A 67,639-nucleotide genomic window follows, 5' to 3' on the forward strand; every position below is an offset into this window, starting at 1 on the left:
CCAAGTCATAATGTTACAAAACTCCTCATAAAGAAATATGACTCTGACCTCAATCACTATGGTGCTGAAAGACTTCACGGTGAAATCAGAAGGAAATTCTGGTTTCTCCGAGGCTGTGAAGCTGTTAAAGAATACCAGAGATAATGCCATGATTGTCAGAAATGGAGAGCAAATCCAGAGATCCCATTGATGGCCGACCAACCAGAGGCTCGGCTAAGACTGTTCAAACCACCCTTCTATTCGACAGGAATAGACTGTCAATAAACAAAAGTATTCTCAGTGGTACAAACAGCACAGTGGCCCAGAGGAAACAAATAACATAGTAGTCTCGGTAATATAAACAGCATAGTAGTCTGGCGCATTTAAACAAAAGTAGCCTCAGTGATACAAACATCATAGTGGCCTAGAGGAAACAAACAGCATAGTACCTCAGTGATATAAACAACATAGTAGTCTGGGGGATATAAACAAAAAGTAGTCTCAGTGGTACAAACAGGACAGTAGCTTGGGGGATATAAACACAAGTAGCCTCGGTGATATAAATAGCATAGTAGACTAGAGGATATAAACAAAAGTAGTCAAGGGGATATAATAAACAGCTGAGGTTGCAACTCAGAAGTCTCAGAAATGTCGGTGTACCGTGACATCCAGTTGAACACCAAATGAACCATGTAAGCATATGAGAAACTTGCATGAAAAGTATTTGTTAGGCAATATTTTCAAATGGCACACACAATTCTAATACGATTGGTTTGGTTGGCACTGTATAGATAAAAACATTTTCTTTCCTTTTTTCTATTAATTATGGTGATATACATCGTCCTGAATGTTCTGACACTTCAGATTGACAGGTGACATGCCCTACAGAAGTTTGTTTCAGTCACGGTGAGGTGAAGAAGTAGAAATTAGGATGAGTATTACCTCTCTATTTACAAGATCTATCACAGACTCATAGATGGACACCGGTAACTGAAACACAACATACCTCATGATACACATAAACCAACAAGCCATTAACCATCATTTACCCGAGCCTTCAAGAAGAAATTCATCCAGGCACTTCCAGTTGAACCAATGGAGGTTTTGCTTAGAATTGATGCATCATGTGCTGAGCCTGGCCATTTTGCAACATAAGTAAATCTGAAAATAGAAACAGCAAAGCCCAGATGACAAGTTTTCAACAAACTGACGTTATAAAAGGTTTATACTATGAACACTTATCCACGCCCACCGAAGCGGACTACTTTTATTACTATGGAATGTCGGGAAATACCAAAATTACAGTCGAGGGAATTCCCTTTCTGCTTGTATCGTCATGCACATGACATTTAGCGAAATGCATTCATATTCATTGTCCAAACAATCTTTTGAGCCCGAATGCCGAGAAGGAATGAAATCGTGCGGGCTAGCTCGCCTGTTTTTTTCCCGCTCGCCTCGGTTCCACAATTTTCATGTCTTCGGGTTTCATTTCTAACTAGCATTTTTCCAACTGTGTCAGGTAACTTATCTTTGAATATGTCGGCAACTGACCATGTCATTTGAAACAGATGCCTTCACACGGACATATTTGTTCCGATTCGTAAAAGCCTGACCTTGGCAGTTCTTCTCGCCTCTTCACTTGATTGACAGGTCCTATGAACATTGTTTTGATCTTACTCTCTGTTGATAAGCTGCTGACTTTGTAGGCGTGTCAAGTTAAGTGCATAAATTAAACAATCACCTGAATCATGTCACGCCACAGTATGTATTCCTACACCTTGAATGTTTATCAATCTCTGCATTTTTGTCTGCTTTGATATATACAACTTCTTTAGGTTAAATTATTGTAGATAAAACATGTTAATTATAAGTATTGCCTGTGTATCTTTTTCGATCCATACCTCAATGAACCTAATAGCCCCATCACACCAAACTAGTTCTCAATACGTTCGTGAAAATGTTGTGGAACGGGCTCCAACTGCGTATGAACGTAGTGGACGTAGTAGCAAATATTGACAGTCTTTTTACGAACTTCATGGACGGGCTCGGACGGGGTGGGTGCCCTAGAACTTTGAGTCTGCTCAAAATTGTATCCGGTCCATCCCGTTCTGCAATTAGTCGGATTGACAACGTACTTAAAACGAGAAAGACATAACGAACGGAATTGCCGTACGTCGAACCTACTAGGGACGTGGTTCGACGTGGTACAGTCACTGCATGATTTACGTGGCAAATGGCTTGCACATTAATGACATGGAAGCCCTTTCGGCACACGCATGCTGCTTCCTCATCGGCAGGTGGTCTCCTGATCTGTCAAAGTGTTCCGTCTATGGCTCCGATGCTTTACATGACGTAAAATGTCAAAACTGATGTTGAAGAGCGGCAAATGGTCGGGTGAACCACCCGTGACATCCTGGACTACATAGTCCCGTGAAGGTCTCCCAACTCAACGAACAAAGACCTTGCTTGAACACCTTTAAAAACACCTTGCTCAAATATCTCAAACTCAGGAGTAACTTCGTTTCTGGAGATAGGGAATGTGTTACTTGTGTAATATAGATGAGAGATTGCTTCTAGAGGGCGTTGCGTGGCATACGATATCGCGCACATAGTTCATCGTCAGATGACGTATCCACTTGCCGGGCGCGGTCTCTAAACACCCGTAAGACACGATCCATTTCCTTGCACATCTTAATAAAAGTCGCCATGGACCCATGAAGATCCGGGGTAGAATAGGTCTTCAGCAACCCATGCTTGCCATAAAAGGCGACTATACTTGTGGTGAGAGGCGACTAACGGGATCGGGCGGTCAGGCTCACTGACTTAGTTGATGTATGTCGTGGTATCCCAATTGCATGGACCGATGCTCATGATGTCAATCACTGGATTGTCTGGTACAGACTCGATTATTTACAGACCGCCGTCATATGGCTGGAATATTGCTGAGTGTGGCGTTAAACAACAAACAAACAAACAAAAACAAACAAAAGTCTTTTTTTTGGTTATGGAACAATTTAACATCGATTTTAGCGATCCTAAGTTGGAATGGAGCAACTTAGCATTTTGATCTTAACTTACAACACTCTTAGTTAAGATTGCTTTGTGGATCGTAACAAAAACGTAAGATCAATTTAGATCTAAGATCGATTTGTGGAACCTGACCCCGATTTCAATGAGATTGTTTTATATTCTAACGTTTTCTACTTGTATTGACAGTATATATAAATATTAATGGCTTATTTCCCAACACTACTACTGTTTGTAGGGACCAAAATGTATCTTTTATAAACTACCGTTTTAAATGCTTATTTTACTTAATCCTTTACAGTTTTTAAGCGGCGTTGGTACCAGTTCCTCTGAGTTTTGCGCGTTGTGGTGTAACCGTCCTATATAGGCGATAGTGGCATTAATCAATACCCATGAGACAATTCTTTAGAGAGGCAGTTTCCAGGAAAACTGTATAAACAGTTTCAAAGAAAAGACATCTTCCCGAGGCAAGGTTGTTAACTGACATTTAAAGTCCAGTTTCCACCATTGCCGAACTTGGCTGGAATTCCTGGGCTCGATCGTATCGCCAACAGTGGCTGTTACAAATTAAGTCCCTTCTATGTCTCTCCTATGGACCAATCAGATTCCACCTCTCGTATCACTTGCATTTGCTTCAAACAAAATGGAGGCGCCCAGTCAAGGCGATCTGCTCGATAATCAAGATCTATATTGTGAGACAACGGGTCTTACATCGCGAAGTACATCAAATCACGTGAGCACCTTGATTAAAAACTTGAAAAGATTCCGAAAATATCTGTTGACAACGAGTTGGCAGTGCACATGCTGTGCAAATTCTGCAATCGACCGAAATCTGCGCGACAGTTTATGAACCGGATTTCGATTTCGGTGCGCGATTTTGATTGGACTATGCATAGACTCGTTAGTCCGGCCAAAATCTAACTCCATAATACCAGCCTAGTTCGGCAAGGGTGGAAACTGGATTTGTATAGTCAGTTAACTCTCTTGTCTAGGGAAGATGAGAAAAGACAGCTTAACCGAGAATACGTCGCGCATCGATTGTTGTATGGAGTGTTGAAATCGATCACGCAAGCAACACGATCCCGAAGTCTGCTCAGCTGTCTGTCAGACGCCGAGTACGAACAGTCTTCATGAAATATAATACATGTACGCATGTACATAATTATGCAAATACATTTTTGAAGAACTGCAGTGGATGTCGATGTCCCTTTGTAAATACTGACAGTAAACCAATGCATGTACCCGTGTGTAAGTAGTTTATGTTATGCGAGGGGCATTGAGAATGTGGTGGCAACATGCAAACTTTTATCAACAACGTGAATGGGTAACGGCTGAACAAAGAGGACTTGTAATATGCTTAAACCAATACACGTTCGACGATTATTCATATTATATAGGTGACAACAGAGACATTACGATCAACCGCATATCGTATGGTAGGCCAATAACATAACATGGCGTGTTAGGGTAGACGCATGACGCATGACGCATGCAACGTGACTGGTTGACTTGTTTCTTGGTTCGTTGTTTGACGCCACACTCGGCAATATTCCAGTCAATGACGGCGGTCGGTAAATCATCGAGTCTGGATCAGAAAATCCAGTGATTGATATCATAAGCATCGATTTACGTCATTGTAATACGATGATATGCATCAACTTAGTCAGTGAGCCTGACCACCTGATCCAATCAGTCGCCTCTCACGACGATTCTTCCTTCTCGGGTCATCATGGGTCCAGGCGCTGGATGGTACTCGGGTTGGGTGGGTACTGAGTAGGACTGGACCCGTGGTGTGTGTGTGTGTGTGTGTGTGTGTGTGTGTGGCTGCTTGTACTAATCCGGACTGATGCCTATTTTATAGTGCTAACCCACTGAGATACAATACCGGAGTTGAACATGAATACCCCTCTCAGACACAATATACTGATTCTCTGAGCAGACCAGTCCTTGGTTTAGCCCTTAATGCTGAGCTCCAGACAGGGTGACAACATGTACTTTTAACGTCTTTTAGTTTAACGTGACCGATCCACCCGGACCATCCGCTCTGCCACAGGGCCCAATGTAAACCTAACCAATTACAAAACAAACTCAGGCAAACCATCCTGAGACATTCATAGAATGTTGGTTACTATTTATTGTTCCATATACATAGCTAGCCAATTTGTCCCTCACTTGTCCGCCAGTTGAGGTAAAGGTTATTGTCACTTAGTAAAATAAATTATCAAGCTACGATAACTTTGTAGCTGTTCATTCCCTCTGTTCGTGTCACTCTTATTTTACAGAATCGCATATTGACTATATATCTGTCAAAGTGCAGCTATTGATTTGTGCACATTACCTCGATAGGCACCAACAATACATTTCTAGAAAGAGAACGGCATGTGTCAACTTGTTACATAAAAACGGGATAACAGACCCGGTATCTAGGGGAAGAGCGTTGTGCAGACAGTCACATACCAGCGATTAAGGTAACGGGGATTGCATTGCTGAAATAAACTACTGACACGACACATATGCACCCATGGTGCACACTGTTTGTCTGTGACATGTACTTGACGTTGGCAATCGGACCACGAGCGTCTCGTTAAAACCTCTCAACCTGTCTCTCTGTGATATGTACTTGACGTTGGCCATCAGACCACGAGCGCCTTGTTGACACTTATCAACCTGCTACAGCTGCAGGTGACTTCCACGGCACAATGGAAAAACTTACTCTTCATAACGTAAGTTGATTGTACAGCTATGTTTGTTTGTTTGTTTGTTGTTTCAAGCCGCACTCAGCAATAGTCCAGGTATATCACAGCTGTCTGTAAATAATCGAATCTGGACCAGGCAATCCAGTGATTGACATCATGAGCAACGATCTATGCTATGACATGCATCAACGTAATCAATCACCTGACCACTCGATCCCGTTAATCGCTTCTTACGTACCAGGCTGAAGACCAATTCTAGCCCGGATCTTTACGGGGATGTACCTATATAACACGCCTACAATGAAATGATTCTTATGCTCGAAGATCTACTGTGAGTCAATATAACTAGTTCCTGTATTTCAAAGGGCCGTTGGTAAAAAATAAATTACTCATAAGGGAACGGAAATAGCTGAAGTTATTTTCAGAATTTCTCACAGAACATTATGACAATTATTCCATTGTTTGCGAATAGATCCATATCAACCTGACGTCATATGAACGCATTGTTGCAAATACTTTTTGTCGCCTTCTATTGTTCATGACGTCATAACGATTTAATGTGACTTCCGTGCATCTATGGGTAATATAGAGAATAGGCTTTTCGCAACTCTTAATAACGGATTATCTGTCCGTGAATTAACGTTACTCAGCTGCTCATCGTAGCTCGCATGTTCTCTGTTACCCATAGAGGCGCGGATATAGGCGGCCCTACGTCAGTATTTCTCGGTGAACATCATACTGTTGTTTTATGCTGATTGTGTGCAGCATTGTTTTTTGAATACTTGAAAAGATAGTAAATAGTGGATAACGTCATCCTAGTTCATGATATCATATTCTTTCTGAGCTAGTGTGTCTACTCAAAATAATATTTTTCTACGTCTTTCCGCCATGGGTAGGTAACCTTTCCTTAAATCCTATCATTTCATGCATTATTATCTAAATGTGTGTACATTTCATATGAAATCCTGCCAATATTTGACTGCCACGAACTAATCATGCTTTGAATTATAAGAATCCACATATACTGAGTCAAATTAAAAACTTCACATTTTTAAAAGTAATCCCATATATGATATACAACGGACAAATGTATCAGAGAAGGTAATTTTTCATCATTAATGTCCAAAGAAGGATTTTTATTAACGGTGGTAACCATAATTTATTCCAAGCACCTACGGTATTCGGTAATAACATCAACAGTTTAAATCATACGTCCCAAGCACGAGAATCTGATGGCACACAAGTTCAGTAGTGTGTATGGCCACCATTTCACTTGACAACTGCCACACAACGCCGTAAATACTTTTATTTTCTTGTGTTTTTCTTTTTTTTGTTAATGACGGCTAACAAGTATGGCTGAAAACACGTGCGGTATTATGGCCACGTGACCAGTTGTACTTGAAAAAACACTTTTGCCACGAAAGTGCCCATTACTGTTTAAATACACGATAAGGGCCCACAATGATAACTGGTCAAAATGTTAAAATTTTAGGATTTTGAAGTTTTTAATTTGGTTCAGTATACTTCAAAACATCATATGTGGGTGTTGCTATGAATTGATTTATTTGTGTCAGTCAAGATATTTCTTGAACGGAATAGCAACCACATTTTATGAACTTTACGACAGTGAGATAAAACACAGTGACACTGACACCAGAAATGCCGCCTTGACCTGCTACAGTTGTTTGTTGTCGACTGGTATCAAATCAAACAGGTTATATGAAGACGTTACGCTCCGATAGACGAATATTTAGTGTTTTCACCGCCCAGCAATGATAAGCTTTGTGCTGCTAAAAAAAGATACGTTCATACAAAGACAGTCACATTAGTTTATTATGGTCTCACTCACCATACAGTGAACACTGACTGCTCAATACCATAGAGGATATTCCATGTGTCTCGTAAAATATCATGTTTCTCTCATTAATTTTCCCTATCTGACACACGGGGACGGTTAACCACCCCTTGTATTTGCGACTTAAAAAGTAGTTTCGTGTTTGCAAAATCTTATAAAAACTAAGCTGGGCGGCAAAAGAAAGTATAGGTCGAGTTCCATGATCGATAAAAAAACAACAAGAAGAGCGTTTTGTTGTGAACTATAATATAATCTAGGGAGGGTAACAAATGATTGATCAACCACAGTTTGAATGAAATTGTGCAATCACTGGTAATGTAAGCTCAAGATAAACAATGATGGGGTAAGAAATTTCATTTTCAAAAGTTGTCTGAAATGTCACCAAATAATTGTCAGACACACTGCAAGTTCATTATCGACACAGTTGCCTTCAATAGAGTGTATGACCTCAATGCTGTGATACGCCGCCTCATCGATGACGTCAGTCTTCTGATGACGTGGACTGGAATCCGTTGCCACTCGTCTCTCAGGGCCTGCTGCAATTCTTGTCTGTTGACGGGAGGCTGATGACGTGCTCTAATCTGTCTGTCAAGATGGTCCCACAGATGTTCAATAGGTTTCATATCGGGTGAGTGGGCAGGCCAGGGCAAAACGTCAACGTTCTGCTGGTTTAGAAAGTTACGAGTCAGTCTAGCAGTATGGGGCCTGGCATTGTCGTGTTGAAACAATGTCCCCTGCTGTTGGTTTTGTAAGAACGGAAGCACAACTGGCTTCAACACTTGGTCTCTGTACTGCACAACGTTCAGGTTTTTCTGTATAATCACCAAATCAGTCTTCTGATCTCCACAAATACCGCCCCACACCATGACACCTCCCCCGCCGAAAGGACAGACCCCTCGAATACACGCCGGAGCCAAACGTTCCCCTTTACGTCGATAAACTCGTTTTCTGCCGTCATTTCGAAACAGGTTAAACCGACTTTCATCAGTATACAGCACTCGACGCCAATTTCTCACTTGCCAGCGTCGAACCTGCCTCGTCCATCGCAGTCGTCGATGTTGAGCAGTCAGTACCATTCTTCGGAAAGGACGATACGCTCGGATTCCAGCAGCACGAAGTCGTCGTAGTACTGTACATTGGCTAATGGGATGTCCCAACGCTGTTGCTGTCGTCACCGTCGCCTTTATGAATCTGTTTCGCAGGTGAATGAGCCGTATCTAACCGTCTTCCAGTGGTGTTGTAACTCGGGGTGGTCCGGTTCTAGGCCTGTCCTGTGTCCTCCCTGTCTGTCTGTACCGTTGAATCAGCCTGGCTACTGTCAATGGTGTACAGCCAAACCTTCTGGCAATTTGGACCTGTGTTGCCCCCATTTCGGCCATACCGATGGCTCTCTCTCTGCTCCTGTGACAGTCGTGGCATTTCTTTTTTGTGCTTTCATCACGTGTGGTTATACCCTGCAGACGAACGCATTTATACAGCTAACATCCACGTGCAGTTTATGCCATAGGCGGGAAACCCGTTTCACCATTTTTTTGGCACCGCACGAGCACAGTCAAAGGTGGCGCGTTCGGGTGAGGTGTTTTTGGTACCTGTACCTGGGCAGTCATATTCCTAATATTCACTTTCCACTAGTTTTCGCTGTTTTGAGGAAAATTACAAATTGCCAACCTATCCTTTCTTTTGCCGCTTAGTTTATAAACGAAAATATCAAAAAATATTTAGGGTCACGATAATTCTTTGTCATACATTTAACAAAAATGGCACTTTACGAAACGAAAAGTCTCGATATGACGAAGTAAATGAGAGATTTACAGTTTATAATGAAACACTTTCGAGCGAAGAATCTACGGCTAAAAGTGATATTAACTCACTAAATGACCATCCGTCATTATTTTGCCTTGTCAATGTGGAACTAACGTAAAAAGAACGTCAACAATAATTATTGTGTACGGGCTAGTCACTTACGACAAAGGGAGACAATTAAAAGGGAAGTTACTCAAGTAAAAATCAAGTGTTGTGTTCACTGCAGTGAAATATCAAGTGTTATGTTCACTGCAATGAAAATATCACTTTTTACAACTTCAGAAAACTCAGTCTTTCACGCAGATGTATAAAATAAAAAGGTAGGTTGCCTCAAGTACCATGTCCCGAAGTAAACCTTATGTCACACTTTACCGGTACCATTTCCCGAAGTAAAACTTGTGACTCTACTACTGTTAAACATTTTCAGTTGTTCCCTTACAGTCCAGTACCTTTCATATGAATTAAGAGATCTCCCCCTTTGCTTTAGCATAATACATAACCAACCGCCGATCCGCATCTGTGGTGAGAATGAATGGTTGCTTCATGTCACAATAGGCCACAGCTGGAGCCTGAACAAGACTGTTTCAATTGATCAAATGCAGTTTGGCAATCCTCAGAGCAATTGAAGGGGATATCTTTGGTAAAAGGACATTATCATGTCACAATAGGCCACAACAGGAGCCTGAACAAGACTGTTTCAATTGATCAAATGCAGTTTGGCAATCCTCAGAGCAATTGAAGGGGATATCTTTGGTAAAAGGACATTATCATGTCACAATAGGCCACAACAGGAGCCTGAACAAGACTGTTTCAATTGATCAAATGCAGTTTGGCAATCCTCAGAGCAATTGAAGGGGATATCTTTGGTAAAAGGGCATTACGTGGTGTTGCAAATTCGGAATAACATTCGATTAATTTTCTGTATTAACTGCACAGTCCAAGAAAGCTGAATGATGGATGTTCTTTGGAGGGGGGAATGTACGAACGGTTTTTTGTTTTGGAGGGGTCAGTCTCTGCTAGCTTTTTTGAGACAGCCTGCAAAAACGACGTCTGTCATCCGCATGGCGAGGCATATTACGTAACTCGTCAGTAGACCAGACTTTTCTCCATCGCAGATTTGGCAATACTCTGTTACCTTGACACCACTGACGTCGCAGCCGACGATACATATCCGTCAACAAAACACCTCGAGCTGGTCACATAGCGCGAATAACTTCCGCGCGTAAACGGTTGTTCAGTCTTGACTGATATCACACGCAATCCTCGTATTGCCGTAGTTGTAGAAGTGGCCATGGTGGTTCTTTCAGAAAAGTGATGTAACAGTATCAAGCTGTCCTGTCCTCTAGTAGTGACACTTGGTCGACCGGATCTAGGAAGGTCCCGTGTTGTCCCGAGTGTCTGATAACATTTCCACAGTCTTTAATGGTGCTTAGTGCTACGTGGAAACACCTGGCTACATCTGAAGATGATTCTCCTGTTTGCAGCCGGCAGATGGCGTTGTTGCGTTGGCTTCTGTCAGTTTTAGGGGCATGCAAATTGAAACCCAACGCGTTCATAGCCAAACAAATGATGTATCACGTGCATGTCATGGTCTGTTTCGGTGTCAGGCTCTAACATGGTTATGTTTTGGCGATGTTTCCATCTTTTCACCGAATTTCTGCAGGACCTTATTTTTTCTACAGAAATCAATCTTAACCCATGCAGAAAAGAACTTTTGCGTTTCTTTTTTGGCAGACTATATGAAGCTGTATGACTGTGTGTACACAGACTAGCCTTACATTTTGAGAATGTATTTATGTTTCTCTGATCAGAGAGTATGGCATTCCAAAGGTAAATGACAGAGGTTAGTTTTCATGTTGTAGCTCGCCAGAGAAGGTGACGACATGACGCTGAAGGCCATGCTTGACAATCCTGAGAACAACAGTTACGTGGACTTCGACACTCGAGATTCAAACAAACTGACAGCTTTGCAGTGTGCAGTCATCTGGGACAACCAACATGTCCTCAGTGTACTACTTCACGATGAAAGAACAGGTAAATGTGTTACATATATCTCCGACTGTAGCCATGACAACCCACATGTCCTCAATGTACTACTTCACGATGAAAGAACAGGTAAATGTGTTACATATATCGCCGACTGTAGCCATGACAACCCACACGTCCTTAGTGTACTACTTCACGATGAAAGAACAGGTAAATGTGTTACATATATCTCCGACTGTAGCCATGACAACCCACATGTCCTCAATGTACTACTTCACGATGAAAGAACAGGTAAATATGTTACATATATCTCCGACTGTAGCCACCACAACCCACATGTCCATTACGCTCGAAATAGAAACGCGATTGCGTTGACATCGAATCAAGACCAGATATATCAGTGATAGGCGGCATGTGTGTCGGTGCACGCTGTAGGGTTATATTATGCTGAAGGAACATGCACATCCCGAAATCGCAACAGGAAACACAATAACAGTTACCTTTGTTCTGCATACCTTGCATAGTCATGATCATCTAGTTGATCATGCATTGATGCACAGATAAGGTATATGTGTATTATTCAGCCTTTGACTCGAATTATTACACATCAACAAGGCGAGACATCGAGTGAGTTATATGCCTTTGACATCCTCGTTTATCCAGTAGTATGTCTCCGTTATATTATCATTCATAGTCTGGGCCCATTCGCTACTATAGCTTTGTTTTGAACCCTATTCGAATAAATATCCGTCCAATCATATTACACTCATGAGCGAGAGAAATCCTGTGCGAAGTTGGTGATGAGATAGATGTGGAAGACGAGGTCACTTTCCAAAGAATAATTATCGTGGGCAGTTGGTCCAGGGTTTTATCATTTTTGAATGGAGATACGATACACTGGATAATTGAGGAAGTGACTTCGATGGTGCCAGAAGTATGTCTGATCTCAATTGACCCGAGTGTCTCAGGACGTCTACCACATTTGAATATCGTGTTGCCATATTGCACAGTCTTGTGAGGAACCTTCCATTAAATATTCTGTGGAGGTTTGGGGATTTGTGTAAGAGACAGAATGCATTATCACATCAGTCCCTAAGGTATTCTTATCTGCTTCATTGTGTTAATCAGAAAGTGCCCGCCAGGTGCGAGACAGCGAGGGTCTGTCCCTGGCACACTATGCAGCCAAGACTGTCCGGGGGAACATTAATCCCGGCATCTGTATCGACGGCAGCGTCGTCCGTCGCGACAGCGGCGAGGAGGTGAGATATAGTTCATTGTAATGTTCATCGAAGTAAAACAGAAATAAAACTTTCTCAACTGTATCAATGCCCTCATCTCAAGCTATCAAAAAGAAGTTCCATTTTCTATTTTGAAGATTGAACATTCGAAATGACTTGTGTTTGAGGTCAACTTCGAGGAAGAGATAGTTTGACATTCTACATTTAAGCTGAGAAACAGCGAGTTTATATATGTATGTTTATGCATATGACATGTGCTGCAGATGGGAGGTAGATATTCTGTGGGATGGACAAGATAGGGTGAGTGAGTGAGTGAGTGAGTTGGGTTTAACGCCGCTTTTAACAGCTTTCCAGTTATATCGCGGCATGTCAGCTTAATGTGGGAGGAAAGCCCGAAGCGATGCAGGTCTCAGACGTTTACCACTTCGGTGAAACCCACGAGCACGGGTATGGTGCTGACAAACCTAGAAAAGTAATCAGGGCGAACTGGGATTCGAACCCATAATCATAGGTTTCTGGCGTGGCCAAGGGACGAAACTCTGCACAGCGAATCGCGGCGCCTTAGACGACTGGGCCACCCGTGCCTCCGACAAGGTAGGGGAATAGACTGTATATCAAACATGCTTCAAAACAGGGGAGGTCTTGCCTGAAAGTCATCATAGACAGTGACAAAGTACAGAAAAGAAAATGGAGGAAGAAGAGCGGACGCAAGAGGCTGACCCTGGAGGAAGATGCGGAGAAGCGGGAGGAGAAGCTGCTGATGTATAGCCGAGATCTCGGGGGACAGTCACCCATGCACTACGCCGTCATGTCCGGGAACAAACACGCCGTTGAACTCCTGAACGACAACGACGACACCTCGTACGCAGCCCCCGACAGCAGACATGAAAAGACAGCAGAATGGCAAGATGACAAGAAAAAACTCATATATGTACGTAGAGCAACATTCCAGAAAATGTGTAGAGTGATGTCCTTGTTCAATTATTTACACATCCCCCCAAGGACATGAAGCAACCTCTGCAATGTATGGTTCCACTATGATGTGTCCTACATTCTGATTTGTAGACAGGTGGTATCGAATCTCCCATGACACTATGGAAATTAATATGATGTAAATGTAGCTAACGAGTTCGTTTTCACATTATATTGATACTCATGACAACCCACATGTCCTCAGTGTACTACTTCACGATGAAAGAACAGGTAAATATGTTACATATATCTCCGACTGTAGCCATGACAACCCACATGTCCTCAGTGTACTACTTCACGATGAAAGAACAGGTAAATGTGTTACATATATCTCCGACTGTAGCCATGACAACCCACATGTCCTAAGTGTACTACTTCACGATGAAAGAACAGGTAAATATGTTACATTTATCTCCGACTGAATTTTACTATACCCTATTTTAATCCTTCTGTGTCATGTTTTCTGTCCAAAATATTTTACAACACTTCTTTAAAGTACCTTCCGGACGACCCAGCAACATTTTGCATTGCATATTTTGTGAAAAAGTGTTTTGAAGAAATAGGAGCTTTCAGAGAAGTATTTTCGTTCCAATAGTTAATATTCCACTGAGGGACCAGTCCGAAGATTTCTATGATATCATGGTATCTGATCTGTTTTGCTGTATTTGTTTGTTTTTTAACGCCACACTCAGCCATATTCTACTTGTGAAACGACGGCCTGTAAATAGTCGGGTCTATCCATTTATCATATAATGGGTAGGTTTCTCGGCAGGATAAAGCCAACGGATAAAAACGATATCCGTTTGGGTGATATGAGGGTAGAGATGCAAATATCAAAGGTCAAGTAGGGACTACTTTCACTGTTTTTTTAACAAACATGGTGTCGCCCTCGTCATTCGGCGATCGAGTCAGAATTAACCATCGGGAATCTGGATAAACTTCAGGGATAATTGCTATCTTTATCAAACGAACAGTCTAATATAATCAAAATCAGTGTCTAACTGAGACGTAGCTAAGGCATTTTATAAGTTTGGGCAACTTTGGAGATATAAATTTCGAAACAATTTTGCGAGGGCACGAGACCTAGCTAGCCAAGCGGGATCAGTAGCCATATCTGTGCTTATAGACCTCTGCGGCTTGAATCCTTCTCCACAAATTAAAATAGTTGGATTTGGCCGAAATATGTTCGAATTGTTACCATGTTTCGTTTTGTCGCTGTGTGTACATCTGATTGCACTTCTTAACGTTATGACAGGACAGGCCGTCTGTCAACAACGTCTGACCGTGGCCGCGACGTCTCATAGACTAGGGTTAGAGTAGCTTCCCTTTGACAAAGGGCAGTTACTCTAGCGGACAGACCGATGAATTGCCGCGAAATGCAAGTGAAAACAATTGTTGTTTTGCGTATATGTTGCTTCGCCACTGTTTAAGAAACAGATTTCAGTTGGAACTATATTGGCTACTGTCACTGTCCGAATGACACATCACTTACCCTGTGACGTAATAAATATTAATGCGCGCATTCCAGGAAAACTCGCAAAGTTTAGGTAATGTTTGTGAGAGAGTGAAAGCGATTTTCAAGCACAGAATTAAAGAATGACATTATATGATAAAGAGGTTATCACGCTTGTGTGTTTGCGGATGGTAAATATCCTGCATTAGGAATAAACATTGCATTTAGCGAGCCTTGGCGAGCTAAATACATAGTGTTTATTCCTAATACAGGATATTTAGCATCCCCAAACACATTCGCGTGATAACCTCTATTTATTAATCATGTAAATATTATTACCAATGATCTGCACAGTACGATGAGATCCCCCATGTGGTAGAACTCATGATGTCTGTACTGTCACAACTCCCAGAATTACCGAGAGCAAATGTACGCCTTACCCGAGAACCGCTCCTGGCTTCTGATTGGTCGAGAGGATCACGTGACCTCTGTGACGTCATATCCGGTCACGTGACCTGCGCATGCGCGCGGGGCATGATGGGACTTGCGTGCGCATCCAAGATGGCGGCACATCCGTTCCGGTGGCGCGCGCATCCAAGATGGCGTCGCATCCGTTTCCGGTGGCGTCCGCCTCCAAGATGGCGTCGCATCCGTTTCCGGTGGGGTGCGCATTCAAGGTGACGTCGCATCCGTTTCCGGTGGCGTACGCATTCAAGATGGCGGCGCATCCGTTTCCGGGGAGGATGGGGAAAACCCGGAGAAGCGGTCGTACAAGGTGAACAAGATCGACATGGTTGTTGTTCTTGTGTTGTTCTAAAAATAGAAATAGAAAAGGCGGTGGTGGTGAAGGGAGGGAGGAGGGAGGAAGGCGGGAAGGGAGTCGGGTTCTTTGTTTTGTTTTGTTTTGGTGGGTGGATGGCGATGGCATGTGGAGATGATAGCTCACTGAGACGAGCTTATCATACACAGTCGACGACTCTGCCACTTTGTTGCTAGGTTGACGTCATATCGGCGAAGGATCTTGCAACAACATGTCACAAATCATGTCATCGGGTATGGTGATGCGTTTGTCAACTTTGAGGTGTAAGGTTTCGTTCCACAAGGCGATCGTGTATTGTAGCCCACGATGACAGCCGTTCGTCTAAGTTAAAAGTCGGTCAGTGGCAATCACCTCAGCGCTACGATCATGGTGTGGAATTCTAAAGGTGTTGGCTGAATTCTAAAGGTGAATCGACAGGCACAGACATGAACGTGATGTAGGTATATGCCAACGTACTGTCATTCGTGTCTCCATGGTGCCACGCGTGACTACAAACACACGTTTATCCATAGGATGATGCATTGTCACTCGTTTATTTATACCGAGGTGCTGGCACTCGTGTATGTTGACATGTGTACTGTCACGCGTGTCTTCATGTACACGTACTGTTATTCGTGTCTCTATGCAAACATGGTGCCACGCGTGACGACAAACACACGTTTATCCATAGGATGATGACGTTGTCACTCGTTCATTTATACCGAAGTGCTGACACTCGTGTAGGTTTACATGTGTACTGCCACGCGTGTCTCTATGCACACGTGATGTACTTCATGTCTTCAAACACACATGGTGTACTACGTCTCTCCATGTAAACGTGATGTACTTCATGTCTTCATGCAAAACGTAGTGTCATGTGTGTCTTCAAAAAGACATTGATCCATAGGATGATGACGTTGTCACTCGTTCATTTATACCGAGGAGTTGGCTCTCGTGTAGGTCTACATACGTACGGTCACGCGTGTCTCCATGCAAACGTCATGTACTTCGTGTTGCCATGCAAACGTGGTGTCACGTGACAACAAACGCATGTTTATCCATAGGATGATGGCGTTGTCATTCGTTCATCCACGCCGAGGAGTTGGCACTCGTGTATGTTAACGTGTCTGTTTCCATTTGTGTCTCCATGCAAACGTCATGTACTACGTGTTTCCATGCAAACGTGGTGCCATGCGTGTCTAGAAACAGACGTTTATCCATAAGATTATTATTTATACCGAGGAGTTGGCACTCGTGTATGTTTGCATGTGTACTGTCACACGTGTCTTCAAACAGACGTGGTGTACTACGCGTCTCCATGCAAACGTGATGTACTACGTCTCTCCGTGTAAACGTGGTGCCACGCGTGTCTTCAAACAGACGTTTATCCATACGATGATGACGTTGTCACTCGCTCATCCATGCCGAGGAGTTGGCACTCGTGTATGTTTACATGCGAACGGTCACGCGTGTCTCCATGCAAAACGTTGTGCCACGCGTGACTACAAACAGACGTTACTAGAAGTTTAGATCAATACACATGCATGTCGTTTGCAAACGTAGTGTACTTCGTGTCTCCATGCAAACGTAGTGTCACGCAAACCATGCAAACCTGGTGTCGTGCGTGTCTTCAAACAGACGTTTATTAATATTATTATTTATAACATTTATATTTATAAGGATAGAGATCGAGAGATCAATAGACATACGTGGTGTTTGATTCGTGTCTCCATGCAAACGTGATACCACTCGTGTACACAACCATACATACAACCATACAAACATACATAGAGGCGTGGTGTCACTCGTAGGCGTGTACCTCCAAGAGGACTGGGGAGGGTGTGGATTCTTTTGGATTGTTGTTTGTACTGGGAAAGCAAAGGATGAAAGCGTTCTTTTGGGAGAGATGGGTGGCCCTGAAAAGGGCCGTTGGAAACAAACTGGAAACAAGCTGGACGAGGCTTGTCTCTGTTTTACATTACTTTCCTTGATCTCGATACTAGATAATAATACGGACCACCCCAACAGTCGGGGACGTCAACTCCGCGTTGTATAGCTTGTTGTAAAGCTGCAATAGCCTCAGACCTGTTCTTAAACCAGTGTGGGCTCTGCGATAGGATCGTCTCCGATTCACCAGGTGGGTAGGTCACTATTGTCCACGAATAGACTTAACTCATCAACGGACATTGTTGACTGTTGGTCTGACACTTCAGATAGCTGCATCCAGACGACATGGTTGATCTCTCATTCAGTGCTTGGACTGTGACGGTGTGCGTGGCTTCGCTCTTTTTTAATTTTTTATAGGAGAGGCACTGAAACCCTGCTTCCTGATTGGTCGAAAACGCAGCACGTCGATGGTTCCGTTCCGGCGCCGGGTCTGACATTCGGTTTTTCCAAACCGGACACAGACCCTTGTGATGGGTGTACAGGCAGTCTTATATGGGTGTACAGGCAGCCTTACATGAGTGTACAGGCAGCCTTACATGAGTGTACAGTCAGCCTTACATGAGTGCACAGTCAGCCTGACAGGGATGTACAGTGAGTCTTATATGGGTGTACAGACACTCTAAAGGGGTGAACAGTCAGCCTTACAGGGATGTAAGTCAGTCTTATATGGGTGTACAGTCAGCCTTACAGGGTTGTACAGTCAGTCTTATATAGGTGTACATGGTTCACGTGGCATCTATACCAGTGATGTATGTTAAACGGAATCTGGTGGTGGTTCCTGTGGCATCTGCTAATGATGTACGTTACTAACAGACTCTGGTGGTGGTGCCTGTGACATATACTAATGATGTAGGTTGCTGACAGACTCTGGTGGTGGTGACTGTGACATCTACTAATGATGTAGGTTGCTGACAGACTCTGGTGGTGGTGCCTGTGGCATCTACTAATGATGAAGGTTGCTGACAGACTCTGGTGGTGGTGGTGGTTCATGTGACATCTACTAATGATGTAGGTTGCTGACAGACTCTGGTGGTGGTGCCTGTGGCATCTGTTAATGATGTAGGTTGCTGACAGACTCTGGTGGTGGTGCCTGTGGCATCTACTAATGATGAAGGTTGCTGACAGACTCTGGTGGTGGTGGTGGTCCCTGTGGCATCTACTACTGATGTACGTTACTAACAGACTCTGGTGGTGGTTCATGTGACATCTACTAATGGTGTATGTTACTAGCAGACTCTGACGGTGGTCCATCAGGCATCTACTACTGATGTACGTTACTAACAGACGCTGGTTGTGGTTCATGTGACATCTACTAAAGATGTACGTTACAAACAGACTCTGATGGTGGGTCATGAGGCATCTGCTAATGATGTTGGTTGCTGACAGGCTCTGGTGGTGGTGCATCAGGCATCTACTACTGAGGGTAGAGGCTGAGTTATGATGTAAACGCTGTCTGTCATGTCTGTGATCAAGTAAGTACAACACGTGTTCAAGTACAACAGCACGTACAACTAAGAACGTTTTTACTTAGACTTTTTACAAGACTGACTGTACAACCCTGTAAGGCTGACTGTACACCCATATAAGACTGACTTACATCCCTGTAAGGCTGACTGTTCACCCCTTTAGAGTGTCTGTACACCCATATAAGACTCACTGTACATCCCTGTCAGGCTGACTGTGCACTCATGTAAGGCTGACTGTACACTCATGTAAGGCTGCCTGTACACTCATGTAAGGCTGCCTGTACACCCATATAAGACTGCCTGTACACCCATCACAAGGGTCTGTGTCCGGTTTGGAAAAACCGAATGTCAGACCCGGCGCCGGAACGGAACCATCGACGTGCTGCGTTTTCGACCAATCAGGAAGCAGGGTTTCAGTGCCTCTCCTATAAAAAATTAAAAAAGAGCGAAGCCACGCACACCGTCACAGTCCAAGCACTGAATGAGAGATCAACCATGTCGTCTGGATGCAGCTATCTGAAGTGTCAGACCAACAGTCAACAATGTCCGTTGATGAGTTAAGTCTATTCGTGGACAATAGTGACCTACCCACCTGGTGAATCGGAGACGATCCTATCGCAGAGCCCACACTGGTTTAAGAACAGGTCTGAGGCTATTGCAGCTTTACAACAAGCTATACAACGCGGAGTTGACGTCCCCGACTGTTGGGGTGGTCCGTATTATTATCTAGTATCGAGATCAAGGAAAGTAATGTAAAACAGAGACAAGCCTCGTCCAGCTTGTTTCCAGTTTGTTTCCAACGGCCCTTTTCAGGGCCACCCATCTCTCCCAAAAGAACGCTTTCATCCTTTGCTTTCCCAGTACAAACAACAATCCAAAAGAATCCACACCCTCCCCAGTCCTCTTGGAGGTACACGCCTACGAGTGACACCACGCCTCTATGTATGTTTGTATGGTTGTATGTATGGTTGTGTACACGAGTGGTATCACGTTTGCATGGAGACACGAATCAAACACCACGTATGTCTATTGATCTCTCGATCTCTATCCTTATAAATATAAATGTTATAAATAATAATATTAATAAACGTCTGTTTGAAGACACGCACGACACCACGTTTGCATGGAGACACGCGTGACACTACGTTTGCATGGAGACACGAAGTACACTACGTTTGCAAACGACATGCATGTGTATTGATCTAAACTTCTGGTAACGTGTTTGTAGTCACGCGTGGCACAACGTTTTGCATGGAGACACACGTGACCGTTCGCATGTAAACATACACGAGTGCCAACTCCTCGGCATGGATGAGCGAGTGACAACGTCATCATCGTATGGATAAACGTCTGTTTGAAGACACGCGTGGCACCACGTTTACACGGAGAGACGTAGTACATCACGTTTGCATGGAGACGCGTAGTACACCACGTCTGTTTGAAGACACGTGTGACAGTACACATGCAAACATACACGAGTGCCAACTCCTCGGTATAAATAATAATCTTATGGATAAACGTCTGTTTCTAGACACGCATGGCACCACGTTTGCATGGAAACACGTAGTACATGACGTTTGCATGGAGACACAAATAGTAACAGACACGTAAACATACACGAGTGCCAACTCCTCGGCGTGGATGAACGAATGACAACGCCATCATCCTATGGATAAACATGCGTTTGTTGTCACGTGACACCACGTTTGCATGGCAACACGAAGTACATGACGTTTGCATGGAGACCTATGTAGACCTACACGAGAGCCAACTCCTCGGTATAAATAAACGAGTGACAACGTCATCATCCTATGGATCTATGTCTTTTTGAAGACACACATGACACTACGTTTTGCATGAAGACATGAAGTACATCACGTTTACATGGAGAGACGTAGTACACCATGTGTGTTTGAAGACATGAAGTACATCACGTGTGCATGGAGACATGCGTGACAGTACGCATGTCAACCTACACGAGTGTCAGCACCTCGGTATAAATGAACGAGTGACAACGTCATCATCCTATGGATCAATGTCTTTTTGAAGACACACATGACACTACGTGTTGCATGAAGACATGAAGTACATCACGTTTACATGGAGAGACGTAGTACACCATGTGTGTTTGAAGACATGAAGTACATCACGTGTGCATGGAGACACGCGTGACAGTACACATGTAAACCTACACGAGTGTCAGCACTTCGGTATAAATGAACGAGTGACAACGTCATCATCCTATGGATAAACGTGTGTTTGTCGTCACGCGTGGCACCATGTTTGCATAGAGACACGAATAACAGTATGTGTACATGAAGACACGCGTGACAGTACACATGTCAACATACACGAGTGCCAGCACCTCGGTATAAATAAACGAGTGACAATGCATCATCCTATGGATAAACGTGTGTTTGTAGTCACGCGTGGCACCATGGAGACACGAATGACAGTACGTTGGCATATACCTACATCACGTTCATGTCTGTGCCTGTCGATTCACCTTTAGAATTCAGCCAACACCTTTAGAATTCCACACCATGATCGTAGCGCTGAGGTGATTGCCACTGACCGACTTTTAACTTAGACGAACGGCTGTCATCGTGGGCTACAATACACGATCGCCTTGTGGAACGAACCCTTACACCTCAAAGTTGACAAACGCATCACCATACCCGATGACATGATTTGTGGAATGTTGTTACAAGATCCTTCGCCGATATGACGTCAACCTAGCAACAAAGTGGCAGAGTCGTCGACTGTGTATGATAAGCTCGTCTCAGTGAGCTATCATCTCCACATGCCATCGCCACCCACCCACCAAAACAAAACAAAACAAAGAACCCGACTCCCTTCCCGCCTTCCTCCCTCCCTGAATCCCTCCTCCCTCCCTGAATCCCTCCTCCCTCCCTTCACCACCACCGCCTTTTCTATTTCTATTTTTAGAACAACACAAGAACAACAACCATGTCGATCTTGTTCACCTTGTACGACCGCTTCTCCGGGTTTTCCCCATCCTCCCCGGAAACGGATGCACCGCCATCTTGAATGCATATGCCACCGGAAACGGATGCGACGCCATCTTGAATGCGCACCCCACCGGAAACGGGTGCGACGCCATCTTGGATGCGCGCGCCACCGGAAACGGATGTGCCGCCATCTTGGATGCGCAGGTCACGTGACCGGATATGACGTCACTGAGGTCACAGAATCCTCTCGACCAATCAGAAGCCAGGAGCGGTTCTCGGGTAAGGCGTACAACTACTACCGAGGGCTTGTCACGTGTTCCAGAGTGCAGACCGCCATGGCATGACCCCTCTCCACGTAGCTGCCAAATATGGTCATGTGGCGATAGCCACGTACCTGCTGGACAAAGATGCGAGCAGCCTGTCCCTGGACGGCGACAACTCCACCCCCCTGCACTATTCAGCCGCGGCAGGCAACCTGGACATGATCAAGCTGTTCCTGGAGAGGACCGAAAATGTCACTGAAGTAGGTCATTTGTCAGGGCAGGTACAGTCCGTTTGATTCCATCTGAGACCGATGAATTGCCCACTAACTCAAAATCTAATAATTGCAACAAAACCAAAATGTGCGCAGCGACATGAATTGTACAGACCAACTCTGATGGTTTGTCTCATAATTTTGACACCCGAATAAAAAAAATGTTTAACAAACAATCATCATATTGTTGACATTTTTCGCCATCCCATACCAGGGAGGACCAGTCGCTCATAGAACAGCCAGGTAATGAACAAGCATGTGCTCCGTATATGGCGGTCATCTCAAAAGCCGTTTTGGGTGTTCAATCGGAGTCACTGTTGCAGGTTTCTGAAGCCGTGACAGTGCATTCGGAATCAGTGTCCGGATGTACTGAGCCCCTGTTGAGTTGCCCCTTATGGTGACAAAGTCCAACCTGCAATCATGAGGGATACACCCCCAAACCAATACCGAGCCCCCGCCGTATGCAACAGTCGGCTTAATATTCCTGGGGGTGTAGGCCGTGTTCCGGTGCCTCCAAACTCTCGTTCTTCCATCAGTGACGTGGAGCAGAAAGCGACTTTCGTCTGACCAATGGATCCGTCTCCAAGTTCTCAGATTCCAGTTCTGTCGCGCCATGCTAAACGAGGAGCTTTGTGGTGATCTCTCAACAAGGGACGCTTTATGACTCGTCTAGCCCTCAGTCCTGCTGTTTTCAGCCGGTTCCTGACGGTTCTGGTGCTGAAACGACGATTGGGCAACCACAGCTGTTTTAGACGAGTACTTGTTAAAAGGGTTCTCGGCGTATGAGACGAAGAAGGTCCCTGTCTTCGCGATGTGCCGTCACGGGAGGTCTTCCGGCTCTGGGACGGTCCTGTACATCACCAGTCTGAGCATGACTGATTACATCATCTCGAGAAAACATAATTCTTCCCTTAATTATATCTTTCATGACTTACAAATATTGGAGCCAAACAATAATGAAATTAGGGTGTGCTTAACTTCTTCTTTTTGGTGTGTATATATCATTAAGGCACATTTTTGGCGTCACAATGAGCGATATGACGTCATAATGATGACGCGAGGCGAAGAACGAAATTTTTGCAAAGCTTGATTAGTTTTCTTCAGGGGTGTCTACTTCAGGTTAGCTTTCCAAGTTGCTTTCAATGCTTGTCACATGTTTGAGTGAAGTATTACAGTGTAAACAAACTGTTTGAGCATATAGAGAGCCATATTTTTTTCAAAGGCTCAGTGGTGTTGTCGGTGATTCCGTAATTCAGATCCGTGGTCTAGTGGTAGAGCGTCCACCCGGAGAGCGGAAGGTCCGGGGTTCGATCCCCGGCCGCGTCATACCAAAAGACGTTAAAAGATGGTACTTGTTGTTACCCTGTCTGGCGCTCGGCATTAAGGGGCTAAAACAAGGACTTGTCGGCTCGGAGTCAGTATACTGTGCCTGAATGGGGCATTCATGTTAAACTGCGACATGGTATCTCAGTGGGCTAGCACTATAAATTGGCATCAAATGGCTATGCAACATTTTTCACAAAGTGCAAATACCATTGTACAAGGGTTTTACAGACACCATATTTGGACGCCATGATAAATGACTTCGCAAACACAATGACGTTACAGCGTATCATTGTTACGTCATGTCGACCCTGATGGATAATACAGTGATTATACTATACATGTTTATATCAACTGGAATTTTCCGAACTCGTGTGCTAGTTTATTTATTTCCAAACTTCTTGTTTCGTGTGTGCGGTCTGGCGTCTCACACCTGACTACCTATTTGCCAACAGCTTGTGAACCAAATGGACAAAGAGGGAAACACGGCACTCCACCTTTCTGCAGAGAACGGACACGAGAAGGTAGCAAATATCTTGCTCAGCAAAGGTGTAGGTATGTACCTTTTACTTTTCTTATTCTACTTGAAAAACATATACATATTTTTGGTCTTATGACATTACACCCGCACATCGTGAAAAACGTACTACCTCTCTGTCGGTTTGAAATAGTTTGGTAGCAGCAACGTCACTGAACGTCTGCTCAAATCGGCGTAGGTAACTGAACTAGTGTTGAATGATGCGACTGACTGACTCCCTCCCTACAGATGTCAAGTTGACACAGGCGAGGAATGACGGTATGTGGCCCGTCCACCTGGCGGCCGCCTCTGGTAAACTGTCTATTGTGGAGGAGCTGACAAGTCAACCTGAAGACTTCAACAGGACAAACCGGCACAACTCCACGGCACTCCACATCGCTGCCCAGTACAACCGCTGCGACATCGCCAACTACATCTTGCAACAAAAGTGAGCGGAGACTTGTCCCTGAACTGATCTTTACACTACCACTGCAGGAACCGATTCTTTAACATAGTCATACTTCTCTCGTAGCGCTAAAAGTCTTGTCCTGAACTGAAGTTCGATATCATGGGAACAGTGGCGTTTGTGTTTATTTTGTTGGCGTTCGAATCCAATTGTCTATTTTGATGCTTGTCAGATGATGGAGGGGTTTCATTTTGTATATAATCAAAGTCTAATTTTAAACGTCTTAATGTTAATAGTCTGAACTGCTACATACAATGTGGAGTACACTTTCAGACATACTAATTTAACTGATTATTTGAAGGGATGACTCGCTCGGGAGAAAAGATAAGGACGGGAACACGGCCCTCCATATAGCCGCCAGATATGGACACACAAAGCTGGTGAGGAGTCTGATGGACAGAGGGGCTGATATCAGCTCCACCAACGTCCAGAGACAGATACCGTTACATGCTGCCGCAGAGCACGGACACGTGGACACCTTCAACGTACGTAAAGTGGCACGTGTAGGCAGTAGACTCTTTCTTGCGCTACCACTGGTAAACATTGACGAACCTGTCGGAGCACTTGTCGAGGATCGGGGACTTTTGATGAGCCAGTTGAGACATGTGTTCTCTAGAGGGTTACGCGAGACATGTGTTCTCTAGAGGGTCACGCGAGACATGTGTTATCACTGGGGTTCGGGAAGATATGTGTTATCACTGGGGTTAGGGAAGACATGTGTTCTCAGGGGAGTTTGGAGAGACATGTGTTCTCTAGAGGAGATGGAGAGACATATGTTCTCTAGAGGAGATGGAGAGACATATGTTCTCTAGAGGAGATGGAGAGACATATGTTCTCTAGAGGAGATGGAGAGACATGTGTTCACTAGAGGGGATGGGGAGGCATGTGTTCTCTAGAGGAGATGGAGAGACATGTGTTCTCTAGAGGAGATGGAGAGACATGTGTTCACTAGAGGGGATGGGAAGGCATGTGTTCTCTAGAGGAGATGGAGAGACATGTGTTCTCTAGAGGGTGTTCTCTAGAGGGTTACGAGTGACATGTGTTCACAAAGGAGTTTGGAGGGACATGTGTTCTCATGGGAGTTTGGAGAGACATGTGGTCTCGCGGGTTTGGAGAGACATATGATCTCAAGGGAGTTTGGAGAGACATGTATTCTCAAGGGAGTTTGGAGAGACTGTTCTCACTGTGTTTTGGGGAGATAAATGTTCTCAGGGAATCATCATCACTGTTTGAAAGTGATTCATACACACTTGCTTATTATATAGTTGGAATCGCGCAATAGATCTCTCATCATTATGGAAAGGGCACTACATGTAAAAATGCCACATTTTATTTCAGGTGCTTTTGACGCCCTCTAATTCCACCAATTCAAGAGAATCTCTGAAAGTGGACGTTGAGACGAAAAAGAAAATAGTTGAACTCCTGGAGGTATGTTGGGATTTTAACGAAACATTTAAAGATTTTGAATTGTTGTAAATAAATGTACTACCGTGTTTTCGTTTAATGTTGAAAGGAGCCCCAAAACGTTAGTTAAAGGATTTGCGTATATAAATAAAATATAAAGACAAGTATCACTTCCCACCAACACGTCCATGTTTGTTCTGTTCCTGCAGTCTTTGGTCGGTGCAGGAGACCCACAAGAGAAGGAGAAAATCATAGGATCAATTTCAGAAGTACTGCAGGTGAGCTACGGTGTTTAGGAAACCAATCTAAGGAATTACAGACACTATGTGGCTTTTTGGTCAAATGGCATTTTTATCTTATCGAATGACCGAATGAACAGTTTCGAGTAAAATGTCAACATGTTCAGGACAAGAGAGGACATACGTTCTATTTATTATGTATTGTCTTTCTTACGATGTTGCTGTGTAAACCATGGTGTCACTGAGGCAGACTGGAAGAAGTTCCGGAACATTGTGTAAATGCACTCGAGTGGGATATCAGTTTTATTGTCTCTGATAAATACATTATAAATGATGTTATCTTGCAAACCTAAAGAAAATATACATAATGATCTTTCATTTCCAGATTCTTTTGTCTTCTCCCAAAACAGCAGATTCTAAAAAACAGTCAGGTGTGAACGACGTTACACGACAGAAGGCTGCACAACTGATACAGGTAGGTTAAGGTCGTAAGATAGAGCGTGCAGAGTGAAATGTTCACCGACATATAGTCCCGTTTCTAATTGACCACAGATGCTGAACATTACTCTCTGAAGGAGTAATGTTTTGAGATCAACAATATGTAGCCTTCTGTCACAACTACACTGAGTAGAATCATGTTTCCCATTTATTCCCGCAGACTCTGGTTGATGTCAACGACACCAAAGAGAAGGAAAGATTGATCAAGAAAATATCAAATGTACTTCAGGTAAGATGACGAGGAAGGGGAGAATATCAGAGGGATTTCAGGTAAGATGACGTGGAACGGGGAGAATATCAGAGGGACTTCAGGTAAGATGACGTGGAAGAGGGAGAATATCAGAGGGACTTCAGGTAAGATGACGTGGAACGGGGAGAATATCAGAGGGACTTCAGGTAAGATGACGAGGAAGGGGGAGAATATCAGAGGGACTTCAGGTAAGATGACGAGGAAGGGGGAGAATATCAGAGGGATTTCAGGTAAGATGACGTGGAACGGGGAGAATATCAGAGGGACTTCAGGTAAGATGACGTGGAAGAGGGAGAATATCAGAGGGACTTCAGGTAAGATGACGTGGAACGGGGAGAATATCAGAGGGACTTCAGGTAAGATGAAGAGGAAGGGGGAGAATGTCAGAGGGACTTCAGGTAAGATGACATGGAAGGGGGAGAATATCAGAGGGACTTCAGGTAAGATGACATGGAAAGGGGAGAATATCAGAGGGACTTCAGGTAAGATGACGTGGAAGGGGCAGAATATCAGAGGGACTTCAGGTAAGATGACGTGGAAGAGGGAGCATATCAGAGGGACTTCAGGTATGGTGACATGGAAGGGGGAGAATATCAGAGGGACTTCAGGTAAGATGACGTGGAAGGGGAGAATATAAGAGGGACTTCAGGTAAGATGGCGTGGAAGGGGGAGAATATCAGAGGGACTTCAGGTAAGATGACGTGGAAGGGGGAGCATATCAGAGATACTTTAGGTAAGATGACGTGGAAGGGGGAGCATATCAGAGATACTTTAGGTAAGATGACGTGGAAGGGACAGAATATCAGAGATACTTTAGGTAAGATGACGTGGAAGGGGCAGAATATCAGAGATACTTTAGGTGAGATGACCAGGAAGGGGCAGAATATCAGAGGAATATCAGGTTAGGTGACGTGGAAGGCATCATCGCACCATTAGAATAACATGTTATTTTTGGGATAACACTTTCTTTGTAATTTACAGATTCTCGTACTTTTTGGGGTTGAGTCATTTGACCACTTTCTAAATGGCATCGTGCATTGGCAATGGGATCCGTGCCAATTTAGACTTGTCAGAGGGGTACACAAAGTGCGTGATCTAGACTAGTTGTCGGATCAACTAGTTGTCGGAATTACACTTTTGCGGAAGCCTCTGTGGCTCAGTGGGTTAGATTGCTGACTTTGTGAGTGGGTTAGATCGTTTACTTTGTGTGCTAGTACCTTGTGTGTGTACCTAGTATGTTCCGTTTACTGTCTGTCCTTTTAAAGAATTGTACACCATGATGACACCCTCGGCATCGCAGATCACGGAGGCCATAACCTGTCCAGCTGACGATACAGTCTTTGCCTTAATTAGTGGCGGTCATATGAAGTGCATCTACTGTTTTGGTTGTTGTTTAGTCTCCGACTTGAAGTGTTGAATCCAGGTTCCATCTGTATTGACAAATCGTTACAAGAACCTTCCTTGATTAGCTTCAAAGAGTGCTAGATTATCACGTGTTTGATCAGATGTCAAACTTTGGAACTCTCCGAGCTGATACTTTCTTCATGGCTAAAGTTTCTGTTATAATGGTTTGTCCTCTCCCCTGTGAAATGCCTACTCAACTAGCACTATTGCACTCTGGTTCACCGTATCGTGGATTCTCGGGATAGATTTACCTGTCACATTTGAACTCTGCTGCCAACCTCGCTTAGGTAGAATGGGAAAGGACATCTTTTCCTAGTGTAGTACTCATATCTTCTTGGTTGACTTTTGGTGGTGATACTTTTTCTTCATGTACTTGATCAATGCATGTTCCTCAAGGGTGGTCATTTTCTAAAGGTCACATATCTCTGCTAACCGACTTGTCACAGCGAAAGAATTTGCACAGTTGGCTGAAGTTTGTGCAGATATACCTCTATGACATCATGTAATGCCCACAACAAAAGATTTCAATATTACGCAATTCTTTCTATGTGGGGCTCAGAACATGTCGGTCCGCCCTTGTACGGCCCGTCTAGCATGTGGAACGCTCAAAGTGATGCGGGTCTCAACATTGAAAGAAGAAACCTAAAAATTCACCGGTGAGGGGAAATGTTCAAGGCATCTTACCTATTACAAGGTAGACACAAGTTTATGGATACATCTTACCTATTCAATGATATGATGTATTTCAGAAAGCACACGGAGTCTTGACTCTTGATGAAGATGACGCAGGGAAACGCTTCCAGCATATTGTCACGGTAACTTTGCCGCTTTAATTCTGGGTTAGAACTTTTCCCAAACAGTCTTGTTATACGAGGTAACTGGGCGGATCGGATAGTCAGGTTGGGTGACTTAAACAACAAACCAACTGACTGTCAGACAATAATCATTGGGACTTGCAAACTGTTGTAACGGTAACGGTAGTCACAGTATTTATACAGATACGAACTTCGTATAGAGCATCTTATTAACTGCAGCTTAGAAAATATCTTTTTATTTAACGATGATGAGAGTGAGGAATGCTCTCTCCGCCACAGTCAGCGTTTTTCATGTCGAAAATCGTGATATATTTGAAAAGCAGCACCTCTGGATTAGAGCTATTAATTTTTGAGTTTTTGACGTTTATATATTTGAAACCTCTAAATTGATTTGGAACATAACGCGCTAGATGGCACTGGCATGTGTACTGTCAGTGTATATAATCACTAGAGACCCGAATTTGGAAATAATAATAAAATATTTCCATTTATAGTGATGATTCCCTTCCAGAGGAAATAATTGTTATATCATTTTTTAATGTGAAGTTTACACAACATGCGATTATTCTGTTGGACGAGAGGTCGGTCACATGACCGCGAAACTGACTTTCATAAGTGTATGAACCAAACATAGATTGGCAAGTGATAGTCCACAACAATTTATAAATATACCTTAGTATCTATTTAAGACATTATTATAATCGCCTTTCAATGATCAGCAAATTGTTCAATGATGACTAACACTTGTAATCGCCACGGTTTCATAAACAACTTCGGAAATCTGTGCCGTCAGACTCATAGTGTCGGCCATTTTGACGTCTCGTATTTGATGCCATTGTATTACTACGCGCTGTCAAAGTGACTGACTGTGCTAGTACATGAGAGACCTTTTCCATATTTGGACCTATATGTTGTAACAAAACTACAAAAAATGTTCCTGTTGAGCAAGTTGAGCATACATCTGCTTATGTAACCTCTCCTTTTGGTGATCTATTTTATTCTGCGTTACAGTTGGTTGTTGAATGACTGTCAGTGTAAACATGTCACACGCACTACATGTAATTGTGTAATACATCCCTCGAGGTATAAAATAGCGACATAAAAAACATAATAATTGACTTTCGCTTTGTGAGAGTTTATTGGGAACTCATTGGAGTAGGTTCATACGCCAATAAACTCACACATTGTGAAAGTCAATTTTAATTCAAACCTCTGATTCACCATTGCTCTGTTGGTGTTGGTAGAAAAGTAAATTGCTTAAACACTTTACCAGCATCAACACGAGGCTGACTTTCCACATACATTCCTGGTGATGTATATTTAGTAGGTTAGGAATATTTGACCGCCCAAAAGGTGATTTGATAGGTCAGAAAGTACATTTTGTCCTCTTCTGTAGTTGGTTGTCCATGTGAAAAGATGGAAGAGCCGCGCGGCCAAAACATCACAAGCCAACGGTGTGCAGTCTGGAAGCAACCTAGCGGTATGTATAGACATGTGTATTTACAATACAGTACATACAATGTGAATAAGATCAAGACGGTCATATGTACAACAGTCACACTGATTCAAATAGTAAACTACAGCTTCATCTCAATCCACAGAACGAGAGAAACGTCAGACGACAAAGCAAGGGAACTAACTCTGTACGGGTACGTGGGATTCTGCTGTAAACCGCTTGGTGGATATAACCTATTTCTTTTGTCCCGACCATTTGCTGTACATATGCTTTATATGCTTATAATGAACCACGGTTATAACGAACTAAAGTTAGTGGTTCCTTTGAGTTCGTAATAACCGTAGTTTACTTAACTGATTGATGTCCTTTGGTTTGGTTCCAGCCACTGAATGGGGGCAGCAGAGGGGGGAGTGCGCCAGCAGCACCATATGAGGTAGACTGTATGCTTGTTTCTCACGTTAACTCTTGTGATACCTGATTGATTTATGTATTGCGTTATTGTGCGTGAACGTATTTGTTGCCGTCGTTGATGTTATTGATGTAGCTGTAACCGCATCACAGTGGTTGCAGTCGTTGTTACTGTTGTGGTTGTAACCGCATCACCGTTGTTACAGTCGCTGCTGTTCCTGTTGTGATTGTAACCACATCATCGTTGTTACAGTCGCTGCTCTTCCTGTTGTGATTGTAACCGCATGACCGTTGTTATGGTCGCTGCTGTTACTGTTGTTATATTAACCGCATCACCTTTGTTACAGTCGTTGATGTTACTGTTGTAATATTAACCACATCACCGTTGTTACAGTCGCTGCTGTTACGGTTGTGGTTGTAACCGCATGACCGTGGTTACAGTCGCTACTGCTACTGTTGTAATATTAACAACATCACCGTTGTTACAGTCGTTGATGTTACTGTTGTAATATTAACAACATCACCGTTGTTACAGTCGCTGCTGTTACGGTTGTGGTTGTAACCGCATGACCGTGGTTACAGTCGCTACTGCTACTGTTGTAATATTAACAACATCACCTTTGTTACAGTCGCTGCTGTTACTGTTGTGGTTGTAACTGCATCACCGTTGTTACAGTCGCTGCTGTTGCTGTTGTTATATTAACAACATCACCGTTGTTACAGTCGCTGCTGTTACTGTTGTGGTTGTAACCGCATGACCGTTGTTACAGTCGCTGCTGTTACTGTTGTAATATTAACAACATCACCTTTGTTACAGTCGCTGCTGTTACTGTTGTGGTTGTAACCGCATGACCGTGGTTACAGTCGCTACTGCTACTGTTGTAATATTAACAACATCACCTTTGTTACAGTCGCTGCTGTTACTGTTGTGGTTGTAACTGCATCACCGTTGTTACAGTCGCTGCTGTTGCTGTTGTTATATTAACAACATCACCGTTGTTACAGTCGCTGCTGTTACTGTTGTGGTTGTAACCGCATGACCGTTGTTACAGTCGCTGCTGTTACTGTTGTAATATTAACAACATCACCGTTGTTACAGTCGCTGCTGTTGCTGTTGTGGTTGTAACCGCATGACCGTGGTTACAGTCGCTGCTGTTACTGTTGTGGTTGTAACTGCATGACCGTTGTTACAGTCGCTGCTGTTACTGTTGTAATATTAACAACATCACCGTTGTTACAGTCGCTGCTGTTACTGTTGTGGTTGTAACCGCATGACCATTGTTACAGTCGCTGCAGTTACTGTTGTGGTTGTAACTGCATCACCGTTGTTACAGTCGCTGCTGTTACTGTTGTAATATTAACATCACCGTTGTTACAGTCGCTACTGTTACTGTTGTGGTTGTAACCACATCACCGTTGTTACAGTCGCTGCTGCTACTGTTGTAACCGCATGACCGTGGTTACAGTCGCTACTGTTACTGTTGTGGTTGTAACCGCATCACCGTTGTTACAGTCGCTGCTGTTACTGTTGTGGTTGTAACCGCATCACCGTTGTTACAGTCGTTGATGTTACTGTTGTGGTTGTAACCGCATCACCGTGGTTGCAGTCGTTGATGTTACTGTTGTGATTATGGCCGTTCCACCGTTGTTACATTTGTTGATGTTACTGCTGTAGTTGTAACCGTATCACCGTTGTTGCAGTCGCTGCTGGGACTGCTGCACGCTCACATCTGGATCAACTCGGAGGACCAGAAAGGGAACACACCGCTACACCTGGCGGCGTCCAGTGGCCAAGAGGATATTGTTACGGTTAGAGCGTAAATAGACAATACCACACTCCTTCTCTATAGAAACCATTTTTACGAAATGACTGGACTTCTATGGTATACGACCGAGCGAGAGTTTCGTAAAAACAGTTATCTAACGAAAATGAGTGTGGTATTTTATTTACTACCCATGTTAAATATATATTAAAGTGTAAATAAATAATAAATTGCGTTCGTTGACTGACCAAATTGAAACCGGTTGCAAATTCTGGTTGCGTATTAATATTGATATATGCCCAAATATGGGCATTGTTGACATGTCTATGCATACGCATTAAAAACACGTTTCTGCCAACATAACAGCACCGACACAAAGGATCCTTTTGGAAGAATTTCTTCAACTTATGGTAATTCAAGCGCATTGTTGTTGGTACTACGGACACCTATAAGAAAATTATAGAAGTCACATATGAATATCGGACCAACGGCCGGTCGCTCGCACTGCCGGGGTCCCGTCTGTGCAATCAAAATGGTCCAGTTTTCTAAATCTATCAGCTGTATTAATATCCTGTCCATACCATTTTGGAAGAGGGAAATCAGAGTGTTCGACAAAGACATTCATGTTAACTGTACCACCCTATACTGAAGTCAAGTCTGCTTGCATGTTAGTGACAGCTTCGAGCGAAGGGCAAGGTCACCACCGGAATAAGAAAAGACAACCGTGATCTACTCAAAGCGTTTTATGCTAGCTAGAGATAGGGGATATTTTTCACATTTCACATTTCACATTTGGGATATTTTGGATTACATAATCAAAAGTAAGGCACACTTCTATGGAGTTTTCGAATGATTTGTATCGGAAATATTCACTTTGAGTGATCTAGTCATGCAGTGGCGAATGTTCATTCATGAACAAACACCTGCGGAGGCAATGTCACAAAATCCGCTTCGAATGGCGACACTGATGGCACAACCGGAGCATCGAACGTAAGTCTAGATATCTTCATTTCACCACGCTTAACTTTTTACGTTATATCAAATTGAAAGTCGCGAAAGTGGTCGGGCGCGTCACGCTCATTTGGGACCCTCGATCAGTCGGTAGACATTGCATATGGATATGCATGGCTCGATTATATTATGTCTGCAGTAGCTCTGTGCATAACTTATATAGAATGCAAAGCGAATTTAATGCGTGTGACGATCTTGTTCGGTTTAATAAAGTGCGTGTAAATGTCTCTCGGTTTCGTGAGATTCCTTTAGTTCTGCCTTGTAGTTGAGAAAGCGAATGACGTCTCGCGATTTTTTATGAATGAAAAGAGTAGTTCCAATGTGACAGAGGTCACGGTTATCCAATCAAAACGAATAAAACGAGGTCAACCTTGTACGACACACGTGTGACGTACGGATTTAGTATCTTACCACCTGTATAATCACCACGTGGCTAAAAAAATCATTACTGTAACTCCATAGACAATGTCTCTGCTCTACGAGACAACTGTTGCTCTTTAAGCTAGACACTGCCTCTGTTGTACACCTGGACACCGCGTCTGGTAGGTTTCCCTGTTGCTCTCTAAGCTGGACACTGTCTCTGTTGTACAACTAGACACCGTGTCTGGTAGGTTTCCCTCTTGCTCTGAAAGCTAGACACTGTTTCTGTTGTACAACTAGACACCGTAGCTAGACACTGTCTCTGTTGTACAACTAGACACTGTGTCTGTAAGGTTTACATGTTGCTCTCAAAGCTAGACACTGTCTCTGTTGTACAACTAGACACCGTAGCTAGACACTATCTCTGTTGTACAACTAGACACCGTGTCTGGAAGGTTTACCTGTTCCTCCCCTCAAAGCTAGACACTGTCTCTGTTGTACAACTAGACACCGTGTCTGGAAGGTTTACCTGTTGCTCTCAAAGCTAGACACTGCCTCTGTTGTACAACTAGACACCGTGTCTGGAAGGTTTACCTGTTGCTCTTTAAGCTAGACACTGTCTCTGTTGTACAACTAGACACCGTGTCTTGTAGGTTTACCTGTTCCTCCCTCGAAGCTAGACACTGTCTCTGTTGTACAACTAGACACCGTGTCTGGAAGGTTTACCTGTTGCTCTTAAAGCTTTACACCGTCTCTGTTGTACAACTAGACACCGTGTCTGGAAGGTTTACCTGTTGCTCTCAAAGCTAGACACTGTCTCTGTTGTACTTCATTTCACCACGCTTAACTTTTTACGTTATATCAAATTGAAAGTCGCGAAAGTGGTCGGGCGCGTCACGCTCATTTGGGACCCTCGATCAGTCGGTAGACATTGCATATGGATATGCATGGCTCGATTATATTATGTCTGCAGTAGCTCTGTGCATAACTTATATAGAATGCAAAGCGAATTTAATGCGTGTGACGATCTTGTTCGGTTTAATAAAGTGCGTGTAAATGTCTCTCGGTTTCGTGAGATTCCTTTAGTTCTGCCTTGTAGTTGAGAAAGCGAATGACGTCTCGCGATTTTTTATGAATGAAAAGAGTAGTTCCAATGTGACAGAGGTCACGGTTATCCAATCAAAACGAATAAAACGAGGTCAACCTTGTACGACACACGTGTGACGTACGGATTTAGTATCTTACCACCTGTATAATCACCACGTGGCTAAAAAAATCATTACTGTAACTCCATAGACAATGTCTCTGCTCTACGAGACAACTGTTGCTCTTTAAGCTAGACACTGCCTCTGTTGTACACCTGGACACCGCGTCTGGTAGGTTTCCCTGTTGCTCTCTAAGCTGGACACTGTCTCTGTTGTACAACTAGACACCGTGTCTGGTAGGTTTCCCTCTTGCTCTGAAAGCTAGACACTGTTTCTGTTGTACAACTAGACACCGTAGCTAGACACTGTCTCTGTTGTACAACTAGACACTGTGTCTGTAAGGTTTACATGATGCTCTCAAAGCTAGACACTGTCTCTGTTGTACAACTAGACACCGTAGCTAGACACTATCTCTGTTGTACAACTAGACACCGTGTCTGGAAGGTTTACCTGTTCCTCCCCTCAAAGCTAGACACTGTCTCTGTTGTACAACTAGACACCGTGTCTGGAAGGTTTACCTGTTGCTCTCAAAGCTAGACACTGCCTCTGTTGTACAACTAGACACCGTGTCTGGAAGGTTTACCTGTTGCTCTTTAAGCTAGACACTGTCTCTGTTGTACAACTAGACACCGTGTCTTGTAGGTTTACCTGTTCCTCCCTCGAAGCTAGACACTGTCTCTGTTGTACAACTAGACACCGTGTCTGGAAGGTTTACCTGTTGCTCTTAAAGCTTTACACCGTCTCTGTTGTACAACTAGACACCGTGTCTGGAAGGTTTACCTGTTGCTCTCAAAGCTAGACACTGTCTCTGTTGTACAACTAGACACCGTGTCTGGAAGGTTTACCTGTTGCTCTCAAAGCTTGACACCGTCTCTGTTGTACAACTAGACACCGTGTCTGGAAGGTTTACCTGTTTCCCCCCTCAAAGCTAGACACTGTCTCTGTTGTACAACTAGACACCGTGTCTGGAAGATTTACCTGCTGCTCTCTAAGCTAGACACTGTCTCTGTTGTACAATTAGGCACCGTGTCTGTAAGGTTTACCTGTTTCTCCCTCGAAGCTAGACACTGTCTCTGTTGTACAACTAGACACCGTGTCTGGAAGGTTTACCTGCTGCTCTCTAAGCTAGACACTGTCTCTGTTGTACAATTAGGCACCGTGTCTGTAAGGTTTACCTGTTGCTCTCTAACCTAGACACTGTCTCTGTTGTACAACTAGACACCGTGTCTTGAAGGTTTACCTGTTCCTCCCTCGAAGCTAGACACTGTCTCTGTTGTACAACTAGACACCGTGTCTGGAAGGTTTACCTGTTGCTCTCAAAGCTAGATACTGTCTCTGTTGTACAACTAGACACCGTGTCTGGAAGGTTTCCCTGTTGCTCTCTAAGCTAGATACTGTCTCTGTTGTACAACTAGACACCGTGTCTTGAAGGTTTACCTGTTGCTCTCAAAGCTAGACACTGTCTCTGATGTACAACTAGACACCGTGGCTGGAAGTTTACATGTTGCTCTAAACGGTAGACACTGTCTCTGTTATACAACTAGACACCGTGTCTCTAAGGTTTACTTTTTGCTCTCAAAGCTTGACACTGTCTCTGTTGTACAACTGGACATCGTGTCTGGAAGATTTACCTGTTCCTCCCCTCAAAGCTAGACACTGTCTCTGTTGTACAACTAGACACCGTGTCTAGAAGGTTTACCTGTTGCTCTTAACGCTAGACACTGTCTCTGTTATACAACTAGACACCGTGTCTCTAAGGTTTACTTTTTGCTCTCAAAGCTTGACACTGTCTCTGTTGTACAACTGGACATCGTGTCTGGAAGATTTACCTGTTCCTCCCCTCAAAGCTAGACACTGTCTCTATTGTACAACTAGACACCGTGTCTGGAAGGTTTACCTGTTGCTCTCTAAGCTAGACACTTGTCTCTGTTGTACAACTAGACACCGTGTCTGGTACATTTCCCTGTTGTTGTTTTAAGCATATTTAGCCATTCATATCCATTCACGAAGCGGCGTTGCTGGTTATATTTTATCTGTTCTTTTCACCAGATGCTTTGTCTTCTGGAGTAGTTGTAGTTCGGTATGAGTTGAACACCATGCCCTGTTAGATACGCTGTACCTTGGTTTTATACTTCAGTGCATCTTGAGAAATTATTCAGTGGTCCCAAACCGAAAGAATAATTCGGAGAGAACAGCGCTACATCTGGCTGCCATCAAGGGAAACACTAGGTGTGTAGCACCATACGTTACATGTCTGTGTATCAGCGAACATATTGTTGCCAAACAATTTTGATTACAAAATCTGACTATTATTTTAAGGAAGGAGCAAAACCATTAGAAATCGTATTTAAAGTTATCTGTGTTCATACAAATGAGGATTATACCAATACTTCAAATTCATCGTAATTTTAAGATTTAACATCTCCAGTGACAAGAAAGGGTCCTCGTCCCTTCTATATTTAATGACAACGATTGTGAAAGTGGAAAGAGCAGAAATAGTTGATATAACATTAAACTTATCAGATATTTGTAACACTAAGTTGTCGATGAACAGGTCCGCGGAGGTAATAGTGAAGGAGAGCGGGAACGCCGTGTTTGCCGAGGACCAGGGCGGAAACACCCCCCTCCACCTGGCCGCTCAGGGGAGACACAAGGACACCGTACAGTTACTTCTTCTCCACGGAGCCGACACAAAACACATGTAAGGATTGCAACAGGCACAAAGCACAAGTAAGGATTGTAACAGGCACAAAGCACAAGTAAGGATTGCAACAGGCACTAAAACACAAATTAGATTGTAACAGGCACTAAAACACAAGTAAGGATTGCAACAGGCATAAAAACACAAGTAAGCCTTTGTAACGCACCAGACACAGGATGGACTTTTTAACAGAGAAATCAAACTTTTGTGATGAACCAAACGCAAGAAAGGCTTCTAACTGACACAAAAAGCAATTAAGGCCTGTGATATACACGAAAGGCAATTTAGGCCTGTGATATACACAAAAGGCAATTAATGGCTTGCAACTGACACAAAGGTAAGCAAGGCTTATTACAGACGCAACAGGCAATTAATGGCTTGTTACAGACGCAACAGGCAATTAATGGCTTGTAACTGACACGAAAGGCAAGCAAAGCTTGTTACAGAGCAAAAACACAAGTAAGGCTTGTAGCAGATACAAGAACACATGTGAGGCAGTCGTTAACCAGTCGCAAAACATTAGGACTTTGTAACTGGCAGGAAACTTCACTTTTTCATTCGTTATCACAGTAAGGTTTGAATGTTTTCAGGAATGCATCAGGCCACAATGTATTGGACTTGGCCGCCTCAAGCGGGTGTGAAGAGACCTGTAACATATTGATTCGGTTCGACTCCCACGCCAAGGAAGATCTACATCATACAGTGAGTCAATCAGTGTTGTTTCACTTGACAGTCAGTGACACTCCAGCCATTTCCCGACGGTCTGTAAATAATCTATCCACTATCCACGTTGGCTAAGTACGATGACACGCAAACAGCCAGGTCAGACATCTGATCCCCAGTAGCAGACATTAATGGGACCGTTGTCTGATGATAGAGCGTCTGCTCAAAGAGTGTAATGTCGGGGGTTTGATCTCCGGCCGGGTCATACCAAGATCAAGAGATACCGCGTCATACATGTTGTTACCCTGCCTGGCGCTCGGCATTAAGGGAATAAAACAAGGACTGGTCGGCTCGGAGTCGGTTTACAGTGCCTGATTGGGATATTCATGTTAACCTGCGGCATGGTATCTCAGTGGGCTGGCACTATATTTATGTGTAATCTTGAACACGATTTAAACCCCATTTCACCTCGCCTCATTGGACGGGGCACGAATGACAGTTTTACAGTGCCAGCCCACTAAGATACCATGCCTCAGACACAGTATACTCCGAGCCGAGTTTTAGACCCTTAATGTCGCAGCCCATGACACGGACGGGGATTGAACCACCGACCTCCCGCTCTCCAGGCAGACGCTCTATCATCTAGACCACGGAGACTGTCCCTGTGTGGTATACTGTGTACTATGTGAGATTTTTTTGTATAACGCCGCACTCGGCAATAATCCTGATCTTTTACGTGGGCCTGTAAATTATCGAGTCTGGACCAGACAATCCAGTGATTGATATTATAAACAACGAACCACGCTTTCGGGTACGATGGCACGCCACCAACCAAGCCACACTGCCTGACCATCCGACCACCCGACCACCTGACCACCAGACCACCCGACCACCCGACTCACTGATCTAACCCGTACTCCCCACGGGCTGCAGTAATACCCAATGCTGACGTCTAGTGACGGTAATTTGTTTTGTTGTCAGACCAGCCCTCTGAACTTGGCGTGCAAAAATGGACACCTTCGAGTGGTCAAACTGCTGTTAGAGAACGATGGCGACGTCAATGTTAAGGACGAAAGTGGACTGAATTGCCTTGACCTTGCTGTGGACAATAAACACAGGTAAACTGAATGCATCCAACGTGGGCGTTATCGTTAAAAAGATTAAGGACACGGGATCGAGAAGCGCTCAAAATACAACCTCACACACACACCTTTGTATTATCCATCTTGTTCAAGTAAGGTAGTTACGACGAATCCATTAGGAGGACATAAATTCACGTCCTCTTTTGCATTGTGATGTAGAAACCCCTATTGACGTCATGTTTAATGACGTCACAATGTAAATGACGCCAAATAGTATCATTGTTGACGTAATGTTAACCATCTCAGCTTCAGGATACGATTTGAAATACAGAAGATAATATCGCGACACTACAGTGACATCATGAAGTGTTGATAATAGAGAGATTATGACATTCGTGTCAGGAGCCATGTATTTCTTCCGCCAGTTCTGACATTAGTGTTGCAAAATTAGTAACACACACTCATGTAATAATCTATATTAATCCTGCCTAATCCTGTTAATCTGCATCATTATGTCGCGCCGTCCTTCCATAGGTCACTTGTGTTTCTGGCGCAATATTCAAAAACCGTTCAGTTTCCGACAGTTTCTTGATAAATTTTTGTGTAACAGGGCTATGGCAGCTTCTGTGGTAAGAGATTTGAGTCTTCTGTGCTTGTTGGTGTTAAAATTATGTTTATGTTTCTAGAGACGTCGCTCGCCACATCATCCGGTCCACCCAATGGAAAGATGCTCTTAAAAACAGCGTTAAAGCATCAAAGGGTAGATGCACCTGCGAGTTGTCTTGCGCGTGTGTTAAAAAGTCCAAGAACAGAGTTGACACACCCATGCGTCGACTCATAAAGAAAATGCCAGGTATCTGATTACATCTTTTGATGCATGCAGTCGCATGATTTGCGAATCCTGACCACATAACCTAAGTCGGAGTACGTGGACGAAAAAGAACATTGTACTCTTGACAACGTTGAACATAGTCAAACACCTTTGTGTCGAAGTAAGGGGACTAACGTAAATACTTCGAGTTACCCGAGGTTCGACAAAACCGGAAAAAATGAATAAAGAAGGAATGTTTGTCATGGAGTTCCGGGATATATTAAGGAGATAAAAAATGTGTTTTCAATGTAGAGCTAGTTTACCTGTAGCACAGCACAGTATGTTTATCTCCATTCTACCATGACTACTATGAATAAAACGCGAACTCGTTGGTGTTAGAAAATATACTGAGTGAAGCAGCATTGGTTGTGGCAGTGTCTTGAGTGGGCTGTCCATCTGAATTACGGAATCACCGACAACAGCTTTAAACAAAATATGGCGCTGTCAAACAGTGTGTTTACACCGTAATTTTTTACTCGAACATATGACAGGCACTGAAAGCATATAAGCACGACAACTTGGTAAGCTAACATATATGAGGTAGGCATCCCTAAGAAAACGGAGCAAGCTTTGCAAAGTTTTCGTTCTACAGCGCAGGTCACCATTATGATGTCATATCGCTCATTGTGACGCAAAAGATATGACGTCACGGTCGTATATAGAAAAACGCCAAATTCTAAGCTCTCTGTAGCCCCCAAAACTTAAAATACATTCTCTTTGTAGATTTCTATTGTGTTTTCTGTACGAAATGTATTGCCACACATCCTTTGAATATTGTAGTAACCGCAACTTTGCGTTTTGTAACCTTTATAATATATAATTATTTAAATATACCTACCGACAATGACTGAATAAAGGCACTATTCTATGAATATTAGCTTCCGCGGTGAGGCTACCGACAAACCAGCTGTTTCAGTCAAAGGAGTTTATTGTGATTTAATATCCTCTGATTGACCAGTCAGAATCTTGTAATTTCCAATTTCATGGTAGAATGGATTATATACCACTTGTATCGTCGGATTTCGGGACATCGGAGTGAAAATATCATGTTAAAATTCTCATCGTTAGGATTCAGAAACAGAGGATCGCATATTCTTTGAGAGATATATAATGTTTGTCGTGGTGATCCCATGACAAATAATTATCTTATGCTTGTTTCGAGGCTTCCGAGACAAATGCGTGCACAGTGACTGTTCTGAGATTATCTCCCCCTAGTACAGGGATTCATTGGAGGAGTTGCATGGTTAGGTATTTGTCTGTGCTCTAGTGACCGTCTAGCTATTACAACGTGCAAGATGTAGAATGACGTCGTCTCTCATTATGTGTGTTTGTAGATGTTGCCTATGAGGTTCTGGACAAATGTATCGACTCCACATCGACGTCCAAGCAGCCCCTGTATGACTATCAGTTTATTGATGATCTGTACGAGTCCTGGATTTCTACAGGTATTCCGTTTTGCCAAACAACCATCACTCTTTTAATTATCCAATTTCCAGTTTTTCTATGTAGTTGTGGAAGCCAAATAAATGTCTCAGTACCATGCAAATACAATGACTCCAAAGTTGTGCGATGTTGGTGCATTGTAACATTCAGAAAGTCTTTGTAAACTAAACTCATTTCAATATGGTGAAATGAAGAAAGAAGCCAAATATTAGGAATGACCACCACACAATGTTCACACACACAGCACATGTGTCCATTGTCCTCTGCCAACACGATTAGACGTCACGCTTTCAACGAGCACAACTTGCAAATATACATACACTGAACTTTTAAACAGAATTTTGATCTATTTCCCTGTGAATATTCCTTGGCTTATGTCTCAGTGATGACAAATGAATTATTTCTGATAACTGTATAAACATGGAATTTAAAAAAAAATGATCTACTGTCCAAGAATCGAAATATCATGCAGGAATGAATTTCCTGTGGTACAAATGTACATTCTGGAACATTTAATTACTTTTAAAAATGTACATGCCAAGAGATGCAGATAAACGAGCTGTAATATATGTCATTGTCAATCACAAGGAAACATCTTTTGATTATATAATGTGTGTTATATTGACAAACTGAACGCTATCCCGAGGGTTGACATTCTATACGTACTGGTTTTTGATTCAGATACTCCAAAAAACAGCGATGGAAAAATGTCCAAGGAAAAACAAAAAAAGAAAGAAAACAACGATCTGACCCCTTATTCAAAGAAAGCTAGCACCTTCAAGAAGAACCACCCCCTCAAGATCATGGTAATGCCTTAGTTTTATGTTATATTGTCCTAGAGTTGGTCGTACACACCACTCTTTGCACCATCACTATAAGAGTGCCAACCCTACTCATGTCCAGTAGCTGAATATGCACACAGGAGACGGGATGTGCTGGTGTACTATGGAATTATTCTCTGTTACAACTCGAGGATGTTACAAAAGGAAGGAGTAGTATAATTTTCTGTCACGACATGATGTTACAGAAGACATGAGAGGTGTACTTGTTTGTCATGACTTGATGTTGCATAAGGGAGGTAAGGCATTCTTTTCTGTCATGGCAGGATCTTACTTAAGGGAGGAGAGGTATAATTGTCTGTCATGGCATGATGTTACATGAGACAGGAGAGGTATAAATATCTGTCATGGCAGAATGTTACAGAAGACAGGAGAGGTATAATTGTCTGTCATGGCAGAATGTTACATGAGACATGAGAGGTATAATTGTCTGTCATGACATGATGTTAAACAATGGAGGAGGGGTATAATTGTCTGCCATGGCATGATGTTACATGAGACAGGAGATGTATAATTATCTGTCATGGCATGATGTTACATGAGACAAGAGAGGTATAATTGTCTGTCGTGGCAGAATGTTATATGAGACAGGAGAGGCGTTATTTTCTGCCATGGCATGATGTTACATGAGACAAGAGAGGTATAATTGTCTGTCATGGCAGAATGTTACATGAGACAGAAGATGTATACTTGTCTGTCATGGCAGAATGTTACATGAGGCAGGAGAGGTATAATTGTCTGTCATGGCATGATTTTACATGTGGCAGGAGAGGTATAATTGTCTGTCATGGCAGAATGTTACATGAAACAGGAGGGGTATAATTGTCTGCCATGGCATGATGTTGCATGCGACAGGAGAGGTATAATTGTCTGTCATGGTATGATGTTACATGAGGCAGGAGAGGTATAATTGTCTGCCATGGCAGAATGTTACATGAGACAGGAGAGGTATAATTGTCTGTCATGGCATGATGTTACATGAGACAGGAGAGGTATAATAGTCTATCATGGCAGAATGTTACATGAGACAGGGGAGGTATAATTGTCTGTCATGGCAGAATGTTACATGAAACAGGAGAGGTATAATTGTCTGTCATGGCATGATGTTAGATGAGGGAGGAGAGGTATAATAGTCTGTCATGGAAGAATGTTAGATGCGACAGGAGAGGTATAATTGTCTGTCATGGCATGATGTTACATGAGGGAGGAGAGGTATAATAGTCTGTCATGGAAGAATGTTAGATGCGACAGGAGAGGTATAATTGTCTGTCATGGCATGATGTTTCATGATGTAGGAGATGTATAATTGTATATCATGGCAGAGTGTTACATGAGGTAGGAGAGGTATAATTGTATATCATGGCATGATGTTACATGGGGCAGGATAGGTATAATTGTGTGCCATGGCTTGATGTTACATGAGACAGGATAGGTATAATTGTTTGCCCTGGCATGAAGTTACATGGGGCAGGAGAGGTATAATTGTGTGCCATGGCATGACGTTACATAATGGAGGAGATGCATTTTTGTGTACCATGTCAGAATGTTACATGAGACAGGAGAGGTATAATTGTGTTCCATAGCAGAATGTTACATGAGGCAGGAGAGGTATAATTGTCTGTCATGTCATGATGTTACATATTTGAGAAGAGGTATAATTGTCTGCCATGGCATGACGTTACATGAGACAGGAGAGGTATAATTGTCTGTCATGACATGATGTTACATAATGGAGGAGGGGTATAATTGTCTGTCATGGCAGAATGTTACATGATAAAGGAGAGGTATAATTGTCTTTCATAGCATGATGTTACATGAGGCAGGAGAGGTATAATTGTGTGCCATGGCATGACGTTACATAATGGAGGAGAGAAATGTTTGTGTACCATGGCAGAATGTTACATGCGACAGGAGAGGTATAATTGTCTGTCATGCCATGATGTTAAATAATGGAGGAGATGTATAATTGTCTGTCACGGCATTATGTTACATGAGACAGGAGACGTATAATTGTCTGTCATGACTTGATGTTACATAATGGATTGAGGTATTATTATCTGCCATGGCGGAATGTTACATGAGGCAGGAGAGGTATAATCGTGTGCCATGTCATGATGTTACATGAGGCAGGAGAGGTATAATTGTCTGTCATTGCATGATGTTACATGAGGCAGGAGAGGTATAATCGTGTGCCATGTCATGATTTTACATGAGACAGGAGAGGTATAATAGTCTATCATGGCAGAATGTTATATGAGACAGGGGAGGTATAATTGTCTGTCATGGCAGGATGTTACATGAGGCAGGAGAGGTATAATTGTCTGTCATGGCAGGATGTTACATGAGGCAGGAGAGGTATAATCGTGTGCCATGTCATGATGTTACATGAGACAGGAGAGGTATAATAGTCTATCATGGCAGAATGTTATATGAGACAGGGGAGGTATAATTGTCTGTCATGGCAGAATGTTACATGAGGCAGGAGAGGTATAATCGTGTGCCATGTCATGATTTTACATGAGACAGGAGAGGTATAATAGTCTAATATGGCAGAATGTTATATGAGACAGGGGAGGTATAATTGTCTGTCATGGCAGAATGTTACATGAAACAGGAGAGGTATAATTGTCTGTCATGGCATGATGTTAGATGAGGGAGGAGAGGTATAATAGTCTGTCATGGAAGAATGTTAGATGCGACAGGAGAGGTATAATTGTCTGTCATGGCATGATGTTACATGAGGGAGGAGAGGTATAATAGTCTGTCATGGAAGAATGTTAGATGCGACAGGAGAGGTATATAATTGTCTGTCATGGCATGATGTTTCATGATGTAGGAGATGTATAATTGTATATCATGGCAGAGTGTTACATGAGGTACGAGAGGTATAATTGTATATCATGGCATGATGTTACATGAGGCAGGAGAGGTATAATTGTGTGCCATGGCATGGCGTTACATGGGGCAGGATAGGTATAATTGTTTGCCCTGGCATGAAGTTACATGGGGCAGGAGAGGTATAATTGTGTGCCATGGCATGACGTTACATAATGGAGGAGAAGCATTTTTGTGTACCATGTCAGAATGTTACATGAGACAGGAGAGGTATAATTGTGTTCCATGGCAGAATGTTACATGAGGCAGGAGAGGTATAATTGTCTGTCATGTCATGATGTTACATATTTGAGAAGAGGTATAATTGTCTGCCATGGCATGACGTTACATGAGACAGGAGATGTATAATTGTCTGTCATGACATGATGTTACATAATGGAGGAGAAGTATAATTGTCTGTCATGGCAGAATGTTACATGAGTCATGAGAGGTATAATTGTATGTCATGGCAGAATGTTACATGAGGCAGGAGAGGTAAAATTGTGTGCCATGGCAGAATGTTTTATGAGGTAGGAGAGGTATAATTGTGTCATGGGATGATGTTACATGAGGCAGGAGAGGTATAATTGTGTGCCATGGCATGACATTACCTGGGGCAGGAGAGGTATAATCGTGTGCCATGTCATGAAGTTACATGAGGCAGGAGAGGTATAATTGTGTGCCATGGCATGACGTTACCTGGGGCAGGAGAGGTATAATCGTGTGCCATGTCATGACGTTACATAATGGAGGAGGGGTATAATTGTCTGTCACAGCATTATGTTACATGAGACAGGAGAGGTATAATTGTCTGTCATGACTTGATGTTACATAATGGATTGAGGTATTATTATCTGCCATGGCAGAATGTTACATGAGGCAGGAGAGGTAAAATTGTGTGCCATGGCAGAATGTTTTACGAGGTAGGAGAGGTATAATTGTGTCATGGGATGATGTTACATGAGGCAGGAGAGGTATAATCGTGTGCCATGTCATGATGTTACATGAGGCAGGAGAGGTATAATTGTCTGTCATTGCATGATGTTACATGAGGCAGGAGAGGTATAATTGTCTGTCATGACAGAATGTTACATGAGGCAGGAGAGGTATAATTTTCTGTCATGACATGATGTTACATAATGGAGGAGGGGGATAATTGTTTGCCATGGCAGAATGTTACATGAGACAGGAGAGACATTATTGTCTGTCATGGCATGATGTTACATGAGGTAGGAGAGGTATAATTGTGTTCCATGGCAGAATGTTACATTAGACAGGAGAGGTATAATTGTCTGTCATGGCAGAATGTTACATTAGACAGGAGAGGTATAATTATCTGTCATGGCATGATGTTACATACTTGAGAAGAAGTATAATTGTCTGCCATGGCATGACGTTACATGAGACAGGTGAGGTATAATTGTCTGTCATGACTTGATGTTACATAATGGAGGAGAGGTATTAGTGTCTGCCAAAGCAGAATGTTATATGAGGCAGGAGAGGTATAATTGTGTGCCATGGCAGAATGTTACATGAGGCAGGAGAGGTATAATTGTATGTCATGGCATGATGTAACATGAGGCAGGAGAGGTATAATTGTCTGTCATGGCAGAATGTTACATGAGACAGGAGAGGCATTATTGTCTGTCATGGCAGAATGTTACATGAGGCAGGAGAGGTATAATTGTCTTTAATGACATGATGTCTTATAATGGAGGAGAGGTATAATTGTCTGTCATGGCATGATGTTACATAGGACAGGAGAGGTATAATTATCTGCGATGGCAGAATGTTACATGAGACAGGAGAGGTATAATTGTCTGTCATGACATGATGTTACATACTGGAGAAGAGGTATAATTGTCTGCCATGGGAGAATGTTTCACGAGACAGGAGAGGTGTAATTGTCTGTCATGGCATGATGTTACATAATTGAGGAGAGTTTGCATTTTAATTGAAGCAGAATGTTACATGAGACAGGAGAGGCATTATTGTGTGTCATGGGAGAATGTTACATGAGGCTGTAGAGGCATTATTGTCCGTCATGGCAGGATGTTACATGAGACAGGAGAGGCATTATTGTCTGTCATGGCAGAATGTTACAAGAGACAGGAGAGGCATTGTTGTGTGTCATGGCAGAATGTTACATGAGACAAGAGAGGCATTATTGTCTGTCATGGCAGAATGTTACATGGGGCAGGAGAGGCATTATTGTCTGTCATGGCAGAATGTTACATGAGACAGGAGAGGTATAATTCCCTGTCATGACATGATGTTACATAGTGGAGAAGAGATATAATTGTTTGCCATGGCAGCATGTTACATGATGCAGATGTATAATTGTCTGTCATGACATGATGTTACATAATGGAGGAGAGGTATAATTGTCTGCCATGGCAGAATGTTACATGAGGCAGGAGAGGTATAATTGTCTTTAATGACATGATGTCTTATAATGGAGGAGAGGTATAATTGTCTGTCATGGCATGATGTTACATGCGACAGGAGAGGTATAATTGTCTGCGATGGCAGAATGTTACATGAGACAGGAGAGGTATAATTGTCTGTCATGACATGATGTTACATACTGGAGAAGAGGTATAATTGTCTGCCATGGGAGAATGTTTCACGAGACAGGAGAGGTGTAATTGTCTGTCATGGCATGATGTTACATAATTGAGGAGAGTTTGCATTCTAATTGAAGCAGAATGTTACATGAGACAGGAGAGGCATTATTGTGTGTCATGGGAGAATGTTACATGAGGCTGTAGAGGCATTATTGTCCGTCATGGCAGGATGTTACATGAGACAGGAGAGGTATAATTTTCTGTCATGGCAGAATGTTACATGAGACAAGAGAGGCATTATTGTGTGTCATGGCAGGACGCTACATAATTATCTGCCACACCTGACACTGACATTGGTATATGGGCGCCTACAAGCAGCCCTCCTGTACTCAATTTTCGCAGGTGAAATATGGCCGAGACGAGCTGCTGCAGCATCCGGTGGTGAGGAATCTGATCATGACGTTGTGGTGGCAGTTCGGGTGGCGCTACTACCTGGCGACGGCTGTCTTTCACACCTTCTTCCTCATCCTTCTCTCGAGAGTCGTCCTGATGAGCAAGCCACCGCATGAATAGTAAGGCACTATCTACTTCATTGACTGAAACTGACATAGAGTGTTTTCTCCGGTTTTGTGACCTTGACCTTCAGACACTGCGGATGAAATCTTACATAAAAGTCTCACATTTGCTAGTGCATACAGTAAACTACGGTTATAACGAACTCGAAGGGACCACTCATTTTAGTTCGTAATAACCGTAGTTCGTTATAAGCATACATACAGCATTTATACAACAAACGGTCGGGACTAAAAACAAGTTCGTTATATCGGTCAGTTCGTTATAAACGTGTTCGTTATAAACGTAGTTTACTATATATAAGTGGTTTTATGACCATCAGTTTGGATGCCTATCAATACAACCGAAACTTACATGCGTGGAAGGATAATGTGCATAATGACATCATAAATGCTGCACGCACATATTTCACAATATTTTTAGAGGAATTTGTATTTTAAGTGTACAATAAATTCAAGCGCTAGTGTTTGAGTCCATCTGTTCGATCTGTCATTAATATTGTATCATCTGCTTTCACTGACATACCCACTGCCTTTCCCTTGCAGTCTCTCCTATGAGATTGAGAGTGTACGAAACGACTCGTGTAGATCGGTAATCGACCAGACAGACCTCAGCGACTGGCTGGCTATAGAGAAGGGCACCATGTACGCCCTGATGGTGATCGGCGTTATCTTTGAAGTAAGCTCCACGTGCAATACCACTCGACATTGTACAAGACAATCAGCAGTGCCACTGTATCATACTCTTCTTAGCGCACTATAACAAGAGACATAATGAACACACAATGCCATTTGGAAAGTGGTCAAATGTAATAAAATGTTATATTTGGGATAATACCTTTGTAAAGTACAGATTCTTGTACCTGTTTGGTTGGGACCGTGTGCTGGCGATAAGGTGCCTCACTCTGGCATTGTGGGTTCGAATCCCTGACGGAACTCAACCCAAAAAGCTCAAGAATATGTACTTTACAAAGAAAGTGTTATCCCAAAATTGTTACAATAAACATAATGTTTACGATGTTCCTCTGTATTGTTTTTAATCCATTACCAATACAAAGCTACCAACAAGACAGTGCTTCGTTTAGAGTTGGTACTATGATTGTTGTTGAGATTCATCGATTGATCATAACGGGTAGTTTTGCACCTACAGATCCAGCAGATTTACACCTCAAGATCCGCCTACTTCACCAGCCTGGAGAATTATGTTGAGTGGGTTGTCTTCATCCTCTCCTTCCTTTTCCTTCTCGATTTCAACCTTTGCTACACACGAACCGGATTCAGAGAGGTATGTGCAGCTTGTATTTATTTCACGTACTGTTACGCACGAAACGGTTTCAGAGAGGTATGTGTAGCCTATATCTATTTTCATTACTGCTACGCACAAAGAGGTTTCAGAGAGGTACGTGTAGCCTATATCTATTTTCATTACTGCTACGCACAAAGAGGTTTCAGAGAGGTATGTGTATCTATTTTCATTACTGCTACGCACAAAGAGGTTTCAGAGAGGTATGTGTAGTCTATATCTATTTTAATTACTGCTACGCACGAAACGGTTTCAGAGAGGTATGTGTAGCCTATATCTATTTTCATTACTGCTACGCTTAAAGAGGTTTCAGAGAGATACCTGTAGCCTATATTTTTTATTTCAATTACACACCTCATGTAAACTCCCTTCATCGTTGTTCATGTGATGTCAGAGCAGGTATTCCACTCATTGTGTTATTGTTGTATGTATACTGTGTATTGAATGTTCCGGAACAGCAATGCTAATTTTGTCCTTCATTCCCACAAAAGCTCTTTCCTTCGAGATGGGTGGGAGACACACAAACCTGTACATTACACATTAATTCCAGCAATGGCAATGGTCTCTGGGCGCTTTCGCCCTCTTCTTCTCCTGGATCGACCTGGTGCTATACCTCAAGGCCTTCACGTCCCTAGGCTTGTATGTCATCATGTTCCAGCTCGTCTGTTGGACGTTTTTCAAGGTGTTTGTGGTCTTCTTCTGCCTGATTGCAGCATTTGCGCTCGGTTTCCATACACTGTTGCAAAACCAGGTACTTACCTATTCTCTCAGACCAGGCACACATGTATAATTTCAGAAATGGGTAAACACTCTCCCATCAGAACAAAGTGAATCGCGACAGAACCATTTCCTTAGTCATACTACTGTATAATTCCGACTATATGATAAGCATATGTTTCGGAATCACTATCACCTGTGACATACGCCACTTATTTTTTATTTACTCCTGATTGCAACCAGTAATCGGTAGTGCCAATATGTGTTTCTGTTCTTCTGCCCCCAACCGCCCCCTTTGCTGTGACACATTGTGTCAGTCAGTGTGTAGCTGGTCTTCAAACTGGATGTCATGTGAGCTCACTTCTTGCTGTGAAGTAACATCGCTTTTAGTGTAACGCCTAGTTAAGTCATTGATTGTGTGTACATAATCTATAGTACAATTTGCAGTAATCCGTTTTGACAAATGTCATTATGCAGTGGGTATCGCAATATTTGTGTTTGTTACAGATTCCATTTCGGGACGTTGCCAACTCCATCCTCCGAACATCGGTAATGTTCATCGGGGAAATGGACTATAATGACATATTCAATGCTGGTGTCAACGCTACTGGCGATGCATATGGGAAGGACAACAACCTAATCTACCCGGCAGCAACATCTGTCATGTTCTCCACCTTCATCCTACTGGCCTGTATAGTACTGATGAACCTCTTGGTTAGTAATACCGCTGCTCGTGTCATGTTCTCCACCTTCATCCTACTGGCCTGTAAAGTACTGATGAACCTCTTGGTTAGTAATACCGCTGCTCGTGTCATGTTCTCCACCTTCATCCTACTGGCCTGTATAGTACTGATGAACCTCTTGGTTAGTAATACCGCTGCTCGTGTCATGTGTCCACCTTCATCCTATTGGCCTGTATAGTACTGATGAACCTCTTGGTTAGTAATACCGGTGCTCGTGTCATGTTCTCCACCTTCATCCTACAAGCCTGTATAGTACTGATGAACCTCTTGGTTAGTAATACCGGTGCTCGTGTCATGTTCTCCACCTTCATCCTACAAGCCTGTATAGTACTGATGAACCTCTTGGCTAGTAATACCGGTGCTCGTGTCATGTTCTCCACCTTCATCCTACTGGCCTGTATAGTACTGATGAACCTCTTGGTTAGTAATACCGGTGCTCGTGTCATGTTCTCCACCTTCATCCTACAAGCCTGTATAGTACTGATGAACCTCTTGGTTAGTAATACCGGTGCTCGTGTCATGTTCTCCACCTTCATCCTAATGGCCTGTATAGTACTGATGAACCTCTTGGCTAGTAATACCGGTGCTCGTGTCATGTTCTCCACCTTCATCCTACTGGCCTGTATAGTACTGATGAACCTCTTGGTTAGTAATACCGGTGCTCGTGTCATGTTCTCCACCTTCATCCTACTGGCCTGTAAAGTACTGATGAACCTCTTGGTTAGTAATACCGCTGCTCGTGGTAAACATCTGTCATGTTCTCCACCTTCATTCTATTGGCCTGTATAGTACTGATGAACCTCTTGGTTAGTAATACCCATGGTAAACATCTGAATCCTTCATCACTTCGGGCTTCCCTCCCACATTAAGGTGATACGTCTTGATATAACTGGAATACTGTTAAAAGGGGCGTTGAACCCAACTCAATCACTCACTCACGCACTCTTGGTCAGCGTCTTCTTGCCCTACTCACATCAACAGTTGGTCTGTACTGGATGACATAGCCGAATATGTGTTTGCATTTTAAACTACAGCAAGGTATGACACTATTATACTTGTTTGCAGATTGAAACTACAGCAGAGAATGACACTGTCATACTTGTTTCTAGGTTAAAACTACAGCAAGGAATGACACTATCATACTTGTTTGCAGATTGAAACTACAGCAAGGAATGACACTATCATACTTGTTTGCAGATTGAAACTACAGCAAGGAATGACACTATCATACTTGTTTGCAGATTGAAAACTACAGCAAGAAATGACACTATCATACGTGTATACATGTTAAAACTACAACAAGGAATGACACTGTCATACTTGTTTGCAGATTGAAACTCGAAAGAGAATGACACTATCAAACTTGTTTGCGGGTTGAAACTACAGCAAGGAATGACACTATCAAACTTGTTTGCGGGTTGAAACTACAACAAGGAATGACACTATCATACTTGTTTGCAGGTTGAAACTACAGCAAGGAATGACACTATCATACTTGTTTGCAGATTGAAACTACAGCAAGAAAGGACACTATCATACTTGTTTCTAGGTTAAAACTACAGCAAGAAAGGACACTATCATACTTGTTTGCAGATTGAAACTACAGCAAGAAATGACACTATCATACTTGTTTGCAGGTTGAAACTACAGCAAGGAATGACACTATCATACTTGTTTGCTGGTTGAAACTACAGCAAGGAATGACACTATCATACTTGTTTGCAGATTGAAACTACAGCAAGGAAGGACACTATCATACTTGTTTCTAGGTTAAAACTACAGCAAGGAATGACACTATCATACTTGTTTGCAGATTGAAACTACAGCAGAGAATGACACTGTCATACTTGTTTCTAGGTTAAAACTACAGCAAGGAATGACACTATCATACTTGTTTGCACTTTGAAACTACAGCATGGAATGACACTGTCATACTTGTTTGCACTTTGAAACTACAACAAGGAATGACACTATCATACTTGTTTGCACTTTGAAACTACAGCATGGAATGACAGTATCATACTTGTTTGCAGGTTGAAACTACAACAAGGAATGACACTATCATACTTGTTTGCAGGTTGAAACTACAGCAAGAAATGACACTATCATACTTGTTTGCAGATTGAAACTCGAAAGAGAATGACACTATCAAACTTGTTTGCGGGTTGAAACTACAACAAGGAATGACACTATCATACTTGTTTCTAGGTTAAAACTACAGCAAGAAAGGACACTATCATACTTGTTTGCAGATTGAAACTACAGCAAGAAATGACACTATCATACTTGTTTGCAGGTTGAAACTACAGCAAGGAATGACACAATCATACTTGTTTGCAGATTGAAAACTACAGCAAGAAATGACACTATCATACGTGTATACATGTTAAAACTACAACAAGGAATGACACTGTCATACTTGTTTGCAGATTGAAACTCGAAAGAGAATGACACTATCAAACTTGTTTGCGGGTTGAAACTACAACAAGGAATGACACTGTCATACTTGTTTGCAGATTGAAACTCGAAAGAAAATGACACTATCAAACTTGTTTGCGGGTTAAAACTACAGCAAGGAATGACACTATCATACTTGTTTGCAGATTGAAACTTCAGCAAGGAATGACACTATCATACTTGTTTGCAGGTTGAAACTACAGCAAGGAATGACAATATCATACTTGTTTGCAGATTGAAACTCGAAAGAGAATGACACTATCATACTTGTTTGCAGGTTGAAACTACAGCAAGGAATGACACAATCATACTTCTTTGAAGGTTAAAACTACAGCAAGGAATGACACTATCATACATGTTTGCAGATTGAAACTTCAGCAAGGAATGACACTATCATACTTGTTTGCAGGTTAAAACTACAGCAAGGAATGACAATATCATACTTGTTTGCAGATTGAAACTCGAAAGAGAATGACACTATCATACTTGTTTGCAGGTTGAAACTACAGCAAGGAATGACACAATCATACTTCTTTGAAGGTTAAAACTACAGCAAGGAATGACACTATCATACATGTTTGCAGATTGAAACTTCAGCAAGGAATGACACTATCATACTTGTTTGCAGATTGAAACTACAGCAAGGAATGACACAATCATACTTCTTTGAAGGTTAAAACTACAGCAAGGAATGACACTATCATACTTGTTTGCAGGTTGATACTACAGCAAGGAATGACACTATCATACATGTTTGCAGATTGAAACTTCAGCAAGGAATGACACCATCATACTTGTTTGCAGATTGAAACTACAGCAAGGAATGACAATATCATACTTGTTTGCAGATTGAAACTCGAAAGAGAATGACACTATCATACTTGTTTGCAGATTGAAACTACAGCAAGGAATGACAATATCATACTTGTTTACAGATTGAAACTCGAAAGAGAATGACGCTATCATACTTGTTTGCAGGTTGAAACTACAGCAAGGAATGACAATATCATACTTGTTTGCAGATTGAAACTCGAAAGAGAATGACGCTATCATACTTGTTTGCAGGTTGAAACTACAGCAAGGAATGACAATATCATACTTGTTTGCAGATTGAAACTCGAAAGAGAATGACACTATCATACTTGTTTGCAGATTGAAACTACAGCAAGGAATGACAATATCATACTTGTTTGCAGATTGAAACTCGAAAGAGAATGACGCTATCATACTTGTTTGCAGGTTGAAACTACAGCAAGGAATGACAATATCATACTTGTTTGCAGATTGAAACTCGAAAGAGAATGACACTATCATACTTGTTTGCAGATTGAAAACTACAGCAAGGAATGACACTATCATACTTGTTTGCAGATTGAAACTACAGCAAGGAATGACACTATCATACTTGTTTGCAGATTGAAACTCGAAAGAGAATGACACTATCATACTTGTTTGCAGGTTGAAACTACAGCAAGGAATGACACTATCATACTTGTTTGCAGATTGAAAACTACAGCAAGGAATGACACTATCATACTTGTTTGCAGATTGAAACTACAGCAAGGAATGACACTATCATACTTGTTTGCAGATTGAAACTCGAAAGAGAATGACACTATCATACTTGTTTGCAGGTTGAAACTACAGCAAGGAATGACACTATCATACTTGTTTGCAGATTGAAAACTACAGCAAGGAATGACACTATCATACTTGTTTGCAGATTGAAACTACAGCAAGGAATGACACTATCATACTTGTTTGCAGATTGAAACTACAGCAAGGAATGACACTATCATACTTGTTTGCAGATTGAAACTACAGCAAGGAATGACACTATCATACTTGTTTGCAGATTGAAAACTACAGCAAGGAATGACACCATCATACTTGTTTGCAGATTGAAAACTACAGCAAGGAATGACACTATCATACTTGTTTGCAGATTGAAACTCGAAAGAGAATGACACTATCAAACTTGTTTGCGGGTTGAAACTACAACAAGGAATGACACTGTCATACTTGTTTGCAGATTGAAACTCGAAAGAAAATGACACTATCAAACTTGTTTGCGGGTTGAAACTACAACAAGGAATGACACTATCATACTTGTTTGCAGGTTGAAACTACAGCAAGGAATGACACTATCATACTTGTTTGCAGGTTGAAACTACGGCAAGGAATGACAATATCATACTTGTTTGCAGATTGAAACTCGAAAGAGAATGACGCTATCATACTTGTTTGCAGGTTGAAACTACAGCAAGGAATGACAATATCATACTTGTTTGCAGATTGAAACTTCAGCAAGGAATGACAATATCATACTTGTTTGCAGATTGAAACTCGAAAGAGAATGACGCTATCATACTTGTTTGCAGGTTGAAACTACAGCAAGGAATGACAATATCATACTTGTTTGCAGATTGAAACTCGAAAGAGAATGACGCTATCATACTTGTTTGCAGGTTGAAACTACAGCAAGGAATGACACTGTCATACTTGTTTGCAGATTGAAACTACAGCAAGGAATGACACTATCATACTTGTTTGCAGATTGAAACTCGAAAGAGAATGACACTATCATACTTGTTTGCGGGTTGAAACTACAACAAGGAATGACACTATCATACTTGTTTGCAGGTCGGACTGGCAGTAGATGACATCAAAGCCATTAGTCGAAAAGCTGCGTTCAAGAGGACGTCAATGCATGTGAGTAAAATAAGTTGAGTATGTATTGTACACCTTTGATGCTGATCTCTCAGGTAAAACATCTGCCGGAAACTCACCTAATTATAAGGACTTGACACTCCTAGACAAGATAATGTATTACATTATTGAGAAGTATATTTTTTATAGCCATGGGTAATTGTTTTGACACATTGATATTGAATGTCAAGGGTCAAGGTCATCAACAAGGTCATTGTCGTATAAAACCTCGCGAAGAATTTACTGTATGTCCAAGAAACGTGTTAATAACGTTACTAGGTGCGTGGTACTTCCTGTTTTAAGCTACATTGCATATGACATATTTTCATCAACCAGAAGTGAAATCAATGAACCAGAAGGGGTTATAACATTCTTATCAGAGGAATTGAACTTTCTGAGTTAACATTGTACTGCACTGGCCATTTCCCAAACCTGAAAAGATGTCATTAGAATAGAAGTGATGTCATTTGATTGGGAGTGATGGCATTACCAAACAGTACTCAGAAACGATATACCTTTCGACAACAAACCCTTTTTCGTTAATCACGAGAAATATATATTCCTCACAAACAAAGTAATCACGCAAAACATTTTGAGGAAAATATATCTTTAAGAGTAGCTGTGTTTTAGCGTTCCTGGTCCTTTTATCGTACTTTATGTTTTTAGCATTTTATTAAAGAGCATGTGTTGATATTTATTGGCAGGTTGACATAGTTTTAGATGTAGAGAAAGTTCTCTATACTTTCTTTCGCGAGAAGTATTACCGTAAGCGGAGGGAATGTGTGGCCCAGGATAAAGTCAAACAGTGCGGGTTCTGGCAGTGGTTGAAACATCTGCCCATCTGGTGGTGGAATCAACAGGTGGAGACAGATGAAAATGCTATTCTGGTTAGTACACCTGACTGACTATCCAATCAAATAGGGTGATCCCACAAGCAATAAGATGAACTACCTTCTCCAAAGATACACTGAGATATACTTTTGAGAATAAAAGATATTATTTATATAGAAGGAGAAATTTATACTGGCGAGAGTAAATATATATATAGTTAATTTTGACAACGTTCCTTCATTGGTTAACTTATGAACGAACTAAAGTATTTCAATATGCTCCAGTGTTTTCTCCAACTATAGGTGCCTATGAATCATTCTGTCAGTATGTTGTATCTCTCCTCTCAAACTGTTGACGTGTTCTACCATAGATCATATCAGTAATGCTTTGTATGGGAACTTAATGTTTGTGAGAAGAACGTTTTGTGGGTGTCACCTTGTTTATTGTGGATTTAAACAAGATTAAATTCATAAAACGCTGTTCTTAAAAGTATTTTCACAATCTCAACTCTTTACATATGCACATGACAAATTCACTGACTCATGTATTCTAGAAATGTATTCCGATCTGAGGCAGCCTTTGATCCACGGAATGTTGTTTTTCAGAAATGTATCCCCGAACTCATAAAGCGTCAAGAAGAGCTGCATGAGCTGCTATTGGGGATGAACAAGGAGCTGCTGGCTCAGAACCGCCGGATGGAGAAGTTCCTACAGGTCAAGGGGGATGCCGGGAAGGCGGAGAGCAGTCATTACGCCGAATTGGAGAAGGAGCACCACGCATAGAGACTGGGAAGGCCTGAGTGTCCTCGTTGTCTCAGGCATCGTAATTTGCTGTGTAGAGTTGCTGCCTTCAGTCGTGCCAACCTCAGCTGATCGAGGGTTCGATCCTCCATACACCTGACCCGCTGCGATATAACTGTAGAGCCGCACTTACCCATTTACTCGTTGATACTGGAATGTTCGTGCCAATGTTTGAAATCCATTTCTGGTGTCTCCCCTCCCTCCCCCGCCTTATGCATGGAATAATGCTCACAGTGGTGTACAGCCATATTCACACCCTTACTCACGTTAGCAGTTTCGTTTTCCGTGAGTGAGTGATCGCTGCATTCTAAGTGAAACTGTGGATAATCATTTTGACAAAGTACAGTAGAACATGGATATAACGAACTAAACGGAACCAGAGAAATCAGTTCGTTATATCCGTTGTTCATTTTACAAGTTTTCGCACGCAAATGTCCACCATCTTGGATAAATCAAACACAATGCACGTAATTGCATCATTGACTTGTATCAGCTGACAGTGGTGTATAACTATATTCCCACCCTTACTCACGTTAGCAGTTTCGTTTATCGTGAGTGAGTGATGTGGATAATCATTATGACTAAGTACTTGTAAATTTTGCTTTGTTTTGATGTGAGTTAAATTGTCGATAATAATATATTGAAGAATTAAATCGTCGATAACAATATTTTGAATAATGTTGAAAGTAGTTGTATTAAGAATGCTGTAAATGAAATCGCTGTTTAATTATGAACTTGTGATTATGTTTTTAGTACTAAACGCCACCCCATTAGCATTTTAATGCATTGCAGTTCTGCTTGAAGTAACTAGATTGAATTATATAACTTACACCATCGGTTAAAAAGAATAGCATAGGAAGCACGGATCAGCGGATGTACCCGATACAGCTTTGATATCATGTGAAATGCCGCCATCTTGATCCTGGGTTCTTGTAGGTGCCATCCTTGTCCTGCATTCTTGGAGCTTCCCATCTTGATCGTGCATTCTTGGAGCCACCATCTTGATTGTGCATTCTTGGAGCCACCATCTTGATCCTGCATTCTTGGAGCCGCCATCTTGATCCTGCATTCTTGGAGCCGCCATCTTGATCCTGCATTCTTGGAGCCGCCATCTTGGTCCTGGGTTCTTGTAGGTGCCATCCTTGTCCTGCATTCTTGGAGCCGCCATCTTGATCCTGCATTCTTGGAGCCACCATCTTGATCCTGGGTTCTTGTAGGTGCCATCCTTGATCCTGCATTCTTGGAGCCGCCATCATGATCCTGCATTCTTGGAGCCTCCATCTTGATGATGCAGTCTTAGGGCGCCATCTTGATCCTGCATTCTTGGAGCCGCCATCTTGATCCTGCATTCTTGGAGCCGCCATCTTGATCATGCATTCTTTGAGCCGCCATCTTGATCCTGCATTCTTGGAGCCACCATCTTGATCCTGCATTCTTGGAGCCGCAATCTTGATCCTGCATTCTTGGAGCCGCCATCTTGATCCTGCATTCTTGGAGCCGCCATCTTGATCCTGCATTCTTGGAGCCGCCATCTTGATCCTGCATTCTTGGAGCCGCCATCTTGGTCCTGGGTTCTTGTAGGTGCCATCCTTGTCCTGCATTCTTGGAGCCGCCATCTTGATCCTGCATTCTTGGAGCCACCATCTTGATCCTGGGTTCTTGTAGGTGCCATCCTTGATCCTGCATTCTTGGAGCCGCCATCATGATCCTGCATTCTTGGAGCCTCCATCTTGATGATGCAGTCTTAGGGCGCCATCTTGATCCTGCATTCTTGGAGCCGCCATCTTGATCCTGCATTCTTGGAGCCGCCATCTTGATCATGCATTCTTTGAGCCGCCATCTTGATCCTGCATTCTTGGAGCCACCATCTTGATCCTGCATTCTTGGAGCCGCAATCTTGATCCTGCATTCTTGGAGCCGCCATCTTGATCCTGCATTCTTGGAGCCGCCATCTTGGTCCTGGGTTCTTGTAGGTGCCATCCTTGTCCTGCATTCTTGGAGCTTCCCATCTTGATCCTGCATTCTTGGAGCCGCCATCTTGATCCTGCATTCTTGGAGCCGCCATCTTGATCCTGCATTCTTGGAGCCGCCATCTTGATCCTGGGTTCTTGTAGCTGCCATCCTTGTCCTGCATTCTTGGAGCCGCCATCTTGATCCCAGGTTCTTGTAGGTGCCATCCTTGTCCTGCATTCTTGGAGCCGCCATCTTGATCCTGCATTCTTGGAGCCGCCATCTTGATCATGCATTCTTGGAGCCGCCATCTTGGTCCTGGGTTCTTGTAGGTGCCATCCTTGTCCTGCATTCTTAGAGCTGCATCTTGATCCTGCATTCTTGGAGCCGCCATCTTGATCCTAGGTTCTTGTAGGTGCCATCATTGTCCTGCAATCTTGGAGCCGCCATCATGATCCTGCATTCTTGGAGCCGCCATCTTGGTCCTGGGTTCTTGTAGGTGCCATCCTTGTCCTGCATTCTTGGAGCCGCCATCTTGATCCTGCATTCTTGGAGCCGCCATCTTGGTCCTGGGTTCTTGTAGGTGCCATCCTTGTCCTGCATTCTTGGAGCCGCCATCTTGATCATGCATTCTTGGAGCCGCCATCTTGATCTTGCATTCTTGTAGCCGCCACCTTGGTCCTGCATTCTTTGGGCCGCCATCTTGGTCCTGCATTCTTGGAGCCGCCATCTTGTTCGTGCATTCTATGTCCTATGTTGTGTTTGTTTGTCTTATAATTGGATATTGAGATATTTATGCAGATGCGATATGATTCCTGTCCTTTCTCCGTACCGTCCAGCGTTATATAGTTCCCGGGCATGTATGTTTATTTCATGAAATGCTTGCTACAGTTACTTGCTTGTTTTGCTTTTTAATACATTTTTCAACCTTTGAAGCGTAAATTTATCTCTTGAAGAGCAGAGGCTAAATAACACATAAAATCACATGTTTCAATACTTCCTAGTCAAGTACCCCAACATGAATGATGTTTTGACACTTCTTAGTGGCTCTGATGATCAGAAAGTTGTCAAAAACAATACCATTTCAACCAAGTTGGCGTAAAGATACAGGACCAAGACAGCGACATTTTTCTCCTGTAAGTGCACATAATACAAATCAGACGATGCTTTAGGTACGGCTTTTCGTATATGTGACTTATGACCGTGATCTCGTGGCATGTCGTCTCTAGGCCAACCTTTGTTATAAATCACACATGATATCACCACGTTACGACTGTTGAGCTTGCTTCAAACAACATGACATCTTGAGTGTGAGATAACCTAGACTTGGTCATTTCCGAAACATATTGTATCTTTGACATACAAACGAACGGTTCAATATTACCGTGATACAAACACATCTCTGATTGTTCTAACACTAGGAATGAATTGCCTATCCGGCGTGTCACTGAGGACTGGTTCCACTGCGTGTTTTGTATTCTCAGTGCAACATAGAATCATTGCAGAAGTATTTTGTACATTGCCATGGAAAATTAAAAATTGTTCTACATCAAACTTTGGGATATGGCTTGAGTTTGGACATCTACGTTATACAGACAGTGACACATGCAATATAGAAGCGTGGTAGCGTCAACAACGAGGACTTGCATGCCTGTCCTTCCGCCACACACGATTTGATCATGTCTACTGAATACATTTCCTTTGTTGGACATGTAGTTGGACCACGTTGTCTCGAACTCAGACAAGACTAAAGAAATAGGCAGACTTATCCTGGGTTCGAGATATCCGACTCGACCTTATCACCATATGGCCTCGCCATCAACAGAACTCCCGGGGACTAAAGAAATAGGCAGACTTATCCTGGATTCGAGATATCCGACTCGACCTTATCACCATATGGCCTCGCCATCAACAGAACTCCTGGGGACTAAAGAAATAGGCAGACTTATCCTAGGTTCGCGACATCCGACTCGACTTTATTACCATCTGGCCTAGCCATTAACGGTTTCCTGAATTTGATATTTCACGCCGCATCGGGATCAGACCGTTATACTTATGACCGGCAGTGACCTTTGCAATATGTCCACAGAACACGTTCCTGTTTATGGTATTTGTAAGCTGTGTTTGTATTTACAATCGTAGATGTATTTGTGATTCACCAGCTTGTGCAATGCAGCAATGACACAAGGTTGATTCCCAGACGTTTTCACTAGGCAATATGTGTCCATCCACGTGTGCCTCCATTGTGCTGAGAACGGAAGGTCGCTCGTGGGTTCGATCTCCGACCGCGTCAGACCAAAAATACGTTAAAAGATGGTATTTGTTGTTTCTCTGCCTGATGCTCGGCATTAAGGGGCTAAACGAAGGACTCGTCGGCTCAGTATACTATGTCAGAGTTAGGTATTCTTTGTTAACTGTGGCATGGTGTCTGTGGGGTAGCACAATAAACTCGGCTTTAGTCCAGACCAGTTCAAGCAGCCAGATGCGCGCGCACGCACGCACACATGCATACACACACACGCACGCGCGCGCGCACTCATACATGCATGCACCTAGCTAAAGAAGTGCAATAATCTTGGACGCGACGTTAAACCCCAGTTACCCTCACCTCTTGCCTGCGTAACGTCACTTGGCGATGTTGAAGAGTGTGAGGAGTGTGTGACCAGAAACACAAACGAACTAAATAATAACTGAGGTCATTTCTGTTATAACAACCAAGTCAAAGTTGAAGATGCTTATTGTCCACGCTCTTCTCTACTGGATCAGTTTTTAATCCATTCTGCAGCTGCAGTTTTCCGTAATTATGACATGACAACGACTGTGAACGTCACACCTCGTCTGTGCAGGTCATGAAGGCCTTCTCGTCTGTACAGGTCACGTAGGCCTTCTCATCTGTGCAGGTCATGTAGGCCTTCTCGTCTGTGCAGGTCATGTAGGCCTTCTCATCTGTGGAGATCATGAAGGCCTTCTCGTCTGTACAGGTCATGTAGGCCTTCTCGTCTGCGCATTTCATGTAGGCCTTCTCGTCTGTGCAGGTCGCGTAGGCCTTCTCGTCTGTGCAGGTCATGTAGGCCTTCTCGTCTCTGCAGATCATGTAGGTCTTCTCGTTTGTGCAGGTCATGTAGGCCTTCTCGTCTGTACAGATCATGTAGGCCTTCTCGCCTGGTGCGGGTCATGCAGGCCTTCTCGTCTGTGCATGTCATGTAGGCCTTCTTGTCTGTACAGGTCATGTAGGCCTTCTCGTCTGTACAGGTCATGTAGGCCTTCTCGTCTGTGCAGGTCATGTAGGCCTTCTCGTCTGTGAAGGTCATGTAGGGCTTCTCGTCTGTGCAGGTCATGTAGGCTGAATACACAGGTTTGACTCCCACATTGGTACAATGTATGAAGCAAAAGTCTGGAGTCCTCCGCAGTGATATTTCGGGAATCTTTCGAAACCCACATGTAGAGAGGGGTCTCTGCTTTGGTTATAACAACGTTTCCTGTACTGTTGAATTGTTAAATCTAATGATTTGCGTGTATGTATAATCCCTGAAAGAAGATACAATAATATATTTCAAGAATTCTCAGTTCATTGCTGGGCTTAAGGGCTCAAGGCCTAATAACATGACGATGTGCCCATGAAATATTAATAAACAAACATCTCGGTCCTGTTTTAATAAACATGGTCCTAATAACAGATCTTTATCACGGAGATAATTTCAGCAAGGACATAGCCATCGGCACACAGCTTAAGTTACAATGCAACCGTTCCTTTTTGCATTGCATGAAGTACAAACGTTGCCAAATGTGTAACAATTTAAGTGTTAACAACATACATTAGTTTATTATATTTCTGTAAAGTGGGACGTACAAAGTATTTCCTGCGAAGATACATTTGACGCATATCAGAAGCCTGATAAACAAGTGATACTCATTTTCTACATACCCATACTTTATATATTCTTTCTTCGCTTGGTTATTTATACTATATCAACCTGTTTCTATGTTTAATAAATGGGTATTACGTCGAAACTGGGCTAACATTTACTGTAATATATTTAATGTAACGCTCCACGTCGAAAGAATCAGTGAATAGAACAAAGTTTTAGAACGACATGTTAATGAGGCATGCCGGTCTTGTTCATAAACATTTAGTCGTATTTACATCCAGTCGTTTTAAAGACCAAATATTTTTACAATGAAACAGGTCCAACATTTTATAACATTTGCTTGGTGAAGAGATACCGAATAAAGACCTTTTGGATTGCAAAATAGGTTACCAAAGTGCTTATTCCAAGACATATTTCTTGAGACGTTTATGCCTAAATACGTATATGAGGTAACACATTCAATAAGCATTTTCCTAAAATACCACTTTTCACATTTAGAAACGACTCCTCCATTTTTGTAAAGAACAATCTTACTTTATCTGGATTAACGCGAAGGTTTTTATTCATTAAAACTGCCTGCAATGTTTTAATGCACCTTTGAGGACCTATTACATTATCGGAAATCGGAACCACATCATCTTGAAACAAACAAACAAGTGAAAATGATGAGATACATCAAGATGCAAGTGAAGGACAAAACGTTTCTATTTGGTCATTGTGGAATGGCCAGCTACATGGTGTACCACGTACATCAGTCTATGGTAATGTGACGCCATACATGCTGTGTTCACAGTTAATGTCTTTTCATGACAAGGCAAGCACATGAAGGCGACAGATTTTAGCGTGGCGCTATCGGAACTGCTCCCCACACCAAACGTTTGCCTACCTCCATGAATGTTAAGAAGCACTTGTTGCCCTTTCCTGCTCTTCGGAATACTACAGGGAATTAATTTCCTGACTTTGCAGTAACTTTATAATTTGTTCTTCGTCAGTTGAGAGTGGCTAGTCCCACTGAGTAACGTTGTCCCAACTTCTGACATGGCAAACGTTCGTTCAACAAAATAGATTATCATCTGCATATGAACAGAGTCAGAAAATTTAATATCTTAAATGAGGGTCTTTTTGGTGCTAAAATATTTCTGCATATACTATTACAATAACAGAAGAAACCTTTTTTCTCCTCTGTGCATTTAAAACATAATCCAAATACAAATATGAATATAGCGAAACTAGTGAAATAGTGGTCAGGGTTCACAAACACCAATCAAATACTAGAATGACTGAGCAACGACATGCGCCCCGATACGTTATGTCCCTGAGGTGATAGTATCTATCTATGAACAAAATGTAGCCAGGATCAATATCCACGTACATTATCTGTACAGTGATATCCTACCTATGTGTAGTGCTGTACAGTGATATCCTACCCGTGTGTAGTGCTGTACAGTGATATCCTATCCGTGTTTAGTGCTGTACAGTGATATCCTACCCGTGTCTAGTTCTGTACAGCGATATCCTACCCGTGTGTAGTGCTGTACAGTGATATCCTACCCGTGTGTAGTGCTGTACAGTGATATCCTACCCGTGTGTAGTGCTGTGCAGTGATGTCCTACCCGTGTGTAGTTCTGTACAGTGATATCCTATCCGTGTGTAGTTCTGTACAGTGATGTCCTACCTGTGTGTAGTTCTGTACAGTGATGTCCTACCCGTGTGTAGTTCTGTACAGTGATGTCCTACCCGTGTGTAGTGCTGTACAGTGATGTCCTACCCGTGTGTAGTGCTGTACAGTGTTATCCTACCCGTGTGTAGTTCTGTACAGTGATATCCTACCCATGAGTAATCCTGTACAGTGATATCCTGCCCATGTGTAGTGCTGTACAGTGATGTCCTACCCGTATGTAGTGCTGTACAGTGATATCCTACCCGTGTGTAGTGATGTACAGTGATATCCTGCCCGTGTGTAGTTCTGTACAGTGATGTCCTACCCATGTGTGGTGCTGTACAGTAATATCCTACCTGTGTGTTGTGCTGTACAGTGATATGTTACTCGTGTAGTGCTGTACAGTGATATCCTACCCATGTGTAGTCCTGTACAGTGATATCCTACCCGTGTGTAGTATTGCACTGTGATATCCTACCCGTGTGTTGTGCTGCACACTGTTACCCAACCCATGTGTAGTGCTGTATGTTCAATTTTTTTATTCTACATTATAGAATAGGTTATGTTTATCTCCTGGTAATCATCATCATCATCATCATCTGATTAAGTTTCAGGTATCTATTTCAGGTATCTTTTGATGACGTTGCCCAGCAACAGAGGCGGCTGGAGAGGCTGATTGTGACTCTGAACAGAGACGTGTTGACACTGCTGAAACACTGTGACCATGACAAACCCGGCTAAATGGAGTCGAACAGGAACTAGGAGTGTCATAGTTTATACTGAATATTCTACTAACAGCAATCTCACAAATGTTTTCATTTCCTAGAATAAATACCTGCGATGCCGTTTATGTAAAGTCGTCGCTATATGGCTGAAATGTTTACTCACTCACTTCTAGGTAAAGCAGTTGTGTGAAAGGAAAACTGTTGTGCTGAAATATGTCACTTTGCAATCTCATTAAAATCAGACTTCAGTTCCCGCTACCGCTAAAAAAAGATCTGAGGACATCCCATTAGGGGTCACGTCAGAACGACCTTTCATCCGACCAATCAGAGCATCGCTTACCAGATTATGAAATTGACAGTCGGAATGTGATTTCTGATCATGCAGCCTCGAAAACGTTAATTCCGAACGATAGTTA

At 42.7% G+C, this 67,639-nt stretch overlaps 2 protein-coding genes across 2 annotated transcripts; one reads left to right on the plus strand and one right to left on the minus strand.

Moving 5' to 3' along the window:
• Window positions 1-12,510: 12,510 nt before the first annotated feature.
• On the plus strand, window positions 12,511-59,803 carry LOC139461722 (transient receptor potential cation channel subfamily A member 1 homolog). The gene is made up of 30 exons (XM_071243178.1): window positions 12,511-12,605; window positions 13,219-13,515; window positions 22,516-22,716; window positions 24,507-24,606; window positions 24,818-25,016; window positions 25,336-25,519; window positions 26,373-26,462; window positions 26,648-26,716; window positions 27,063-27,152; window positions 27,336-27,404; window positions 29,579-29,644; window positions 31,041-31,124; window positions 31,246-31,293; window positions 31,483-31,533; window positions 33,210-33,317; window positions 37,985-38,076; window positions 38,402-38,548; window positions 39,139-39,250; window positions 40,193-40,329; window positions 40,980-41,146; window positions 42,499-42,609; window positions 43,289-43,413; window positions 49,290-49,459; window positions 50,006-50,138; window positions 50,610-50,744; window positions 51,313-51,513; window positions 51,987-52,193; window positions 57,323-57,391; window positions 58,093-58,275; window positions 58,825-59,803. The coding sequence occupies exons 2-30, from the start codon at window positions 13,345-13,347 to the stop codon at window positions 58,999-59,001; spliced, it is 3,696 nt and encodes a 1,231-aa protein (XP_071099279.1). The 5' UTR covers window positions 12,511-12,605; window positions 13,219-13,344; the 3' UTR covers window positions 59,002-59,803.
• A 3,993-nt stretch (window positions 59,804-63,796) lies between these two features.
• Window positions 63,797-64,307, minus strand: LOC139462629 (paternally-expressed gene 3 protein-like). Its single transcript, XM_071244461.1, has 2 exons — window positions 64,193-64,307; window positions 63,797-64,131 (listed from the first exon to the last, which is right to left on the minus strand). Exons 1-2 carry the CDS (start codon window positions 64,305-64,307, stop codon window positions 63,797-63,799), a joined length of 450 nt encoding a protein of 149 aa, XP_071100562.1.
• Window positions 64,308-67,639: the final 3,332 nt, after the last annotated feature.

This window comes from Haliotis cracherodii, unplaced genomic scaffold (genome assembly GCF_022045235.1).
Source record: "Haliotis cracherodii isolate W230 unplaced genomic scaffold, xgHalCrac1.p SCAF_15, whole genome shotgun sequence".
Classification (NCBI taxonomy): Eukaryota; Metazoa; Mollusca; class Gastropoda; order Lepetellida; family Haliotidae; genus Haliotis; species Haliotis cracherodii.

Bases quoted from the DNA above. Each gene is read 5' to 3' on its own strand.
- LOC139462629 (XM_071244461.1), bottom strand. From the start codon at position 64,307: ATGACCTGCACAGACGAGAAGCCCTACATGACCTTCACAGACGAGAAG. The intron at 64,132-64,192 runs GTACAGACAAGA...GACCCGCACCAG, and splicing joins CGAGAAGGCCTACATGACCT to GCGAGAAGGCCTACATGATC.
- LOC139461722 (XM_071243178.1), top strand. From the start codon at position 13,345: ATGTATAGCCGAGATCTCGGGGGACAGTCACCCATGCACTACGCCGTC. The intron at 24,607-24,817 runs GTATGTACCTTT...CCCTCCCTACAG, and splicing joins CTTGCTCAGCAAAGGTGTAG to ATGTCAAGTTGACACAGGCG. The intron at 50,745-51,312 runs GTATGTGCAGCT...CATTAATTCCAG, and splicing joins CACGAACCGGATTCAGAGAG to CAATGGCAATGGTCTCTGGG.